The 57,558-nt window shown below is 36.4% G+C and overlaps 4 protein-coding genes and 1 pseudogene across 7 annotated transcripts; all 5 read right to left on the minus strand.

The window, feature by feature from the left end:
* Positions 1-5,832: 5,832 nt before the first annotated feature.
* On the minus strand, positions 5,833-22,753 carry LOC109044849 (CWF19-like protein 2). The gene is given in 12 exon segments (XM_042771733.1): positions 5,833-6,224; positions 11,004-11,204; positions 11,375-11,477; positions 12,243-12,740; positions 15,544-15,758; positions 15,935-16,040; positions 16,912-17,099; positions 17,101-17,310; positions 18,819-18,934; positions 19,963-20,038; positions 20,684-20,782; positions 21,851-22,753. Coding segments are annotated over 12 exon segments (2,193 nt in total). The 5' UTR covers positions 22,040-22,753; the 3' UTR covers positions 5,833-6,032.
* Positions 22,754-25,180: 2,427 nt separating this feature from the next.
* On the minus strand, positions 25,181-27,913 carry LOC109086465 (gastrula zinc finger protein XlCGF8.2DB-like). The gene is made up of 2 exons (XM_042771581.1): positions 27,760-27,913; positions 25,181-27,096 (listed from the first exon to the last, which is right to left on the minus strand). The coding sequence occupies exons 1-2, from the start codon at positions 27,851-27,853 to the stop codon at positions 26,168-26,170; spliced, it is 1,023 nt and encodes a 340-aa protein (XP_042627515.1). The 5' UTR covers positions 27,854-27,913; the 3' UTR covers positions 25,181-26,167.
* A 2,599-nt stretch (positions 27,914-30,512) lies between these two features.
* Positions 30,513-45,719, minus strand: LOC109044851 (zinc finger protein 850-like). Of its 4 annotated transcripts, XM_042771578.1 has the most exons (4): positions 43,783-44,115; positions 43,097-43,300; positions 42,500-42,828; positions 30,513-32,934 (listed from the first exon to the last, which is right to left on the minus strand). In XM_042771578.1, the coding sequence occupies exons 3-4, from the start codon at positions 42,674-42,676 to the stop codon at positions 31,135-31,137; spliced, it is 1,977 nt and encodes a 658-aa protein (XP_042627512.1). In that variant the 5' UTR covers positions 42,677-42,828; positions 43,097-43,300; positions 43,783-44,115; the 3' UTR covers positions 30,513-31,134. The 4 variants fall into 4 exon arrangements, with proteins under 4 accessions (XP_042627512.1, XP_042627513.1, XP_042627510.1 ...); XM_042771579.1 differs by lacking the exons at positions 43,097-43,300; positions 43,783-44,115 and adding an exon at positions 45,594-45,719; XM_042771576.1 differs by lacking the exons at positions 42,500-42,828; positions 43,097-43,300; positions 43,783-44,115 and adding exons at positions 38,960-39,172; positions 40,551-40,651 and having other exon boundaries at positions 30,513-33,176.
* LOC122147808 (gastrula zinc finger protein XlCGF7.1-like) lies at positions 44,643-50,938 on the minus strand. The gene is made up of 2 exons (XM_042771734.1): positions 50,670-50,938; positions 44,643-45,340 (listed from the first exon to the last, which is right to left on the minus strand). Exons 1-2 carry the CDS (start codon positions 50,752-50,754, stop codon positions 44,643-44,645), a joined length of 783 nt encoding a protein of 260 aa, XP_042627668.1. The 5' UTR covers positions 50,755-50,938.
* A 2,075-nt stretch (positions 50,939-53,013) lies between these two features.
* The window catches only part of LOC109044852, an 8,179-nt pseudogene continuing 3,634 nt past the window's right edge, over positions 53,014-57,558 (minus strand).

Consider the following 57,558-nt stretch of genomic DNA (forward strand, 5'->3'; position numbering starts at 1 on the left):
GCAATGCTACTTTTCTCCAAATTTCTTTATCTGATTATAAAAATATAATGTTTAACATCACATATTAAATGATCATTTAAAACCATGTGTGTTTAAATGCTACATTGACCTGGATAATTAAAACCCTTCACAGGCAGTGTTCTGTTCACCCACATAGCAAGAGAGAGAGAGTCAGGTCATGTTAGCAGGGGTGAAGGTTGAAGACTGTGTGCCTCTCTCTCTCTCCCTCCGATGCCTTCAGGATATTTCTCTTCTCTCTTTTCGTCCTTCACTCTTCTCCCAGCATCTCTCTTTCCGCTCCTGAGTCTGACCCACTTTCCCCCTTCTGCCTGTTTTTATTCACATATTAACACAGGAACAGCCTTGTGTCTGTCTGTGTGGGTATAAATAAACTAACACAGCGCCATTTGTTTGTTAAAATGTTTTTAAAACATACTGAAAAAAACATTATTTAACATTTATTGTGCATGGATGCAATGACAATCTAAGCAAGTGGATTCAAACATTAGAAATAAAGTGTGTAATTTCTGTTTGTATCAGCAATCAGTATTGCAAAAACAACTGTTTTCAAACAGGTTTCCATGTGCAATTGTTCAAGAACTGATAGTCCTGCCACCTAATTCTATTGCTATTTGTGCTTTTTGGAGCTGTGTATTTGCAGGACCTGTTTGGAAACCTCTCTGGAAACAATCATTATTTTAGTAATGGATTCCATTTATAAACTGCAAGGTGATATTTCAACAAGGACAAAAATGTAGCACAAGACTTAATTTCATCCTGGGGGGTTAAAGTTGAGCTCTTTGACATTTTCTTTAAAAATTATGTTCCAAAAAAAAAAAAAGTAAACATATACATGGACGAATTGTCCCCCCCTATTTTTGTCCTATAATATGCATTAAGAAAATAGGTTGAATTTCATGCCAACTGTAAAAATAAGAAGGAATGCAAATCTGATTATATAATTATAATCTGATTGTATATATATAGTGTGTGTGTATATATCTATACACACACATATATACAGTTTATATATATATATACATACAGTTTATATATATATTTATTACAAAATTATTCAGTACCTGCAATTAAATCTTACAGCTCATTAATATATATATATACACACATATATTAATGAATCAATCTGAAGACTAAGACAAAATTATTCAGTACCTGCAATTAAATCTTACAGCTCATTAATTATATAAACAGATTTGCTCAAATCATTCACATTTAGCAATATTCACAGTCCTACACTGCTGTTTATTAGTTGTGTTACCTGTGTGTGGCATTTACTGGAGAAATGCCTCCATTGTAAATCCAGTGGAGATCTCTGGCAGTCTGTGTCTGTGCAGCGCTGTGTGACAAATTGTGCAATTCAGCGATGTAATTATTTCTGTGTGTGTGTTAATGTCTGTAATGCCACATGACTGAACAATCAAACACCCACATTATAGCAGCTCTGAGGTCACGCCACCGCGACCTCCACTCTCACCTGTGACCCCTGAGCGAGCTGTGATAGTGCTGTTAAACACCCTCATAAACCATCAGCTCGTCTGCTGTTACAGACCGCGTCCTGCTGTCCTTCTGACCCCAACACAACAGCTGCTCTCCTGATGCAATTACATTAAATACAAAACATGCCTATAACTGTTCAAGCAGAATGACCTTTACATAGCCGTCTTTCCTCCCACTGTAAAAAAAATACATGTTTAAATAATGACTTTTTTTCTCTCACAATTCTGTGTTTCTATCTCACAATGACTAGTTTTTTTCCATAAACTCAGGGTTGTGAGATGTTACCTTAATCCTGAGAAGAAAAGTCCAAATTGTCCAAAAGAAAAAGTGTCAGAATTGTGAAGTAAAAAGTCTCAGTTACTTAAATTTATGCGATATGCAAACACATAATTATGAGAAAAAAAGGTCAGAACTGCAAAATGTAAACTCAGAATTGCAAGGAAAAAAGTCTGACTTGTGAGCTAATTACACAATCTCAATTAAAAAAATGTTTTATGTAATGACGGGAACAGAAGTTCAAAGGTTCAAGTTCAAAGGAAAAAGGAAAAATTGTTTATATCTTGGAATTGTGCAAAATTGAGCGAAACGTCATCTAAGCAATCAGATTATAAAGCCAGAGCACATAATCAGCTGAGCGGCTGGAGGTCTTGTAATATTTTATTCTGAGTTTAATTGCTCAGGCAAACATGATTTACAACACTGAACAAGAGCAGGTAAAACTGGACTGAGCATTACACATGACAGCAGTACACTGTCAATCAGGTAAACAGCTGGGACAAATTAAATCAAGGAATAAGGTAACGAGAGAACAGGTGAGTGGAGTTTAGGGGAATGGAGTCCAGAGGAAAGGGAGAAACACAGGTGGAGCAACTGAAACAATGATGTAACAAGATGGGCGGGTTCAGAAAATAGACAGGAGAGAGCACATGGCACCAAACAAACACAACACTCACAAAAAGACAGTGTCATCTGGTGGCGCTCCCGGACGCCACCTCGGGGGGAATTGTGAACGGACGCCGCCGCCCCGGGAGGGTCGTGAGCGGACGGCGCCGCCCCGGGAGGGTCGTGAGTGGACACCGCCACCTCGGGAGGGTCGTGGGCGGACGCCGCCACCTCAGAGACCTTGTGAGGGGACGCCACCGCCTCGGAGACCTTGTGAGGGGACGCCACCGCCTCGGAGGAAACCTTGTGAGCGGACGCCAACACCTCGGGAGGATCGTGAGCAGCCGCCTCGCCTCGGAGACCTTGTGAGGGGACGCCACCGCCTCGGAGACCTTGTGAGCGGACACCACCGCCTCGGAGACCTTGTGAGCGGACACCAGCGCCTCGGGAGGATCGTGTGCAGCCATTGCCTCCCTCACCGACATCAGTGGAGGATCCTGCACCCTGTGTCTAAGCCCAAGGTGCCCAGAGAATGACCCCAAGAAACTGGACTTGGCCGGCATGACCTGAGGAGGTCCTGGAACAGCAGCCCATACTGGGAGGGGGGCACCCTCCAGCAGTTCCACCTCCTTTAAATCAATAATGTGGTGGACCATCTCCCAATAGGACCAAGTATCTAGCTCCCCCAGTTCCACCCAGTTAACAGGATCATCCAGGCCTGCTAAAAAAAGGTGGATGAGGGTGCTCTCCTCAAGCCCTAGCCCCTGGACTGCATCGAAGAGGTCTTCAGCATACAGCCCGAAGGGGCGATTGTCTTGTGGGCAGGGATGCGGCCCATTGGCAGGGGTCTGGATCCTCAGTCGTCCGGGAGCTGGGTATAAGAAAATCCCCATCGCCGCTGAATCTTCAAATGGCTCGTTTGTACTGTCACGGATCGTAAGAGGCGAAGACTCAAGTGCATGCAGATGAGGATTCTTTATTTGAAAATCACCAAAGTAAACAAAAACACAACTGAAACCACCCCGAAGGGGAAAAAACCAGAGTAGCATTCATGGTTACAACTCGTCATAAACTGAACACAGGGCAGCCAGACATCAAAGGCACGAACCGGTACATACATGAGACAAACGAGCCCAGAACAGAAAACACAGGAAGCTTATAAAGAAGAGGCAATCAGGTAAACAGCTGGGACAAATTGAATCAAGGAATAAGGTAACGAGAGAACAGGTGAGTGGAGTTTAGGGGAATGGAGTCCAGAGGAAAGGGAGAAACACAGATGGAGCAACTGAAACAATAATGACGTAACAAGATGGGCGGGGTCAGACAGAAAATAGACAGGAGAGAGCACATGGCACCAAACAAACACAACACTCACAAAAAGACAGTGTCATCTGGTGGCCCTCCCGGGCACACCAGCTGAAGACTGTGACATACACACACAAAAATAATTTAAAATTAGATTAAGGAGGAAACCAAAATTTTCCTGGGTTGATATTTAATAAAAAAAAAAAAAAACATTTACCTACATTTGAAAAATAAAAAGGGTCCCACAAAAGTCTTCATACCAGATAAAACATGCCTGCTTTAGATTTTACAATTTTCTAGACATTTTTCTACATATGACAAGTGCTCTAAAATAAAAAAACTTCAGAACTTCAGAACCTTCTTACGCTGGTCGTCGAAATTCTCGCGTATCGTCTCGGTTCCAGGTCCAGCATCCCGCCCAGGATTTCCTGATGGAGACAGAACAAATCTCAGTCACTAAGTTAACTTAAGGCTGCACAGTTTTGGAAAGAAAATCTAACTGCAATTATTCTCATTAAAAAATTGCAATTTAAAGTATGATTTAAAAAAAAAAATGTTTTGCTGTGCTTGTTTTTAGAGCTGCACAGTAAGACTATTGTCGTGTTTAAACTTCCGAAAAATCTCAATAACTCCCAAACACACACAAAGATGTGCGCAAAGCTGCCCTGCAATCTGAAATCCACAGAGAAGTACGGCACCCCACGCAGAACCTGGCCATTGCTAGGTGGTTGCTGAGGTGTTGCTGTGCAGTTTCTAAGGTGTTCTGGTTTGTTGCTATGGTATTGTGGCTGGTTACCAGGATGTTGCTATGCATTGGTTAAAGTTATCGGTGTGCGGTTGCCAGGACATTTCTGTTTGGCTGCTAAGTTGTTCTGGGTTGTTGCTATGGTGTTGTGGGTGGTTGTCAGGGAGTTTCTATGCTGTTTCTAACGTGTTGTGGGTGGTAGCCAGGGCATTGCTGTTTGGCTGCTTGCTATGCAGTTGCTACAGTGTCTTAAGCAGTTACTAGGGCATTGCTATGAAGTTGCTAAGGTGTTCTGGGTGGTTGCCAGGGCGTTGTTATGTGGTTGCTAAGGTTTTGTGGCTGGTTGCCAAGGCATTGCTGTACGGCTTCTAAAGTGTTGTTGCTATGCAGTTGCTACAGTGTCTTAAGCAATTACTAGGGCATTGCTATGAAGTTGCTACGGAGGTCTGGGTGGTTGCCAGGGTGCTGTGGCTAAGGTGTTGTGGCTGGTTGCCAGGGCATTGCAGTTTGGCTGCTAAAGTGTTGTTGCTATGCAGTTGCTATGGTGTCTTCAGCAATTACTAGGGCATTGCTATGAAGTTGCTAAGGTGCTCTGGGTGGTTGCCAGGACATTGTTATGTGGTTGCTAAGGTTTTGTGGCTGGTTGCCAGAGCATTGCTGTAAGGCTTCTAAAGTGTTGTTGCTATGCAGTTGCATAATAGTCTTAAGCAATTACTAGGGCATTGCTATGAAGTTGCTACGGAGGTCTGGGTGGTTGCCTGGGTGCTGTGGCTAAGGTGTTGTGGGTGGTTGCCAGGGAGTTGCTATGGTGTTCTCAGTGGTTGCCATTAATAACGTTTTCCATACAGTTATTAGGGCATAACTATAAAGTTGGTGTTTTGAGTGAAAACTGAAACTGAAAAAAAAAGTTTATTTAAAAATAAATTCATCATATGTATTTAATAATCAACACTCAAATAAAAACTGAAATGTACAAACATTTAAATTGCACTTAAAGAAGTTTTATATAAACCTTTTTAGTTTTATATAAATGTATTTTTTTAAGTTTTTACACCAATTTATTATATAAACATTTAAATGGTGGCCACCATAAAAACTTGTTATCATAACAGATTAATTCAAACTTAAAAAAAATTTGTACAGTCACTTTTGTGCTCTGTTGTGATGTCAGTTTGAGGCTGTTTGGTCCAAGTTACCTTAAAGTAAATGGGTGCCATGTCTCCAAGCTCTCTGGGCAGCGGCACACACTCGTACACCATGTCCAACTGTCTCTTCGGATTCATATGAGTCTTCAAAACACACAGTCCGACTCCTGAGACTCGAACATGCGGACCAAAGAGACATCTATGATAGAGAGTGAATGAGAGTGGTAGAGAGAAAGAGAGAGAGAGTGCGCATTAGTGGTCATTCATTCAATCTATTAGTCGACTAATCAAATGTTTATATTCATTTAATTACTTAAATACTGAGGGTGGGTTGGAGACCAAGATGGCAGAAAGCACATCCTGACTGTCTTTTATTTGTGCTTTATTGATGTTCTAGATGGTTGCTAGGGAGTTGCTAAGGCGTTTGGGGTGGTTGCTTATGCATTATTCATGTCTGAAGCACAAATGGATGCGTATATATAGATGAGCGCATGTGTTTGTAATGTTTGTACCTGTATTTCGCTCCAGATGTCCTCGTCCAGACCCGTGGCCGCTGTGTGATGCTGGATGGGGACGATCAAACAGTGACCTTCGGTCAGAGACACGCTGTTCGGCAGACACAAGTACACCTGCATGAGAGAAAACAAACACGTCATGTGATTAATGAGGACAGCACGCTAAAACCTCTAGCCTGTCCCGCAGCCTATCTCCTGTTGTCCCAGCTGCACATGGATGAACTGAGCATCAGGAGGAATCCTCTTCGAGACCATCACCCGAAACATACAGACTGCTGCTGGAGAGATTCAGCTTTATTTGACGCAGATATACAGTGTTTTCGGACAGCATGAGCTAAAATGATATTTAAAGCAAATTGTGTTTGTTTGTGTGTGTGTGTGTGTGTGTGTGTGTGTGTGTGTTTGTGTTTTAAGTGGTTGCCAGGGCATTACTTTTTGACTGCCGAGTTGTTTGGGGTTGTTGCTATGCAGTCATGCAGTGCTCTAAGCATGCAGTGCTCCTATGATGCTGCTAAGGTGTTCTGGGTGGTTGTCAGGGTGTTGCTATGGCTTTTAGGTTGTTTTTATGCAGTTGCTAAGGAGTTCTAAGTGGTTAGTGGGGTAGGACATTGCTATGAGATTGCTAAGATGTTCTGGGTGGTTACCAGGGCATTGCTATGCAGTTACTAACGTGTTCCAGGTTATTGCTACAAGGTTGCTAAGGTGTTCTGGGTGGTTGCCAAGGCATTTTATGGTGTTCTGGGTGGTTGCTAGGCAGTTGATAAAGTTTTCTAAGCTACTATTAAAGCATTGCTATAAGGTTGCTAGGGTGCTGTGGGTGGTTGCCAGGGCGTTGCTATGTGGTTGCTCAGGTGGTCTGGGATGTTGCTATCCAGTTGCTAAGGTGTTCTAAGTGGTTAGTAGGCTAGAGCATTGCTACGAGATTGCTATGGTGTTATAGGTGGTTGCCAGGGCGTTGCTATGCTGTGGCTAAGGTGTTCTAAGTGGTTAGTGTGGTAGGGCTTTATTATGAGATTGCTAAAGGTGTTTTGTGTGTTTGCCAGTGCGTTGCTATTGTGTTTTAAGTTGTTGCTATGCTGTGGCTAAGGTGTTCTAAGTGGTTAGTAGGCTGGGGCATTGTTATGAGATTGCTAAGGTGTTTCCGGTGGTTACCAGGGTGTTGCTAAGTGCTTGCTAAGGTGTTCTAGGTTGTTGCTATGCAGTTGATAAGGTGTTCTAAGCGGTTAGAAGGGCATTGCAAGGAGCCATGCACTTTTGCGAGTGGAACAGAATTCAGATGATCTGATTGGGCGGCAGGTGATCATGTGATCTGACTGTGGGTCAGGTGCGGATTCACTGTTAATTGCTGGCAAACCTGCGGGTCATTATCTGTAGCAGAATCCACAAAACAGCAGCAGATGCGACCGGGGAGCAGGGATTACGCTAACAGAGCATACGTGTGTCTCTCTAACACACGAGAGAGTGAGAGAGGTTTAACAGTGTGCTACAACAAGCAGACAAAGAGGCAATGTATCCGTAGCAACGGGTGATCTGTGTGGGAGGCGTGTCTGTTCACACTGGCATGTTTGATTGACAGATGGAGAGGAGCCGAGGTGAGAGCGAGAGTGTTGTAGAGTCTGGCTGAATTCAGACTGCGCTTTCAATTCTGTGTTTATTCTCTGCTTTGATGCTTTCTGACTCCAGCTGAAATGCAAATAAAAAACCTAGACGGAGCTGAGATCTTAAGGATAGTTTGCTTGCGAGTCTGTCTGGACTACATATACAGCAGACTGGAGATAAACACACTAAAAACTAGATTTACATTTTCAGTTTCATTCGAATGCAGGTTTTCAGCACACATCTTGAAAATTTGTATGCAAATATAACATCATCATAGCAGGGTTTACATTCTATTTATTTGAATCCAAGGGAGATTTTCAAATTTTAATCATATTTTAAAATTAATTCCACATTTTAATAATCAAATTTAAATTTAAATGAATCAAATAAATAAATAAGCTAAATAAATAAAAACAATAAACAATAAAGTTGCAAAAAAAGTTGTATTTCATTATGTAAATAAATGTAAGTGATAAAACCAATTTCACATTTTAATTGAACTTACATTAAATAATCAAATAAATAAATTAAACAGAGACTTTCAAATTTAATAATATTTTTAAAATAATTTAAAAACAGTTACTTTTTTATTATAGTTAACTGTATATATATATATACATATTTAGTTAATATATATAATATTAATTAAATAAATAATAAAATATTCAAACTAATAAATTAATTAATAATTAATCAAATAAATAAATTATTATTTAATTATTAATAATTATTATTAAATAAGGTAACATTACAATTATTGTCTCATTTGTTAACATTAATAAACTACATTAGTTAATATGAACTAACAATGAAAATACTTGTAAAGCATTTATTACATTTAGTTAGTGTTACTTTTAACTTTTATTAGTACATTATTAAAATTAAAAGTTGTAACTATTAATATTATTTAATTGGAGCTGAACTAACAATAAGCATTTGTATTAACACATTATAAAAGATGAATAAATACTTTAACAAATGTATTGCTCATTGTTAGTAAATGTTAGTTCATGCATTAAAAAACAGTAACTAACTGAACCTTTTTGTAATGCGTTACTATAAATAAAGTTAAATTACATAAAACAGAAAAGTTGCAAAAACGATTTCTTGCACATATCATTTTGCAAATAAAGCGAGAGAAAACCAGTTAATCATGCAAATATTACAATGACATGATTGCCGTTTGTTATATTTCAGATTGTGTACGTTCTATTAATGTGAATCAATAAAAGGATGTACAAACTAAATCTTGATTATTATTTTTTTAAGCATAAAATGTAATAAAACCAAGATGTGGATGAGGAAATGGATGCAAAAAAAAAAAAAGATACCAAGCATGCAATCATTTTATGGAAGAAAACCAGTTGTTAATTCTGTATGCAAATGTTTCAATGACATCATCGCTGTCAGTCAGATTTTGAATAGTGAACATTCTATAAATGTGAGGTCAGTGTTCTAAAAATTCTCTACAAAAGTTTGAATGGAGTCGCTGCTCCAGCTGAAATGAATGCAATATGACGCAGCCCTACATGCACTGCAATTACACAAACACACACTCTACACATTATCACACAAACACACACACAATTTTGGCTGCTGCTACTGATGAAATTGGTGAAATAAATATATTAATAACACTTTCAGCTGCTATGCCATGGTAACTTGGCAGAGAGAGAGAGAGACGGAGAGATGTGCCGCTAAAATGTGCAAATGTTTGTCACTTTTATATTTCTCGTCTCCAAGGCGACCGTGACGTCTCAGTTTCTTATAACGGATTTTAGTAGAAAATCTGAGAAACACCAAATCACATCGGAGCCAGAGAGGAGGACAGACTGAGAGATTGATCCTCACCGCCACCATCTGCTGATGCCAGTCTGTCTTACGAGCACAGACCAGCTCAGACAAATATACAACCGCAGGCTGTTTGTTCAGAAACTCATTCCTGATATATTAAAGGGGCTGCATATTTCTATACAGCATGCATTTGATTGTATTTTTTTTAACATTGGGCTTAAAAATCAAGTGTTTTAATATCTTCAGGCTAATAATAGTAATTCCATTGCTGCTCATTTGCATAAAGCTAAAAAAAGGTCAAGTTTACTGCATCGCATCAGCATTGGAAATAAATGACATCCAGTCAATGTTAAAGTTTTAGTAATTTTGTGATTTTTTTTTTTTTCATTTTTTTTTTTTATCTCTTTATAGTTAACTTTTTTTTCAGCTGTATTTTTAGTTATTTCAACACATGAAATTCGACTAAACAATAATGTTTGTTTTAAATGTCTATATAGTCTTCATTCATTTAAATTAAATTTATTAATATTTCGGTTTTAATTATTTTAGTACATCAAGTTAAACTAAATTTAAATGAATAATGCTACATTGGCAACTAGCTGAAACAAAACATTTTCATACTTTATTTCTGTTATTTTTTAGAAATAATCAATAGAAACAAAGTTGCAGTGATTTTAAAATTGAAATGAATCAAATAAATAAATAAGCTAAATAAATCAAAACAAAAAACAACAAAGTTGCAAAAAAAGTTTATTAAATAAATGTAATAAGTTTATGTAAATAAATGTAAGTGATAAAACCAATTTCACATTTTAATTGAACTTAAATTAAATAATAAAATAAATAAATTAAACAATTGAAAAATCAAATGGAGACTTTCAAATTTTAATCATATTTTTAAAAGAATTTAAAAAATTAATTAATTAATAAAATATTCAAACTACTAAATGCATTAATAATTAATCAAATAAATAAATAAATTAATTAATTAATAAAAATAAATATATAAATAGATACATTAAATAAAATAAATAAAAATGAAAACTGAACTAAAATCAAATCTGAAATAAAAATTACACCTAAACATTAAGATAAAAAAAAACTCATCACATAAAATGACTAAAAAAGTACACTAAAATTAAAATGAAAACATAAAATATAAAAATAAAAGCTAATTCACACATAATATTTGTCATGAGAAACAATCAATAGAAACAAAGTTGTAGTGATATCAATATATTATTATACTAGTTTTAGTAATTTTGCAGTGTGTTTTTGCCATTTTTATTAGTTATTGTTTTTTTAAATAAATATATTTATTTCAGTTTTAATTTATAATTTTGAATTAGTTTTTTAAATGTTTATTTATTATTTTATTTTATTTCAAGTAGTTTTATTTTATTTTATTTTATTTTAACTAACAATAATTTTTTTCTATGGTTTTAGTTTTAGTTAGCTATAACTACCCTGCAAAGCTGTATATGTGAATGTGCGTCTCACCGCTTTCTGCTTCCTCCTTCCTCCTCTAGGCTCCTGTGGTTGGGACAGGGCTTTAACTGGCCAGGCTCGTCCCAATGGGTCGGTCCTGAACAGAACCACTTCCTTTTCTGAGTCTGTTGGTGCAGAAACCTGTTTGTTCTGGTCTTTTCTTTGAGCTCGACGGACCGCTTCCATCTGAGCCTTTAGCTTTTCCTCCAGGGCCTGTGATTATTCACACACAATCAAAACATCATCATCACCACAATCAGTATCTGTGTCTACTACTAGCACACAAAGACAGTCTCAACACCTAGGAGCTTCCTAATTAGACAGCATTTTTGGGCATCAGTATCTAGGTCACATGGTTTCCAGGAGAGTTGTGATGAGCTAACCGAGCTTCCCATGAGTTCTGCCTTGACGAGTTTGGCTCCCAGTTTATTCATCTCTTCATCTGTCAGGATCACCTCTTCCTCCTCCTCTTCCTCACTCTCAGAACTAGGAGATAAACAAACCCAATCAGTTTTAGTAACATTTCACAAAAGGAAGTGTAAAGTACTGTAATGTCAAGAACTTGTATAGAACAAATACGTTTCCCTGACTTCATGACGTTTCCAATTCATTTGCAGTTACTGGATACAAATTCCTAAAAATCGTTTTAATTCATTGATTCACAAATGAAGGGTGATGTGTTTTTAAATGATTGTAGGAGGTGAGCTGAATAATTTTCAGATACCAAGGCCCCCTATAAACACAATTATTTTGCAATAAATGTAAAATATATTATTACAATGTATTACATATTAATATACAGTCTAGTTAAAATATAATTTATAAATATTTATAATTTTATGAAATATATTTTTTGTAATAATATATACATATTTTTTGACAAAAAAATTAATATATATATATATATGTGTGTGTGTGTGTGTGTGTGTGTGTAAATTATATATAAAAAATATTCATTATAAAAAAAAAATCATTCATTTACATGACTTTCCCCAGGTCTAGAAATCACCCTAAAATGAGATTTCCTCATTTGTCCAGTTTTTTAACACAATGGGAATCCTGGTTCTTCAAAGAAAAAAAAAAAAACAGCTGTTAAGGGGTTGAATTAAAGCAAGAAATATCCTGTTTTTAGTTGTTTTGTTATATTTTAGACAACAAGTGAAATGTTGAAAAACTGTCTTCTAATGTGGGTGTGAAGGTCAAAATGACATTGAAATCTCTTATAAAATCACAAAACCCTTTCATTCTGACATGCTCACTTTTGTTGTTGTTTTGCTGTCTTCCAGCAGGGCGGCGCTCTTTTCTGTGTGTTTCTGTGGGGTTGGCATCTCCTTTGGATCCTGCACAGCACTGCACTTCCTCCAGGCAGCTACAACACCACCATCATCATCATCAACAGGTTTCTTGAATCCTGCACTCTGATTGGACGCAGAGGCTTTCGGCCCCGCCCTCCTGAACCCCGCCCCTCCACTCATATCCTCATCAGGTTCTGAGGGTTTGAAGAACTTGAGGCTGGACAGAGAGGAAGTGCTGTGTGTCCTCTGGGACTCTCTCTCGTCTCTCTTCTTTCTCTCAGCGTGTGGAGAATCCGTCTCTCCACCTCTCCTCCCGGTCTCCTCTTCTCCATCTCTCCCTCCCTTCTTCTCTGTCATCTCTCCTCCATCTCTTCCCGGTCCCTCTCCTCTCACTCCTCTCTCCATACGCAGCCTCTTCTGCCTCTCGCAGTCTCTTCTGGAACTCTTCCATGGACTACAGGGGAAGAGAGAAGCATCAAAAACGCAATCATCAAGGCCATTTTCCACTCAAAGCAGAATAACTCAGTACAATGTGAATGGGGCATTGAAAGGCACTGTCTGACTCAAAATATGCAAATAAGTTTTTTTGGCCAGTCAGGTTCCAGAAGTATTAACACAATGGTATATGTTGCTGTTAAAGAAATCAGTCAGTGTAATTTAAATAAAATATTTTAATTGTGGATGAAAAAAAAGCTACACTTGTTCTTCTTTCCCTTTTTTTCGTACTTTCTCTTTTCTTCCCCCTTCCCCTCCCTTTTCCCTCTCCTTAATCCTCCCCCCCTCTCCCCTCCCCCATTCTTTTTCTTCCTCTCTCTCTTGAATTAAATACTTTAACAATTGCTCTTGTTAGTAATGTTAGTTCATGCATTAAAAAAACTCCTGTAGTAACTAATCCCTTGAACCTTTTGTAATGCGTTACGTTACTATAAATAAAGTTAAATCCTACATCCTAAAACAGAACGTGAAAAAGTTTGCCCAAAAACGATTTCTTGCACATATCATTTTGCAAATAAAAGCTGAGCCGGAAAGGAGAGGAAAACCAGTAATCATGCAAATATTACAATGACATGATTGCCGTTTGGTTATATTTCATGATTTGTGTACATTCTATTAATGTGAGTCAATGAGAGATGTACAAACTAAAATCTTGATTATTATTTTTTTAAGCCTTAAACATGTTCCATAAAACCAATGATGACGATGAAGAAATGGATGCAAAAAAAAAAAAAAAGATACAAGCAGGCAATCATTTTAGGGAAGAAAACCAGTTGTTAATTCTGTATGCAAATGTTTCAATGGACATCAGCGCTTTCAGTTCAGATTTTAGTGAAACATTCTATAAATGTGAGGTCAGTGTTCTAAAAAAGGTTCTCTACAAAAGTTTGAATGGAGTCGCTGCTCCAGCTGAAATGAATGCAATATGACGCAGCCCCTACATGCACTGCAATTACACAAACACACACTCTACACATTATCACACACACACACACACCAATGATTTTGGCTGAGGGGGGGGGGGCTACTGATTGAAATTGGGGGAAATAAAATATATTTAATAACACTTTTTTTGCTGCTCTTGCCCATGGTTAACTTGGCAGGAGAGAGAGAGACGGAGGAGATGTGCCGCTAAAAATGTTGCAAATGTTTTGTCACCTTTTATATTTCTCGTCTCCAAGGCGACCGACCATGTGACAGTCTCAGTTTCTTATAGTTGACGCTAAAATGGATTTTAGTAGAAATATCAGAGAAACACCAAAATCACATCGGAGCCCAGAGAGGAGGACAGACTGAGAGAGATTGATCCTCACCGCCACCCTCTGCTGATGCCAGGTCTGTCTTACGAGCACAGACCAGCTCAGACAAATATACAAACCGCAGGCTGTTTGTTCAGAAACTCATTCCTGATATATTAAAGGGGCTGCATATTTCTATACAGCATGCATTTGATTGTATTTTTTTTTTACAACATTGGGCTTAAAAATCAAGTGTTTTTACTATCTTCAGGCTAATAATAGTTAATTCCATTGTGCTGTCATTTTGCATAAAGCTAAAAAAGGTCAAGTTTTACTGCATCGCATCAGCATTAAAAATAAATGACATCCAGTCAATGTTAAAGTGTTTAGTAATTTTGGTGATTTTTTGTTTCATTTGTTTTTATCTCTTTATAGTTTACTTTTTTTTTCAGCTGTATTTTTCGTTATTTCAATTACATGAAATTCGAAAACTGAACAATAATGTTTGTTTTAAAAGTCCTCTATATAGTCTTCATTCATTTAAATTTAAATTTGGATTAATATTTCGGTTTTAATTATTTTAGTACATCAAGTTTTTTAAACTAAATTTAAATGAAATAATGCTACATTGGCAACTAGCTGAAACAAAACATTTTCATACTTTATTTCTGTTATTTTTTTAGACATAATTAATAGAAACAAAGTTGCAGTGATTTTAAAATTGAAATGAATCAAATAAATAAATAAGCTAAATAAATCAAAACAAAAAACAACAAAGTTGCAAAAAAGTTGTATTTCATTATGTAAATAAATGTAAGTGATAAAACCAATTTCACATTTTAATTGAACTTAAATTAAATAATAAAATAAATAAATTAAACAATTGAAAAATCAAATGGAGATTTTAATCATATTTTTAAAAGAATTTAAAAAAATTAATTAATTAATAAAATATTCAACTACTAAATGCATTTAATAATTAATCAAATAAATAAATAAATTAATTAATTAATAAAAATAAATATATAAATAGATACATTAAATAAATAAATAAAAAAATGAAAACTGAACTAAAATCAAATCTGAAATAAAAATTACACTCCTAAACATTAAGATAAAAAAAACTCAGCACATAAAATGACTAAAAAGTAAACTAAAATTAAAATGAAAACGTAAAATATAAAAATAAAAGCTAATTCACACATAATATTTGTCATGAGAAACAATCAATAGAAACAAAGTTGTAGTGATATCAATATATTTATTATACTAGTTTTAGTAATTTTGCAGTGTGTTTTTGCCACTTTTTATTAGTTATTGTTTTTTTAAATAAATATATTTATTTCAGTTTTAATTTATAATTTTGAATTAGTTTTTTAAATGTTTATTTATTATTTTATTTTATTTCAAGTAGTTTTATTTTATTTTATTTATTTTAACTAACATTAATTTTTCTGTCTATGGTTTTAGTTTTAGTTAGCTATAACTACCCTGCAAAGCTGTATATGTGAATGTGCGTCTCACCGCTTTCTGCTTCCTCCTTCCTCCTCTAGGCTCCTGTGGTTGGGACAGGGCTTTAACTGGCCAGGCTCGTCCCCAATGGGTCGGTCCCTGAACAGAACCACTTCCTTTTCTGAGTCTGTTGGTGCAGAAACCTGTTTGTTCTGGTCTTTCTTTGGTCTTTTCTTTGAGCTCGACGGACCGCTTCCATCTGAGCCTTTAGACTTTTCCTCCAGGGCCTGTGATTATTCACACACAATCAAAAACATCATCATCATCACCATCACCTATCTGTGTCTACTACTAGCAGCACACAAAGACAGTCTCAACACCTAGGAGCTTCCTAATTAGACAGCATTTTGTGGGCATCAGTATCTAGGTCACATGGTTTCCAGGAGAGTTGTGATGAGCTAACCGAGCTTTCCCATGAGTTCTGCCTTGACGAGTTTTGGCTCCCAGTTTTATTCATCTCTTCATCTGTCAGGATCACCTCTTCCTCCTCCTCTTCCTCACTCTCAGAACTAGGAGATAAACAAACCCAATCAGTTTTAGTAACATTTCACAAAAGGAAGTGTAAAGTACTGTAATGTCAAGAACTTGTATAGAACAAATACGTTTCCCTGACTTCATGACGTTTCCAATTCATTTGCAGTTACTGGATACAAATTCCTAAAAAAATCGTTTTTAATTCATTGATTCACAAATGAAGGGTGATGTGTGTTTTTAAATGATTGTAGGAGGTGAGCTGAATAATTTTCAGATACCAAGGCCCCCTATAAACACAATTATTTTGCAATAAATGTAAAATATATTATTACAATGTATTACATATTAATATACAGTCTAGTTAAAATATAATTTATAAATATTTATAATTTTATGAAATATATTTTTTGTAATAATATATACATATTTCTTGACAAAAAAATTAATAATATATATATATATATATATATGTGTGTGTGTGTGTGTGTGTGTGTGTAAATTATATATAAAAAATATTCATTATAAAAAAAAAATCATTCATTTACATGACTTTCCCAGGTCTAGAAATCACATTAAATGAGATTTCCTCATTTATCCAGTTTTTTAACACAATGGGAATCCTGGTTCTTCAAAGAAAAAAAAAAAACAGCTGTTAAGGGGTTGAATTAAAGCAAGAAATATCCTGTTTTTAGTTGTTTTGTTATATTTTAGACAACAAGTGAAATGTTGAAAAACTGTCTTCTAATGTGGGTGTGAAGGTCAAAATGACATTGAAATCTATTATAAAATCACAAAACCCTTTCATTCTGACATGCTCACTTTTGTTGTTGTTTTGCTGTCTTCCAGCAGGGCGGCGCTCTTTTCTGTGTGTTTCTGTGGGGTTGGCATCTCCTTTGGATCCTGCACAGCACTGCACTTCCTCCAGCAGCTACAACACCACCATCATCATCATCAACAGGTTTTTCTTGAAATCCTGCACTCTGATTGGACGCAGAGGCTTTCGGCCCCGCCCTCCTGAACCCAGCCCCTCCACTCATATCCTCATCAGGTTCTGAGGGTTTGAAGAACTTGAGGCTGGACAGAGAGGAAGTGCTGTGTGTCTCTGGGACTCTCTCTCTCTCTCTCTCTCTCAGCGTGTGGAGATCCGTCTCTCCACCTCTCCTCCCGGTCTCCTCTTCTCCATCTCTCCCTCCCTTCTTCTCTGTCATCTCTCCTCCATCTCTCCCGGTCTCCTATCCTCTCACTCCTCTCTCCATACGCAGCCTCTTCTGCCTCTCGCAGTCTCTTCTGGAACTCTTCCATGGACTACAGGAGGAAGAGAGAAGCATCAAAACGCATCATCAAGGCCAGTTTCCACTCAAAGCAGAATAAACTCAGTACAATGTGAATGGGGCATTGAAAGGCACTGTCTGACTCAAAATATGCAAATAAGTTTTTGGCAGTCAGGTTCCAGAAGTATTAACAAATGGTATATGATTCTGTTAAAGAAATCAGTCAGTGTAATTTAAATAAAATAATTTTAATTGAATGAAAAAAAAGCTACACTACCCATGAATCCTAAAAATAAAAAACACCATTATATTGCAATACATATAAAATATATGAATGCATTTTTACAATATATTTTATGCAAACAAATTGTATATTTAAATACATTATTATAATATATTTTTTTCAATATATTCAATATATTTATTAATTTATTTATTAATATATATATATATGTGTGTGTATATGATTGTTTTGTAAATGTAAAATATATGAATTAATATATTCATAATATTAACATATTAATTAATTATATATAAATATATTAGTATACATTATACTACATGATCATAAATCATAAATATTTTCAAGATGGTTTTCATATATATATATGAAGACCATCTAATCTAAATTTATTGCAAATTATATATATATATATATATATATATATATATATATACAATTTGCAATAAATTTAGATTACATTATTATATTATTAGTATATATATTTACATATTAAAATATAACATTATATTAAAATATATTTAATAAAACATTTTTCAAATATACTATTTTGTAATAAATGTAAATATATGCGTGCAATTATTTTGCAATAAATATAAAATATATTAATATATTAGTATTATATATATATACACACATCATATATGTATATTATGTATACATATATACATCATATAATAAAATAACATTTAAATATATTACTTTGCAATAAAAGTAAAATATATTGTATTTTAAACGTATATTTAATAAATATAAATCAATATTTTATATTGTGCTTTTTTTATTTGTGTAACATTCATGGGAGTTTTCTATTTTTTACTTTTTTAAAACATTTTTTTTTTTTACTTCAAATCAAAATCTGTAATGCTTGATTCAAAAGTCTAATTAATTTTAGAGCATATAAAAAAAAATGGCAAAACACTCTGCTACAGAATCTAGAGTTTCACGAAGCAAGATTTTATATTTTGGATGCGTTACGTTCTTGCAGTCTGAAGCAAATGTGACTAGAGAGAAAAACTGGCCAGTGTAAATTTATACAACAATATTGCTTCACATGTCCTAACTGGTTGCACACAGCCATGATTTGCTCAGTTTCATGAACAAATGACTATTATAAGCTAGTTCTTTTCATCTGAATCAAATTAGGAAACACTGCTATGCATCTATCACAGAAGGGAAGCAACTTTCAGTGTGTTGAAGTACAGAGAGGTGTGTGTGTGTGTGTGTGTGTGTGTGTGTGTGTGTGTGTGTGTGTGTGTGTGTGTGTGTGTGTGTGTGTGTGTGTGTGTGTGTGTGTTCACCCTGTATCTCTCCACCACCATGCTCTCCAGACTGCACTGTTCTCTGTCGGCCTGCTCTTTCATCCTCTGATATGACTTCCTGAGCCAGCTCACCCCTCCATCATTCACCACTCCAGCTGAGACGGAGAGAAATCAGTGTAAAACATCTGTGAAAGAAACACTCCGCACACACAGAGCGAGCGGCTCCGACTGCACCGTCAGCTTACCGTCAACGCCAAACGCCGTTTTAACTCCTCATTCTAATAACATGACAAGTGAAACAGTATATTTAAATGACAAAAAGGAAATGCATGGAAAGAATCATGAAAAATGAAAAAGGCTTAAAGTGTTAAACTGTCAGAGCCAACAAAGCTTTATGAGCATGGGTTACAAACTTCTGCATAGTCTGGTGAATATCGCACCTTATTTTTGCCACAAACAGCCCATTTAAAGACAAAGAGGTTATTTAACCAACATGTAAATACCAATTTGTCTTCTTTGTGACATTTAGGGTTGAATTACATGAAACTGGACACAACTCTGAGAGAAAAGAGACTGAGAAAATGGGTTTTTATGGCCCACGTTAATCTGATCTGATATTACAGATACCTGAATACTTTCTCAGCATTCTGCACATGACATATAAACCAGCGGAAGATGAATTGTTGTTTGGTTCAAGCATTCACAACACAAATTGCATGGACGCTCCGCAAAAGATGCAAAAAATTAAAAATTGCAAAAAAAAAATAAATAAATAAAAAATGTATGCATTTTTCTCGATTTCATTTTCAATAGTTTAATTACATTTTAATAGTCAAAAAGGATGTCTAATCAACTGAATTCAAGAGTGTCTAATAATAATAATAATACAAAATAATACCAAAAATGTCAAAGGACATTGATGTAGGGTTTACTTTGAAATAATTTTCACTCAGAAATAGTGAGTAACAATTAAACATGAAATTATGAAATACAACATCTGAAAGAGTATTTTCTTATAAAGCATATTCCAATAATCTTTGTTTGAACAGTTTTTGCAAAAACTAACATTTTTTATTTTTTTTTTTACAGTGTGTGGGATTTTACACAAACTGTACCCCCTACAGCAGCTGAGACAAAAATAATCTTGGAGTCTGACCGTGTCCGATCATCACACTTGATTTACCAGAGGTGTCCTCCGGAGGCAGACCACTTCCTCCATCCTTCCAGTAAGGGTTCAGCTCTAACCTGTGAAGACCAGCCTGAGAGAAAGAGAAAGAGAGAGACACACGTCATAAACACAAACACACTCTCTCCTCAAACAACAAAAACCCACCACAAAAGTGCTTATTTTAACACTTGCTTTGACTGCTTGGTCTGAAAGAGATACTTTCTCAGCTTTCTGCGCATGAAATATAAACCAATGGACAACGAATCATTGTTAACTGCAAGCATTTGCAATACAAATTGCTGTGCAAAAGATGCAAGCAATGCAAAACGCTCACAAATGCAATTTCTGCAGAGATGCACAGCATTGAGGAAAGCGTTTTGCTAAAATAGGTCAATTATATGTTAATACCAGCAGCTCAGTTTCACAAACCGTTTGCTTGCTTGTTTTAATGCTATACCAGCATTCAAGGCTATTTTCAAGATGAAAAACAGGATAAAAAAAAAAAGAAAAGATGTTTAATGTCCAGTCAGTTAAAATCAAAACTGCTGACTGCTTTTGTTATTGGGATAAAATATGAAAAATCTTCATATGTGATGGATTTTTAATAGATATTTTTGAAAGCAGCATGCTCATTAGGAAATGATGCAGGGCAGTGTTATTAAACTGGAAAGAGCATCTTTTAATTTCACAGATTGTTAGACTGACGTCTACATGAACCTTCACAAACATCGCTCACCTCTTCGATAGACTGCGCTTTCTGCCTCTCTGCCTCTTTTTCTGCTTCTTTCTGCGCTCGTCTCTCCGCCAGGAAGTCAAAGGTCATCCATTCGTCTCTCTAGGAAAGGTCAAACAGACAAAGGCTATAAAAAATAGACCATTCTTGATCATAGTCTGCGTTTTGGAAAATCTCTTCATAAATGAGAGACATCACTAATAAGAAAAAAACTGGTAAAATTCTATTTTGACCCACAATTAATTTTATTGCGTCTACAAATAACTATTCTTGAGGACAGAAAAGCATTTGTGTGCATCTCGGCTCATTCATGCAAAGTTGAACCTTACGCATCTTCACCACGTCACTGGAGGCACACACAAGGCTTCAGCCCTCACTGAAAACAAATGACTTCTGGTCGCTCAGAGAGAGCTCTTCAATTCAACTAATAACAGTATTGAAGTTTCCACAAGTGGCTTTACTGTGTAGGACAACAATCACCCACTCTGACACACACACACACACACACACTCTCTCTCGCTCTCTCATAATCTCCATGACTTTCTGAAGACTGTGATTACAGAGCACAGCAATGATAGTAATCGGATCACATTGAACTGCTGTGTGACAAACCGCCTCCATTAATTCTGGAGAACACAAGAGAGACTTACATACGCCATAAATCTGTTCTTACTGAAAGCAAAATAATATTTCTGAGATTTTGGGGATATTGGGAGAGATTACTGATCTAATTAGTACTGGCTTAGTTAGCAGTGGGTGTGGTCTCATGCTCCGCCTTCCAGGCCTTGACATCACAAAAACATCACAAGAAGACAAAAACTGGAGGATTTATAATGGATTTATTATAGATTATGGTTTAAACGGTTTGAAGTTTAAACATCTTAATGCTGGATTCATTTCAGCTTTTGTCTTCTCCAGATGTTAACTGATGGACTGGAGTGCTGTGGATTATTGTGATGTTTTTATCAGCTGTTTGGACTCTCATTCTGACGGCACCCATTCACTGCAGAGCATCCATTGATGAGACACTGATGCAATGATACATTTCTCCAAATCTGAAAAAAAAACAAACTCAACCTAATATCACATGACCTTAAAAACAAAACCTAATCAAATCAAATTTTTTTTAACTATAACTAAACATAAAAGCCAAAACATCCCAGGACGTACTTCAGAGCTGTCACAAGATGCATCTTCCTCGTCTTTTTTCTCTTTCTTAGCTTTCTTCTTCTCTTTCTGGCTCTTCTTTGCTTTCTTCTCTTTCTTCTTTTTCTTGTTTTTTACTGTATTCTCCCGTGTGCAAAAAACAAACATAAAATGTGAATACAGTGTGAAGAGATGAACATGTTTTCGAAGCATTTAGTATGATTTCTGAAGGATCATGTGACACTGAAGACTGGAGTAATGATGCTCAAAATTCAGCTTTGAATCACAGAAATAAATTAGACCTCAAAATAGATCCAAATAGAAAACAGGTATTTGAAAAAGTAATATTTCACAATATTACTGTATTTTTGATGCAGCCTTGTTGAGCAGAAGAGATCTGAAGTTACATTATGATTCATCCTCAATATTTGGGCTTCTTGTCATCTTTAACGGGGCTCATGCTGCAGTTTGACCTCTGACATGGCCTATCTGCTGCATAAGGTGATAAAGGTTTGTCAGAGTTAAGGCAGACTAAGGCAAATGTGTGCACAGAGAAATCCCAACACAGCTAGCAGATAGATAACAGACACAGTGTGTGTGTTGAGATCTGGACACATCAGTGACTACGTTTGCAATAGCAAACTACTCTCATACTATTTCTGCAGTTTGTGAATTTTCTATTTTCACAAACAACCTGCACGACCTCCTAGATTTCATCAAATGTGCAGTACGGTCAAAAAATGCAGCATAAGCAGCATATTTATTTATGAGACGACCTCAATGGATTGAACATACAACATAGTGATGCATAGTGAAACAGCATACTACTGTCTGAAACGTTTAGCATTGTACACTGCATACTGTTTCACGTATATTTTAAAAGTACAGTGCCACATGCTAGCATTTCAGTCCAAACTGTCAAATGTCTCCCCCAGTAATATTGTAGAATTATTTAAACTCTATTATAATATTTATAAAATCTTTAAATTAACTTTATTTTTATATTTTCAGTTTTCATTTGCATTTTAGTTTTTTTAATGTGCTTGTCATTTTTTATTAATTGTTTTTTAAGTTTCTATTTAGCTTTAATTTTACACAATTATTAAAACTAACTTTTATTTTGATATTTTAAGTTTTCATTTTAAATTTTGTTTTGTTTTTTGCAATTTTGTTATGCGGTTTTGTCATTTTTTATTAATTGTTTTTTAAATGTTTCGATGTAGTTTTAATTTATGCAATTTTTAAATGAACTTTTATTTTTATATTTTCAATTTAAATTTTTTTACTTTTTTAAGTGCTTGTTATTTTTATTAATAGTTTTCATATTTATACTTAGCTTTAATTTATTTTTATTTTATAAAATTTATAAATTTATATTTTAATTTTATATTTTTAGTTTAACATTTAATTTTTTTATAATTTTGTTATGCACTTTTGTAATTTCTATTAATCTTTTTTCATATATCTATTTAACATTAATTTATTTAAGTTTTAGTAATTTTAGTACTTTATTTCAGATTTTCAAGCTTAACATTTTCAAGTTTATGTTTGTCATCTAATATTTTTATTTGATTTTACTTCAGCTTTCTTTAAATTACCAAAATTTTACCAAGATTTTTTTTTTACAATTTTAGTTAAATATAACCACTGGTCTTCCCTCACAAACAAGAAGCAATCAAAACAGCAAAGAGGAAGAGAGGAAATAATAAAATAAGGAAATAATGTTGACTTTTATTACAGCAACTTCAAACACATTTTTAAAGGACAGAAAATAATTCAATTGCAACAAAATAGAGCGGCTGATCGCGTCTGTTATCACCTGAGCACAGAGTTGACCATCCTGTTAAACAGAGTGATGATCAATGATGTTTATATTCACCTGCTAATCATCATTAGGAGGAAAAACATCAACCCTGACAGTATTTAGAAAGACACAGAAAGAAAGCTTTACTTTTCTGGACAGGAACTTTTTTCATTGACTGTCAAACTAATTTATAGGTGATCATATATCATCATTTGCAATGATTCAACACCAGATTGCTTTTGTGTTGGTCAGGGCACTCAAAGAGCATGAGAACTTACTGTAAAAAGAAATAAAAGGGAGGAAACAATATTATTTGTTCCACAACACTCAAAGCATTTCCTCTAATTTGCACCTTTTACATAATACCTCATATTCTATAAACACAAATTGCAGAATGTTATTAATTAATTAATCACAACCATTATCATTCAAATTTGCACATGACCATGTACTTCAGCTAAATGTCAAGACCTGATTTGTTCCAGGATAAACAATAAAGCTACAGTATCAATGCATTGTGGACTGTTTGCGCCCCCTGCAGGCAGTTCAATGTCAGTTCAGCTACAGAAGTAATCCACAACTAACTCCTTCAACCAGTCAGATTAACCACTGCTTGGCCAATTAACACACTTTAAAAAATTCTGGGTTGTTTCTTTATATAGATAACTCTTATATATGGCAATAAAAGAAATAATCATATTAGAATAATGTTACCTTATTTATTACTTATATTAGTGCTTCCTCATTAACATATAAAAAAAAAAAAAAAAAAACAAAACAAAATAATATATATATATATATATATATATATATATTATATATATATATATATATATATATATATATATATATATATATATATATAATATATATATATATATAATAAGCTATATTACATATTGTAATATTATATAATGCTGTGCGCTATCTGTCACGCCCACTGAAGGCTCGCTGTAGTGAACTAACCCTGGAACATAACCTGCTCCGGAGCAGGTTAAGTTCAGAGAGTGAGTTGCTATGACTACTAACATACCCTGAAAGTTACCTCCATTTTTGGAACCGAAAGTTGAGGTTATACACTTACTTACTCCTAAACATACCCGGGTATGTCACATAACCTGCTTTCTGGAATACCCCCCTGTTCTGATGTTTCTTCTCCACAAAAAAACAAAAGACAAACCATTATAGAAAAACAAAAACAAAAACATTATAGCACCTACATTTATCTACAGATATAGTTTGGCTAAAAATATTTCATTATATGCATGAGGTACATAAAAAGAAAGATGAGGAAATAATGAAAATAGATACAATATTATTTGAATATAAAAATAAAGAAGTAATACATAAATCTAAAGAAAAGGTATAACTTACAAACATAACTTGTCAAATCCTTCTTGTTTCATATATATAAGAAAAACAACCTGATTTATTAATTAGACTAATTAAAAATATATTTGAAGTAAACAGATTTGAAAAACTTTTTGCAATGGATTTTTCTTTTTTAATGAGACAAAGAGGCTTTCAGCAGGCTTTTCAGCATTTTTTCCACATTATGGTTTATTTACTACACTGCCAAAAATAATCCTGTTGATTATACTTTTATGCAAATTCTTCTTTTTGACTCAATCAACAGGCTTTTTTATTCTGTCAGTTAAATAAGAAAAAGTATATAAATTGCAATAATATATCATTCAAGCACGAACAAATGATTGTCCTATGACAATCAGATTACAATATAAAAAAAAAAGAATAATTTATTTTCATATTTATTTTCAAACAGTTTTTTTAAGTATAAGGCAAAACACCCCAGATGAATATGGTAAAACTTAACTAATATTTATCACCATACTTCCCCTGATGATACATTAAATATTGCAAACATTTTTTTGTATTACAAGTTTTCTAAAAATCTTATGATGCTTTATCTAATTAAATTTGCACTCATTTTCATACAAATCTGAACACTGGATAGAGCCGGGTTAAAAATTCCTTTCATTTTGTTGACACATTAGAGGTTTTTATCACTCTTTTTATCACTCCATGAATCCGGAAACAGTCAAAAGCCAGAAAATAAATAATTTTCATCATGTTTTCAGGAATAAAATGTTAAATATATATCAGGCGAATGGTATATGAACAAACCCCTCTGTAAAAACAATCAGAATATAGATAGAAATAAAATTTGGTGTGTGTGTAAAAGTGCAGCTCAAGCGGAGGGGAAAAACTGTACGCTGTATTTGAAATCAGAAGCAAATATATAAAGTGCAATAAAATAGACACTTAAAGGTGCATTTCGGATCATTTCTGTCTGAAACAACATGCTATGAAAACCCAAAATCTCAAAACTGACCAGTGCATGAAAAAACTTGTTTGAGTGTCTTGCTTTAAAATAAAAGTGCGTTTTTACGTCTCTTTATGTTATTTCAGCTATCATGCATACATTTATTTTTTACATTTCTTTACATCAAAACACTGCACTTATACCAGACAATATCTTCTTAGACAGTTCAAAGTCTGCTTTTGGTTGATCCAAATCACTGTGAAGCCTTTGGACAGTGTATTTCTGTGTGTGCCAACAGATGACTGGATTTGAAGAAACTCTTCCCACACTGAGCGCAGCGATACGGGCGCTCTCCAGTATGAACCCGCTCGTGTGCTTTCAGGGATCCCGACTGGCTGTAACTCTTGTCACAATGCGAACACTTGTACGGTCTTTCTCCAGTATGAATCTTCTGGTGCTCTTTCAGGTTGGTGGCTTTATTAAACGTCCTGCCGCAGTCTGAGCACACGTAAGGTCTCACGCCGCTATGCAACTTCTGGTGCACTTTAAAAGAGTCCAGCCGCGCAAAACTCTTTCCGCACGAAGAACACAAGTGAGGCCTTTCGTTTGCATGAGCTTGGAGGTGGTATCTTAGAGCAGACGCGGATGGACATTTTTCGCCACACCGATCGCAGCTGAAAGGCTTCGCTCCGGCATGAGCGAGCAGGTGGCTGTTGAAATTGTGAGCCCAGTTAAAACTCCTTCCACACTGAGGGCAAATCAAAGGCTTTATGCCAGTGTGAATCCTGGAGTGGTTCTTCAGGCTGTCGTTGCGTGTGAAACCGCTTCCGCATTGCTGACACACGAAGCGTTTCTCTCGAGCGTGAATTCTTATGTGATTATTCAGGTGTTCCTTTTGCGTGAAAGTCTTCGCACACTGAGGACAACTGTATGGTTTCTCTCCAGTATGGACTCTTAGGTGCACATTCAGGCTGTATTTACGCGTGAAGCTCCTCCCGCATTGCGGACACGTGTACGGACGCTCTCCGGTGTGGATTCTGATGTGACTAATGAGACTTCCTTTCTGTGTGAACCTCTTTTCACACTGAGGGCAGGTGAAGGGGTTTTTGGCTTCTGTTCTTTGGGAGAAATTATTTTCCTCTTCGTTCAGTTCTAAATGTTCCTCCTTCACTTCCTTAAGTTCTAAAGATTAACATATGAAATAAATCTTTCATCTTTCATCTTTAAATGAAAATGTGAATATAGTAGAAAGAGGTCAAGTGTGGAAGCTTGTTTCTGCCACGGGATGAAAAATAATAGACTTTTTTATCTCAATGACCTCAATTGTGAATTTTTTTTTTTTTTTTTTTTTTACAGTTATGAGTTTATACCTGACAATTCTGACTTTTTTCTCGCAATTCTAAAAAAATAAACTTTTTAAATACAGACTTTTCTTCTCAGAAATGAGTTTATATCTTGCAAATCTGAGAATTGTGGATTTGTATTGGGTTTTAAAAAGATAACACATTTTTATCGAACAATTAAAACTTTTTAAACCTGTTTATATCTCAAATTTTTTTGAAAAAAAAAATGTAATTATTGCGAGAAAAAGTCAGAATCGTAAGATATATACTCAGAAATTGTGGAAATAACCATTTCTTTTTTATTTTGTGGTGAAAACGGGCTTCCATTGTCAGGCATTTATGTGAAGGTAGGTAATTGCAAAGGTTATGTTCATTGTAATGCATTTTATTTATCTATCTCTATATTATTATTTGACAGTTACTATGATTTTCTATTATGTTTTGTTTACCTTGATGCTCTTCAGTGGACGTCAACAATGAAGAATGAAGAATGGACACCAACCTGTTTGTTCCTCAGTATCTTCGTGATTCATTCTGGATGATTCCGCATCACTCATATTGTCAATCTCCTCTTTAATGAACTCCATCTTTATCATAATATGTCAGAACTGCAGTTTTCATGCTGCTGACGCGAACGCGTTCTCCACTGTCGTGAACATCTGGCGTAGCGCGCATGCGCGTGTCTCTTTGAGCAGCAGCTGTTATTCGCTCGTCTTCCTCCAGGGGGCGCGGATAGATAAAACTCCTTTGATGTGAATTCAAATCTCAAACATTAATTTTACTGGACCCAGACACGTACGTCTGCAAGATGTCTGTTAAAGATCGCTTCATCTGGAAGGCATCTGCTGTGTTCAAACATCTGATAGACGTCTCTAAGATGTCAGTTTTACATGCATTCTAAATCATAAACATCTATTTGACATCTGATATGGAAACCTAGACGTCTTGCAGATAAGCAAACACTCTTGCAGATGTAAATGCATAAGGAGACGTTTGCAAACTAAAGATATAATAGTTTTAATATTTATTATTTTATTCCCATCGAGACAAAACAGTGAACAATTGATTTTAAATCAGTGCATGATTTCAAATTAGCTATCTGAAATGACATGCAATAATATGCAAAGTTTTGCTTTATACATGAAGATTTTTCTCAAACGTTTGTTTCTGTCTCATCTCACTAACTCCCTCAGATATCAACCAAAATTAAAAAGAATCTGAAACTGGAAAAAAAATAAATAAATAAAAGCTTAAGTAAAGGAAAATATAATTAACACATAAAATAACAGGCTACATAAAAAACTATGTTTTCTTACATTAATTTCAATTTAGTTAGCATCTTATCTAAAATGCCACATTATTTGCAAACTTGCCCGTAATATTTTCTTTAATGTTTGCATAACATTAAATATTTCAAAAACTAGATGTTTTACAAAAACTGTAGGATGTTGTGAATATTCACCAGTATTGTTGTGGGAGGGGCTTCACTGATCACGGCCTGATACTGAGACCCACAAAAACAGTTTATTCTGAACTTTACTGAACATATTTAAGTAAAGCTGTATATATAAACAGCTCTGTAAGAAGCAATCTCATCGTGATGTAACCCAGCATTTTAAACTTTTGGATTTGTGTGGCAAACTATAAAACATTTTAGAGTATCTGCCACCTACTAGATACTTACATGCACTAATGTTCCAAAGACTGATTCCGATCCGATTTCAGATTCTGAACGTTCTATTTTTTTGACCTTTCAAAACTACACAAATAGCAAGTTGTTGAGACATTTCACAATTTTCATATTTTATGGGTTTTTTTTCTTACAAACAAAAAGCAGTTACTAAAAAATTAAAACATTTTGAAATTAAAATTGCATCACAATCTTATATTCAATTCATTTATATGAACCCTAAACTTTACAATACGATTTGCATATACATGTGCAATTTCAGCGCATGCGCAGGGCAGGAGACATATATGTGAGATGAGCCTCTTTTTTTTTTTTTTTTCTTTTTTTTTTTTTTTTTAGTAAATATTGACCCTCAGTGGGATCAAGCTCAATTCAATTTAACTGGTATCAAACTCAAAATGTAAATTTTAAAAGTTTCCTCAATTTTTTTTTTTTTTTTGCGTTTAGTTTTTAGTTAATGAGAAACACCTCCACAAACTGTACGTGTGGCATTTGAAAGCAAACTAGTTTATTTTAACTAATTGCTTTATCTAAATCTCACATGATTTACTTGAAATATTGGATATGAAGAAAACGTTTGCTCACTGTGACACAGAACAAAGCTTTTCAACATGAATCAGTCTTTGACTGACTGAAACTCTTTCCACACTTAAATTAAATTAAAAGTTAAATTATTTAATTAAACAAGAGACTCTGCTGATTCAGATAGCTAATAATCATTGACCTTGCATTATTCAAAACAAATTATACACGATTACTATTGTCTTTTAACTTTGCATTTAAAAACCATCTATAAATAAAGAAAACAATCGACTTTATTTTTTCAACTGATTTCTTGATTAAAAATTCTCAACTCATGTACAATCAAAGCACAATATAGAAAACAAGTAAATTAAATGTCTTATTAAAGCAAGACCTGCTTAACACACAGTCCAGCCTGACACATTTAACAAATGAATCACCCAGGAGGAAAGATATAAATTATTATTTACATTGTAAGAGTTATTTTCTGATGAAGCTTCAAGCATCACTCTTGTAAGGGGATCTTTCTGGAGACATTTTACAGTGCAGTGAACTGTCTTATACTGTTTATGCTGTCATATTGTGGCCTCTCTTTGTAGAGGATGTTTATCATTTCTGAACAGCGAGAGAGATACAGAGGGGCGTGGCACTCACAGGCCCCGCCCCCTGCAGGTGTATAGCATCACCTGACTCACGCCCAGACCACCTGTATACACCTATGGCCCTGTATCAAAGTCTGTTTCTATTAATAACAAAAAAAAAAAAGTTTTAAATAACATTTTCCTGTTAAAGCAACTTTGTCTCACTCCAATAGATCCCTGTTATGATGTCTGAGATCTTCTGTACATAAGTTAATCACATTTCATTGGCGCCACCAGGCTGAGATGAACTGTAGGATAATTGCCTTTTAAATCTATTTTAAATCCAAATCTGTTCCTGCTTCTGAATTAGAAGAACAGGTTAAACATTAGACTAAAATGCTTTAAGTGACCAACACATTACTTCAAAAATCAGACAAAAACAAAGTAGTTCTCAATGAAACTGTCATTTTGGTTTTTTATTATACAGAACTCTTACACGAGGAACAAACAAACGTTTTTCGCAGCTACCTTCAAAATAAAACAACACAAAACTGTCACAGAACACAAGGTTATTTTAACTTCACGTTTGCGTTATCTGAATCTCACTATTATGTTTTTTTTTTTTTGCTTTTTTTTTTTTTTTTTTGCTCACTGTGACACAGAACAACTCTTTTCACACAGAGTACAGTTTCTCTCCAGTATGAACTCGCTCATGTATTTTCAGGTTTCCAGACACAGTGAAACATTTGTCACAATATGAGCACTTTTAAGATTTTTCTCCAGTATGAATTCTTAAGTGCATTTTTAATTTGGCAGCTGTAGTAAAGCTCTTCCCACACTCACAACACACATGATCTCTCTCACCGGTGTGTATTTTCTGGTGCTGATTACAGTACTTCAGCAGTGAAAAACACTTTCCACAGTAAGAACACACATGAGGCTTCTCATCTGAATGAACCTTTCAGGTGTTTTTTAGATGTGATGAAGAAATAAACTTGTTACCCCACTGATCGCAGTTAAATGGCTTTTCTCCAGCGTGACAAAGAAGATAATTTTTGAGACGATAGGTATGTGAAAAAATCTTTCAACACTGAGGGCAGTGGTACGTTTTTTCTCCAGTATGAACTCGCTCATGTCTTTTCAAGTGTTCAGTCCGACTAAAACTCTTGTCACAGTATGAGCACTTGTAAGGTTTTTCTCCAGTATGAATTCTTTGGTGCCGTTTAAGTTGACTAGCCGTAGTAAAGCTCTTCCAACACTCAAAGCACATGTGATCTCTCACTTCATTATGTGTTTTCTGGTGCTGTTTACAATTTTCCAGTTGTGAAAAACTCTTTCCACAGTAAGAACACACATAAGGCTTCTCATCTGAATGAACTTTCAGGTGTTTTTTTAGATGTGATGAAGAAATAAACTTGTTACCGCACTGATCACAGTTAAATGGCTTTTCTCCAGCATGACAGAGAAGATGATTTTTGAGACTATTGGTATGTGCAAAAATCTTTCCACACTGAGGGCAGTGGTACGGTTTTTCTCCAGTATGAACTCGCTCATGTGTTTTCAAGTTTTCAGACCGACTAAAACTCTTGTCACAGTATGAGCACTTGTAAGGTTTTTCTCCAGTATGAATTCTTTGGTGCCGTTTAAGTTGACTAGCCGTAGTAAAGCTCTTCCCACACTCTAAGCACATGTGATCTCTCACTTCATCATGTGTTTTCTGGTGCAGTTTGTAACTCTCCAGTCGTGAAAAACGCTTTCCACAAAAAGTGCACAAGTGAGGCTTCTCGTTTGTATGAACTTTCTGGTGTTTTTTTAAAAGTAAAGAAGAAATAAACTTGTTACCGCACTGATCGCAGTTAAATGGCTTTTCTCCAGCATGACAGAGAAGGTGATTTTTGCGACTATCAGTACCTGCAAAAATCTTTCCACACTGAGGGCAGTGGTATGGTTTTTCTCCAGTATGAATTCTTTGGTGCCGTTTAAGTTGACTAGCCGTAGTAAAGCTCTTCCAACACTCAAAGCACATGTGATCTCTCACTTCATTATGTGTTTTCTGGTGCTGTTTACAATTGTCCAGTCGTGAAAAACTCTTTCCACAGTAAGAACACACATGAGGCTTCTCATCTGAATTAAATTTCAGGTGTTTTTTTAGATGTGATGAAATAAACTTGTTACCGCACTGATCGCCATTAAATGGCTTTTCTCCAGCGTGACAGAGAAGATGATTTTTGAGACTATTGGTATGTGCAAAAATCTTTCCACACTGAGGGCAGTGGTACGGTTTTTCTCCAGTATGAACTCGCTCATGTGTTTTCAAGTTTTCAGACCGACTAAAACTCTTGTCACAGTATGAGCATTTGTAAGGTTTTTCTCCAGTATGAATTTTTTGGTGCCGTTTAAGTTGACTAGCCGTAGTAAAGCTCTTCCCACACTCAAAGCACATGTGATCTCTCACTTCATCATGTGTTTTCTGGTGCCGTCTACAATGGCTCAGCAGTGAAAAACTCTTTCCACAGTAAGAACACACATGAGGCTTCTCATCTGAATGAACTGTCAGGTGTGCCTTTAGATGTGATAAAGAAATTAACTTTTTACCACACTGCTCACAGTTATATGGTTTTTCTCCAGAGTGGATGCGCAGATGATATTTTAGACTATCTCCATGTGCAAAAGTCTTCTCACACTGAGGGCAGTGGTATGGTTTCTCTCCATTGTGTTTTTTCTGGTGCTGTTTATAATTGTCCAGTCGTGAAAAACGCTTTCCACAAAAACTGCACAAGTGAGGCTTCTCGTTTGTATGAATTCTTAGGTGCTTGCTGAGATTTGACGATGAAGTAAAATCTTTACCACACTGATCACAGTTAAATGGCTTTTCTCCAGAGTGGATGCGCAGATGATAACTGAGACTTGATGCTGTAGTCAAACTCTGTCCACACTGAGGGCATGTGTATGGTTTCTCTCCAGTGTGGATTCTCATGTGCTTCTTAAGGTTTCCTTTGTGTCTGAAACTCTTTCCACACTGTGAGCAGATGTGAAGCTGTTTGGATTTTGTTCTTTGAGTTTTGAAGTTACGTTTATCCTCCGCTTCATTCACCTCATCTCTTGGCTCTTTCACCTCCATCTGGTCTAAAATAAGTTAGGATCAGTTTAAGTGAAACCTGATTTAACAGCAGAAAGCAACAGAGAATCAAGTATCAGATCTATGATGTGCAAACTGCTATACAACATTGGCATAGTCAGAATTTAATTTTTGGGGCGTCCTATCTTAAAATGAGGGGCAACAAACAAAATATGTATGGGGCTGTCAATCATTTAAATTTTTTTATTTTTTATCTAAATCACACAATGTGGTGATTAATTAATCACATCTTAATCACACATCAAATCTGGCTGAGAAATTGGCAACAAAAAAGATAATTTAAAAACATTATTGTGTTACATGCAAAAGCATGAAATAGATATTACAAAAAGTAGCTTTAGAAAAAAAAATGTTTCTTTTTCCATTTTGAATTTTTGGGTTAACTATTCCTTTATTGTTTTTTTTAATATGTAAATATTAAATAAAATTTTACATGAAATGATACTCTAAATAAAGTAAGACTGCCAGTGTGTGGCAGTAAATGTTTTAATCTCTGAAGCGATCTTTAACAGACATCTTGCAGACGTACGTGTGTTATCTGAAATAACGCCTTCAGCGAGACCGGCTCTGAATCATGTGTGTAATCAGACCAATGGATGGGCAAGACGTCATAGGCGGGTGACATAAGAGACCAGGAAGCTTAAAACCATGTGCGGTGAAACTGGCATTTAGCCTGTGGGAATGAAGCAAGCGCCAAATAAGGTGCCTATTTATACTACAGATATCGATATTTTACGTGTGGGATCGATGCATCGTATCGTCAGACATAGTATCGATGTATCGATCCATATCGATGAATCGTTACACCCCTACTTCAGAGGAGTGAGTCTTGACCCCCAAGAGAGGGGAGGTCAGAGGCCTCGAGGCTTAGGATAGCAACCTGATCACCGCTTAGCATAAGCTTCTTCTGGCCGGAGGCCTCAGCCTCAGCGCACCATGGAGGAAACATGCAACCAGAGGGTGTCTGCCCACTGAATGGCCACCGAGAGGGGCGCGGTAGGCCGCAATGGCCAGCACGTAGACCTTCAGGGTGGAGTGGGTCAACCCTGCGGAGAGAAGGTCCTGCAGGAACTCCAGCACTGTACCAACCGGGCAGTTAACTGGGTCGAGCTGGCGGTCCCCGCACCAAGAAGTGAAAAGCTTCCACTTCAAGGCATACAGTTTCCTCATTGAGGGAGCTCTGGATTGGAGAACAGTCTCAACAACCTCAGTTGAGAGACCGGAAGCTAAGAGTTGTGCCTCCTCAGAGACCATACCTACAGCCTCTAAGCTCCATGCGGGGACGCACTTTCTGCCTGCGAGAGGAGATCTCTCCTGATGGGAACCTTCCTATGGAGTGCCGTCAAAAAGAGAAATCAGGCCCAAGAACCATACCCGTCCCGGCCAGAACGGGGCTACTAACAGCAGCTGGACTCCGTCCAGGCACACTCTCTCCAGAATTCCCGGGAGCAGAGCAATCGGGGGAAAAATGTACAGATGAAGCCTCGGCCACTTCTGTACCATGGCGTCCAGCCCCAGTGGAGCTGGATGAGTCAGAGGAAGCCAGAGGGGACAGTGCAATGTCTCTTGAGTCGCAAACAGATCCACCCGAGTCTGGCCAACCTCTCCAACTCTGCTTCATCACCTCGGTGTGAAGCCGCCATTCCCCGGGCCTCGGCCCCTGCCTCGACAGGATGTCTGTTCCCATACTAGATGCCCAGGAGTGTGGACTGCTCTCAGAGAGAGGAGTTCGTCCTGGGACCACACAAGGATCTGGTACGCTAGTTTGTACAAACAGCGTGAGCACAGACCTCCTTGGTGGTTGATGTAAGAGAACACCGCTGTGTTGTCGGTGCGCACCAACACATGGTGACCTCTTAGGTCCGGAGAATATATTATAGTGCTCGAAGCACAGCCAGCATCTCCAGGCATGTCAGATGGCGACCACTCCACAGACAGCGGGCAGGGTGGCCACTCATGACCGCACCCCTGCCGGTGAGGGACGCGTCCGTTGCTAGCGTCACGCGGCGACAAGGAGCTCCCAGCACCGGGCCCTGAGACAAGAACCAAGGCTTTCTCCACATGTCCAAGGCACGTAGGCACCACCACGTGACCTTTAGCATGCGAAGTGGGTTTCCCCTCGGGGAGAACCCCTTTGGTCTTGAGCCACCACTGTAGGGATCTCATGTACAGCAGGCCAATAGTATTCACGTTGGACACAGCTGCCATCAGACCCAGCAATCTCTGAGACTGCTTGACAGTGAGTGACCGGCCTTCTCTCATTCTCGCGACTGCGTTGAGGATCGACTCGATCTGCGCAGGTGACATACGTGTACTGGAGAAAGCACACTTTTCTTGGAGTTAAGTCTTAACCCCAGCTCTTTCATGTGACGCAACACCTCATCCTTCCTCGGAACAGTGAAGTACCGGTTGTAGGACTCAGATTCTGCAATGGGAGAAGGGGCCACCTCAATGGCCTCCATCTTTAGAGAGTGTCTACTTCTGTTCCATTACCAGAGCCTGCTCGGGGCCCACCTGGGTGGAAAGGTCCCTGATGAATTGAGGTGGAAGAGAACCGACCTGGATTCTGTGGCCTCTCACTACAGTGTGCAGGACCCACTGAGACACATTTGGCGGTAGTTTTCACGCTGCCAAATAGTCTACTAAGGGAATCAGCCTCTCGAGACTGATCTCGGGTGTCATCAGAGCAGTTAGCTCGGTGCCCTGAAGCGGCGCACTGGCAGGAGATGGCCAAACTAGCTGCTCTGGAAACCTCCCAGGAGGTCGCGAGTCTCTTAGCACCGCAACGTTTCCGGGCGGTAACTGAGAGAAGCGCTCGCCGGAGACTGCTGCGCCCTGGAACACCGGCAGGGTTGGCAGATCGATCTCCTGAGGGCACTGAGGAGAGATGGGCACCGTGTAATGCGGTGTATACCACTCTTCCCCAGAGGGGCCTGCCCTCTGAGGTCCTGAGCAACAGCAAACTCCTCAGACCCACGTCGTCTGTTAGGAAGACTAGACCAGATCCTGCTCGGGGCAGGACCCCATGAAGTACACTTGGCAGGGACTCCCATACCGCCATGTGACCTCGTAGGGGAACCAGTCTCGCGAGACTGGCCTCAGGTGCGCCTATAGCCACTAGCTCGGTGCCCTGAAGCGGCGGACCAGCAGGGGATGACCGTACTAGCTGCTCTAGGGACCTCTGTAGAGGTCGCGAGCCTCTTAGCACCGCTACGTTTCCGGGCGGTAACTGAGAGAAGTGCTCGCCGGAGACCACTGTGCCCTGGAACACGGGAAGGGTTGGCAGATCGATCTCCTGAGGGGCCTGAGGAGAGACGGGCACCATGTAATGCGGTGTACACCGCACTTCCCCAGAGGGAGCTGGCCCACAAAAAGTCCTAGGCCTTATGCGTCAGGACGTTATGACGAAGGCTCTCCAGCGAAAATGACGGTCCACAGAACAGCTTTCCACTAGAAGCCTTCGGCCTGGGAGCACCACTCTGACTCTAGCGTCAGTGGGTTAGGTTGGTAGGGTTGGGACTGCTCCGCCCAGCAGCCCCTGACCGCCTTAACCTCCTCAGAGGAAGAGAGGTAAACACGTGTTCTAAATCAATAAATTACAACCCAGGAGCCCCTGTACATCTAACTGTCATAGTCAGATAAATATTTCATTTTATTCCTCAGAATTAAATGTAGTCAATAACCAGACGAGAGTAAACACAGTTTGGTGTAGAAAGATTCACATCAAAACGAAACAATGAAATATACACGTTGCCTCGGCAGCGCACTTTTTTTTTCTTTTTTTTGGCACTCAGTCACACAAACAACATCAATCTCCTCAGAGAAAGATGAATGCTGCAGCGAGCTCTGAGGTCCTGAGCAACAGCAAACTCCTCAGACCCACGTCGTCTGTTAGGAAGACTAGACCAGATCCTGCTCGGGGCAGGACCCCATGAAGTACACTTGGCAGGGACTCCCATACCGCCATGTGACCTCGTAGGGGAACCAGTCTCGCGAGACTGGCCTCAGGTGCGCCTAGAGCCACTAGCTCGGTGCCCTGAAGCGGCGGACCAGCAGGGGATGACCGTACTAGCTGCTCTAGGGACCTCTGTAGGGGTCGCAAGCCTCTTAGCACCGCTACGTTTCCGGGCGGTAACTGAGAGAAGTGCTCGCCGGAGACCACTGTGCCCTGGAACACGGGAAGGGTTGGCAGATCGATCTCCTGAGGAGCCTGAGGAGAGACGGGCACCGTGTAATGCGGTGTACACCGCACTTCCCCAGAGGGAGCTGGCCCACAAAAAGTCCTAGGCCTTATGCGTCAGGACGTTATGACGAAGGCTCTCCAGCGAAAATGACAGTCCACAGAACCGCTTTCCACTAGAAGCCTTCGGCCTGGGAGCACCACTCTAACTCTAGCGTCAGTGGGTTAGGTTGGTAGGGTTGGGACTGCTCCGCCCAGCAGCCCCTGACCGCCTTAACCTCCTCAGAGGAAGAGAGGTAAACACGTGTTCTAAATCAATAAATTACAACCCAGGAGCCCCTGTACATCTAACTGTCATAGTCAGATAAATATTTCAATTTATTCCTCAGAATTAAATGTAGTCAATAACCAGACGAGTAAACACAGTTTGGTGTAGAAAGATTCACATCAAAACGAAACAATGAAATATACACGTTGCCTCGGCAGCGCACTTTTTTTTGCTATTATAATACACAAAATAACACAAACAACAAAAATCTCCTCAGAGAAAGATGAATGCTGCAGCGAGCTCTGCCTCAGAGGGGGAAGAAACCGCAACGCGGGCTTCCAAACCTCGAGAATGAGCTCCAGATCTAGGAAACACGGGTGGAGATAGGACGAGCCATCTTCAACCCGTTCACCAGATCATGTGCGATTCCCGTGATCTCGGTCGCTGCCGTGGCTCAGCAGCAGCGGGACCACAACCACAAGATCCTCGGAGCATGCCCGGCGAGAGCGGAGCGCTTAACAGCGAGAAAAGCACAATCAGCCCCCCGAGAGCCGACTGCGTGAGCTCCCCTTCCTTATTAAAGCTGCTCATTATAAAATCAGGCATAATATGCTTGTGTAACTGATGCTTGTGTAACTGATGCTTGTGCAATTGGTGAGCTCATCAAACCGCGTGTGTCCCTACCCCTTTTTTTCTATTTTTTTTTTTGGGCAGGGAAAACACAAAGCCTGAATGCTGCCTGCTCTCACCCAAGACTTCTCTTGATTGAAGCTTTGACAAATGGAGCTTAACAGTGGACAAAGAACACTAAATAAGACTCACAAACAGATAGCGACTGACACACACACAGAGCGCTTGCTGAAGACAGAAGGCTAAATGCCGGTTTCACCGCAAGTGCTTTTAAGCTTCCTGGTCTCTGACGTCACCCACCTATGACGTCAGATTGGTCTGATTACACACATGATTCAGAGCCGGTCTCGCTGAAGACGTTCCCCAAAGCGAACTCCGACTCATCTCAAACACAATAATACAAACATCATATGCAGGGCCATTTTTGCCTCAATCTTTTGAAATTTAGGGCCATATAACTGCTTTTCATTGGCTACATCATGCAGTGAGTTGTTTCAATGCATCATGAATCTCGCTCATCTTTCCATGATTTCCTGAAAAAGCGTAGCATTGAACTTTGTGCACGCGTATGTTAACGAACTCTTGCAAAGATGAGGACAGCTCAGTCTACGCAAAACATGTGACAATCAAACCAATACATTTGAATTACTACCAAAACATTCAAGAATGAAAAATCAAGAACGGACACCGACCTGTTTGTTCCTCAGTATCTTCATGATTTGTTCTGGATGGTTCTGTATCACACGCATAAATCTCCTCTTCAACAACCTCCATCTTTAACAGTCACAGATTTCAGCTGCTGGACCCGGAGTTTGTCCTGCTCTTGTAGGATGATGTGAATATTCAGTTTTTATTGGTGAATTGTTGTGCAGGTGTGAACTGTGTTCTGATAATGAGACCCACATCTGAAAAAAATAAATAAAAAGTGACTCAATTTATACTGAACTACTTCAATTATACTGAAATTAAGTGAACATATTTCATGTCATCTCTCACATGTGGCAACACACAGACTGAAAATATAAGACATCCAGCTCTTCGATTAATATTAACCAGCATTCGAACTCGTCAAACTTCAAACTTTCAGTACTTGTGTATAGCGCTACTCATCTGCCCATGCTCCGATTGTTCATTTGGATTTGTGTAGTAAACTATAAAGCTAGTGTATTGCTGCCAACTACTGGATATTTACATGCACTCATTTTTCCCCAATCGGAAATGATTCCAATGAACTGAGCCTGATCCGTTTTCTGATTCTGAACATTGTTTTGTTTTTGTTTTTTTGGCCTTTCAAAATTACAAAATTTATCAAGTTGTGGAGACATTTCACAATTTTCATATTTCATATAGCGATTATCGGTTTCTTCTCCAGTTAAAAAAACTTTAAGGTTTCTTGCCCACTTCCAATGCATTCAGTTCCTGACTTTCCTCTTTCACTTCCATCAGAGCAACTAAAAATAACATAAAATCATTAAAAATCAAATCAAGAATGTTACATTTAATAAAACTGAACAGCGGAAATTAATCAAGGACGCTTTGGATACTTCATTACTCTATAGTTCTTAAATAATCTGAATAAGACCGGACACAAACATCTTCAAGTATCAAGTATCAATATTCTGGAAACTGTGTGAATCTTTATGTAATGCAAAAGGGATTGAAAATTGAATCGGCAAAAATACAGAATAAGTTGCTGAATTTATTTTTGCATAACTATTACATTATTTCCTATTTTAGTTATTCTGGTATTATTTTTCACTGTATTAATTTTGTATTTCCATAAACAATCTATCTTGTCTTTTATTGAATCTCATTTTATTCTACATTACTTTGTTTAAAACCCCCTCAAATGAAGTGAACCAAAATATGAACACACTGGAAGTCAATATAACAAAAAAACAAAAAACATAGTATGCATAAATACAAATTATAAATACAATTTTGTTTTTCAAAATTTGATAAAGTCTCGATTAAATAATTACATAAACCTTTTCATTTTATAATGGATTAAACATACATATTAAAAAAAAAAAAAACATTATTCTAGGCTCTTTAAGTTAACTAAATAAGATTGTCCTTATAAATAGTCATCCAGAAATCGCATATTTTAGTGTTTTTTCAAAGAAAAGACGTCTGTCAGCTTTACAGTTATTCCGCACAGTATAGTTACAAACACAATATGTTTTTGTCTGTAATTTAACGTTACCAAAACTTTAGAAACGTAAAGCCTTTTAACTTTGTCAATAAAGCCACTTATATCTTGAATAAGGGAATAAAACGCACACCGCACTCCGCCGTGATGCAGCCGGAAACACGCTCTCACTGTCGTAAACATCCTGCTGGTGTCGCATTTCGCGGGAAATATCACTCGCTTCCTTCAAAGGCGCTAAATAAATGACTCTCAAAGATCTAACTTAAACTCCACTGAGCCAAACGTTTTGTCTATAAAAAACTAAATAAAAAAATGAATGCTCAAATAAATAAAGATTTTCTCCTATGACCATTTCTCTCAGAAAGTTCACTTACTAGTTTTGATGTTTAAAGTTATAGGTACCTCTCCCCGAGACACGATCCAAGACACATTCCCATAAAAATACGTCATTCATGTCATGTATTTGCTGTTTCATTTCCATCCAGTCTAAAATAAAATTATTATGTGATTAAAATCAGAATTAATATCAGCAAGCAACAGAGATCTCTGTATAAAGTATCAAATATTAAATGTTTCAAGGTTAGTTCTGTCATTCTCTTGTTAATACAATTAAAATATGGATGGTTGCCGCTATAAAAGGTTGTGATCATTTAAAGGCATTTTCTGTATAATTTATGGCACATATATTGCTCAAATCAAGAATAGAGACCAATATGTTTGTTTCTCTGTAACTTCATGTTTAAATCTACATGGTTCTGGATCACTTGTGCCGTCAATCTCCACTTTAACAAACTCCATATTTCTCATATTTTTATATTTCAGTCGATTTCTCCTCTTGTTTATTCTCAGGACATTATGTGGTAGTTTGTAAACCACTTTAAGGTGCATTTGTGCCACATACTGGAGTGTAGAATAAATGACCCAAATCCTGCCCAGTTTGACTTAATTTATAAGTGCTTCATACATAATCAGACAGCCTATAGGAGCTTTTTGTGAAAAAATGGCAAAAACTCAAAATTGAAGATAAATCAAAATGAAGTGATTCATTTCATGCAGAAAAAAAAATGGTTGATGGTTATGTGGGAGCAACATCTATATTTTTTCTTTATATTTATTTATTCTTTCATTTGTTTGTGTTCCTCTGTTTCTTCCCTTGTATATTTTTATGGCAAATAACAACTTTATTTACCTTTAATGGCGGTTTAACGCACATTTGAGCCACCTGCTTAAGTGTATAGCATTTGCAATTACGTTTGTAAACAGAGAACAAATTACCCAAATCCTGTTATTCTGGCCTGCTGATTTTAATTTAATTTATAACTGCATTATACACTTTCACCTTTTTAGGCGTTATGTAGGAGAACGGCAAACAATCAACACAAAGAACAACAATGAAGAACAATACATTTAGATATTGTCAATAATCTTACGCCTAGAAACAGGGCCATCATGTTTAACTGAGCTGCTGAAGAGTCCTCTTTGTCTCCTAAAGTTTTCTGTTTTCACCTCATTCATTATGATGATGATGATGTCTGAGATCTTTGTAAACTGGCACATTCTCAGCCAACATATTAGGCGCTAGTTAATAATATAATGTATTCCATTAAATTAGTAGGCTATTTAAACTTTAAGTACTGACTCGAATGAAATTCTTTCATGTGAAGGTCGGCATTTGGCGAAAATATTCCACAAATCCTCCTTTATTCACGATCGTTAACAGCTTCATTTGACAACTATTGAAAGTACCAGCACTCGACTCGCGCGCTTATCTCCTCTGCGCATGCTCAGTGCGTGCTGTGCCTTTATAAAAGGGCCACATATTCTTAAGTAAATCACATCTCTGTACTGAGCAAATATACTATCATCTTACATATGAATCAGTGAATCTACTAGTATTTCATTCTTCATTGCATTGGTTGACAACAAATCAAAGAGCATTACAAGACATTTAATTTAATAAGACAGTTAATTTAAAAATATAAATACTCAACATCAGGCTTTCTTTATATTCTCACAGACATAGATCACTTTGTAGAACACAATAAAGCTCTTCCCACAGCAAGATTTCTGTTTTAGAGTGAATGTGCAGATGATAACTGAAACCTGATGCATAAACAAAACTCTTTCCACACTGAGTGCATGTGTATGGTTTCTCTCCAGTGTGGATTCTCATGTGCTTCTTAAGGTTTCTTTTGTCTCTGAAACTCTTTCCACACTGAGTGCATGTGTATGGTTTCTCTCCAGTGTGGATTCTCATGTGCTTCTTAAGGCCTCCTTTTTCGCTGAAATTATTTCCACACTGTGAGCAGGCGTGAAGCTGTTTGACTTTTTTTCTTGAAGTTTTGATTTTACAAGGTTCCTCCTCCACTTCATTCACCTCATGTCTTTGCTATTTTACTTCCATCCAGTCTAAAATAATCAAATTATGTGGTTAAATTCAGTTAAAGTGCACATGATTTAATAGCAGAAACCAAAAAAGGGTCATATTTATCTGTGAGTATGAAGTATCAGATCTTTTATGTGTCAAAGGTTAGTTCTGTCATTCCTTGTTAATAAAATTAAAATGTGCATATGATCAGTTAGATGATAATTTATCATTCCTATTGCTCATTATTTCACAGCCACTAAATTATGTTTGTCAGCAGTCAACAATGAATAATCAAGAATGGACACCAACCTGTTTGTTCTTCAGTATCTTCATGATTCATTCTGGATGGTTCTGGATCACTCATGTCGTCAATCTCCTCTTCAACTTCTGCACCAGTCCTGTATAGGATCATGTGAATATTCCTCACCTTCTTAACACAAGTACAAACTCCGCCCACCACAGATTCTGAAGATTTCATTGGTCGTGTCAATCACAGTGATCAGCTACACAACACTGAAACAAATCCAGTACAAACTTCAGTATAGGGTTAGTTTGTGACAAAGCAACCAAAATTCCCCAACTTGAATTTTTGATTTTGTTCATATTGTTTTCTGAAGAAAGGTTAAATATTTTATGTCATGGATGAATATTTACTGAGTAATACACTATTTTGTAGAGGAGAGTCAAAATTACAATTTTCTTCTGAGATTTGGAGCCAAATGGCTACAGAAAAAAAAAAATACAAAAAGTCATTTTTCCATCTTTGAAGTGTCAGCATTGGCATAAACTCAACTGATTTTACTAAATGACCTCCAAATCTCTGTTCAATAATATAATAATGGGGCTGAAATCTTTCTCAAGTAATTTTTTGGCTCGAAATCTCAGGGGAAATTTTACATTTTTACCCTGCTCAACAAAATGTATTGATTATTTATTGACATATTCATCCATGACATTTAATATTTTGTCATTTTTCTTTTATGTATTTCTCTCACCTGGATCGAAGAGCTGTGAACTGAATCCATGAAGTCTAGATGTTGGCAGGTGACTGAGTGATTGAGTTGAAGTTTGAACTCCTGTATCTCAATAAGTAGGCTATTAAAGACATCTCAATAACCTTTTCGGTGTATAATGGTTCCCATTAATGGTTAATGGTTCTTCACATCATCGTAATGAATGAGCTTTTCAGCAGCTCAGACGGGCGTGTTGTTTCTGTCAGACTAGTGTTTCACTAATTGTCAGTTACACTCCTGATAGCACACATAAATCACTGGTGTCTATTTGACATGAATGAATGAGGTCCACTGATTTTAAACTGTGCATATTTTCAATTATTTTCACACACTGAATAATTTCTCCTGATTATCATTAGCCTAAATGAGCTGATAAAAAGGCAATAGTTTCCTGTTTCACCTCATTTATTATAATGATGTTTGAGATCTTCTGTAAATTGGCACATTAAGCTCATTTCATTGTGTTTTAACAGACTGAGACAAACTACAGGATCATCACAAATAAAATATATTACTGAACATAACAAAAATACTAGAATGGACTAACATCAATAAAAATCAAACATAATCAGAGATGTCAGTGAAATGGAAATTTTATTTTCATACAGTGCCTATACAACTTTTATGTTGCATATATAACCTAATAATAATGCATATAAATAAATATTGTTAAATACAGTTTAATTTTGGGTGTTTCTTTGTCAGTGTCTTAATGAGCAGGCAATCAATTAAAGAATAAAAAACATCATTGTAAGAATAAAGTGACTAAATACTTGCAGTTCCCCAACAAAACAGAAAAAAACATCTCCACAAATCTTGTGGTATTTCACAGCAAAATTAGTTTATTTGAAATACTGACTCTGTAGAAAACATTTGCTCACAGAAAAATGCTTTTTAATATGAGTCACAAGAGTCACTGACTGAGTAAAACTCTCTCCACCCTGAGTACAGTAGTACGGTTTCTCTCCAGTATGAACTCGCTCATGCCTTTTCAGATTTACAGACTGAGTGAATCTCTTCTCACAATATGAGCACTTGTAAGGTTTTTCTCCAGTATGAATCCTTTGGTGCTGTTTCAGATGATCAGCTGTAATAAAGCTCACCCCAAGAAAAAATGACATGTGATCTCTCACTTCATTATGTGTTTTCTGGTGCAGTTTGTAACTGTCCAGCCGTGAAAAACTCTTTCCACACAAAGAACACACATGAGGCTTCTCATCTGAATGAACTGTCAGGTGTGTTTTTAGACTTGATGATAAAATAAACTTTTTACCACACTGATCACAGTTAAATGGCTTTTCTCCAGAGTGAATGTGCAGATGATAACTGAAACCTGATGCATAAACAAAACTCTTTCCACACTGAGCGCATGTGTATGGTTTCTCTCCAGTGTGGATTCTCATGTGCGTCTTAAGGACTCCTTTTTCGCTGAAACTCTTTCCACACTGTGAGCAGGTGTGAAGCTGTTTGGCTTTTTTTCTTGAAGTTTCCTCCTCCACTTCATTCACCTCATGTCTTTGATGTTTTACTTCCATCCAGTCTAAAAAATAAACAAATTATGTGGTTAAAATCAGTTCAAGTGAACCTGATTTAATAGCAGAAACCAAAAGAGACAAAGGTTAATTCTGTCTTTCCTGGTTTAAAAAAAATAAAAAATTAAAATGTGGATATGATCATTTAGATGATAATTTATCATTCAAATTGCTCATTATTTCACACCCACTGAAGATTTTCAACAGAAGCTTTAATGTTTGTCAGCAGTCAACAATGAAGAATCAAGAATGGACACCAACCTGTTTGTTCTTCAGTATCTTCATGTTTTATTCTGGATGGTTCTGAAACACTCATGTCCTCAATCTCCTCTTTTATAAACTCCATCTTTACTATAGTATGTGTCAGATTTCAGCTGATGCACCTGGAGTCTGCACCAGTCCTGTAGGATCATGTGAATGTTCCTCACCTTTTTAACACAGTTAAAACACAAGCTCCGCCCACCACAGATTCTGAAGATTTCATTGGTCGTGATCACCTACACAACACTGAAACAAATCCAGTACAAACCCATGACCTTAGTATAGTTTTGGTTTTTTGTGTCAGAGCAACCACATTTCAGAATCTTCCCTAACTCAAATTTTGGGATTTGCTCATATTTTTAATGAAGAAAGCCAAACATAAATAGTGATGATAGACTAAATATTTAATGTCATGGATATTTACTGAGAAATCCATTATTTTGTAGAGGAGAGTCAAAATGACAATTTTCATGTGGGATTTGGAGCCAAATTACAGGGTGAATAAATGACTTTAGAAAGGTGACGGGATTATTATTAAATTTTTACACAATGATTGGTAATTCTATTAGTACAGTCTGTTGACTTCAGCAATACTTGTTGCATTGTGACAGTTCAAGAATGGGAAATCCACTTTTTATGTTTTTATTTCCCCCTGAAATTTGCACTCCTGTATCTAAGTAAGTATCAAAGATATCCCAATAACCTTTTAGCTGGTTAATGGTTCTTAAAAAAATATTTCTTTCAATATTCACATTTTTAATTACATACTTCAATTCTAGAGACATGGAGATATGAAATAGTTACATTTTCAGTGTTCAGAAACCAAATGTGGATCACTGAAGCACACACTATCAAAACAACTGCATAAAACAAACCTAATACCAAAAAATATAATTTTCCCAAAGATTGTGTGCCTGTATCTCAGGAAGTATTAAAGATATCTTAATCTGATTTTATTTTTTGGTTCTTCACAAAGTTTCCTTGATTTCAATCCCAGTGATATGGACATCACAATGCGTCTATGATTAAATTGTTGAATTTTACTTATTTTTATACAGCTGCTACTTATTTAAAGAGGAATGTCTGAGGAACGATAATCTTGAAACTAGAAATATATCTTCTTCTTTTTTCAATCAAACCAAACCATATAGGACCTTATAATGAAGATACCAATAGAAAAGTACGTTAAGAATCAGCATCTAACAGGATACTGAGATATCTTTAATATTTATTGAGTTACAGGCCTGCAAACTTCAGGAAAAGAAAATACAAAAAGTGTTTTTTCCCCCGATTTTTGAAGCATCAATATTGGCATATAATGCAGCAAGCATTACTAAAGTCAACTGATTTTCATAGACAAATATCTGAGTAAAAATAAAATGATGATGCTGCAGTCTTTAAGTTATTTATATAACTAACTTCATAACTATTATATTTATAATTAATATTTTCAGCCTGTAATTTATCTCATCTACAAAATATTGATTACTCAGAACATATTCATCCATAACATTTAATATTTTGGCTTTCTCCTTAATTTATATATTTCTTTTTATACAAATCTCTTTATTGGAGGATCAAAGATGTAACATTTTACAGGAAGTAAAACAGGTCTCCAGTTTCATTTTGTCTTAAACAACTAAAACATCCACAAACCGCCCCCCCAAAAAAATATTTATATATTTCTTTCATCAGAAAGTGCTGTGAACTGAATCCATGAAGTCTTTTGTTGCCAGGTGACTGAGTGACTGAGTTGACCAATGAAATCTGTTGAAAAACACACACACACACACAAAACCAAAGCGTTATATATGATGTATAATATATAATTGGTCTGAACAAAACCGGCAGACAGACTGAATGAAAATACTAATTCATGCTGCTTCAATGTCAAAAACATGCAAGAATGGTTTCTGTAGTCTTTAATAGTATTTTTTAATAATGAACTTTAACCTGAGGGGTAAAAGATTCAAAACACATCAATAGGTGATTATCACATAAAGTGTTGATCCTGTAGTTTGTCTCAGTCTGTTGACACACAATGACATGATCTTAATGTGCCAATTTACAGAAGATCTCAGACATCATCATAATGAATGAGAAAAAACATAACTATTGGCTTTTCAGCAGCTCACTTAAACATTAAGACTCTGTTTCTGCTGATGATACATGGGGCAACTTTTTGGGCAATGTTGCTGGGCAACTTTGGCTAACGTTGGGTCAATGGGCAACCAGGTGAGACACAGGGCCCACAACCGAACTAAAGTATCCAGATAGAAATGTATTACCCATTCTCAATGGGAAAGTGCCCAAGCAACACTGCTGAAAAAACAATGGTCAGCAAAATTGATTAAAAAGTTGCCCCGTGTATCATCAGCTTTAATTAATTGTTAATTATTAATTAATTGTCAAGTTACACTGTTTAGTTTTTTGTTGTTTTTTGTTATTCTCGTTTTATTTGCATGCAGTAATTGCAATTACTTTGACAATAAAGCACATGGAAATTAACTAACTCTGTGATTGTCAGATATTTGATGTCCCAAAGCTTAGTTCTGTCATGCACTTGTCGCTGCTGTACCGGCTCATGATCATTTAAATGCATTTCTGTATCATTTATCATCCATATACAGATCGATATTTCACAGCCATCATTTTTTAGGTGTTCAATGTGCATAGTCCTCACTGTATAAATTAAATCTAGATTAATTCTTGTTAAAACTACAAAGTAATTCAGTCAAGAGCAGTAAGTGATTTTCTGTCTTTTATTTTCTTGAGTTAACATTAAGGACAGCGACAGCAGCTAGTAAATTAGGCGCGGTCACTTTAAGAGACAATGCACCCAATATAATGATAAACATGCGATTTCTTTCTCAACTGTTTACGTTCACTTAAGACATAAGAAACAGTTTTTTGAAGATACATGTCAAGTCATAATTTCAACATAATTTTGTATGTAGGAAAAACTCTTCTTGTGCTTGAATGGACGGGTGCTGAATTAAACTCTTTCACATCAGTTTGTTACTCAGCTGAGATCTTTCACATCTGCCTGTGTTTGAATGCTTTAAAATCTCTTGAATGTTTTAATTGGCAATGCTTAAAGACATGTGCAAATAATACACATTTTCGTGAAGACGTGCAGCAGTGTCCCATCAACTGTCCTGGGCATATTTCATGCTGGTTTTGGGCAGTCGTTGGGGGCCCCCACAGCCATGGGCCCCTATAATCATCACCACCTTTCACCCCACTAGTGACGGCCCTGAATATTCCAAACCTTTATTGGTTAACTGTTGAGCCATGAAAAGCTGGATAAAGTCAAGCTCTGTAAACTGGGAACATCACTCACATGCAAACTGGAAATATACGATATCCGGTGAAAATATTACACTTCTAGAAAATTCAGCACTGGACTCCCGCATTTCTCTCTTTTGTATTTGTATCTGGCAACCTTGAAACGCTTTAGTGTGTTGCTGCCACCTGCTGGAAAATCCTGGTAACGCACACACACGCGCACACACACACACACACACAGGGTTTTCATGTTAATAAGGATTTTGCATAGACATAATGATTTTATACTGTGGATATTTTACAATATTTTCACGTAATTTACACATAATAATCTCTCCTGACAACAAGATTATCATCAAATGAGCTGCTGGAAAGCCAATAGTTCCCTGTTTTCTCATTTATGATGATGTCTGAGATCTGTAAATTGACACATTAAGCTCATTTTATTGTGTGTCATCAGACTGAGACAAACTACAGGATCATTACAAATAAAATATTTTACTGAATAACTAAAATACTAGAATACTAGAACACATTAATAAAAATCTCACATAATCAGATATTTCAGTGAAAATGTTTAATTTTACTTGCATTATTATACAGAGCCTATGCAACTAACTGTTATGTTGCATATATAATAATAATGCATTTATAAATAAATATATTTTGTTTCATATTTTTCCAGTTTAATTTGGGTGTTTCTTTGTCAGTGTCTTAATGAGCAGACATTTAATCAAAGAATACACAACATCAATGTAAGAATAAAGTGACTAAATACTTTCGCAGTTCTCTAACAAAACTGAAAAAAAAAACATCACAAATCTTGTGGCATTTCACAGCAAATCAGTTTATTTGAGCTCATCTCTTATTTACCGAATTTGAATCACACATAATTTATTAGAAATACTGAATCTGTAGAAATCATTTGCTCACAGAACAATGCTTTTTAATATGAGTCACTAGATTCGTTGATTGGGTAAAACTCTTTCCACACTGAGTACAGTGGTATGGTTTCTCTCCAGTGTGAACTCGCTCATGTGCTTTTATGTGTGGAGACTGAGTGAAACTTTTTCCACAATATGAGCACTTGTAAGGTTTTACTCTAGTATGAATTCTTTTGTGCCGTTTCAGAAAGACTGTTGAATTAAAGCTCTCCCCACACTCACAACACACATGATCTGTCACTTCACTATGTGTTTTCTGGTGACGTTTATAACTATATAGCCTTGAAAAACTCTTTCCACAGTAAGAACACACATGAGGCTTCTCATCTGAATGAACTCTCAGGTGTTTTTTTAGATTTGATGATGAAATAAACTTTTTACCACACTGATCACAGTTAAATGGCTTTTCTCCAGAGTGAATGTGCAAATGATAACTGAGACCTGATGCATCAACAAAACTCTTTCCACACTGAGGGCATGTGTACGGTTTCTCTCCAGTGTGGATTCTCATGTGCTTCTTAAGGTTTCCTTTGTGTATGAAACTCTTTCCACACTGAGGGCATGTGAACAGCTGTTCGCCTTTGATTTTACAAGGTTCCTCCTCCACTTCATTCACCTCATGTCTTTGCTGTTTTACTTCCATCCAGTCTAAAACAAACAAATGATGTGGTTAAAAATCTGTGAACCTGATTTAATTGCAGAAACCAATCAAGGTCATATTATTAGATAAGGATCAGATATATGATGTGCCAAAGGTTAGTTCTCTCATTCCTTGTTAATAAAATTAAAATGTTGATATGATCATTAAGAGGTCAACAATGAAGAATCAAGAATGGACACCAACCTGTTTGTTCTTCAGTATCTTCATGTTTTATTCTGGATGTTTCTGAAACACTCATGTCCTCAATCTCCTCTTTAATAAACTCCATCTTTACTATAGTATGTGTCAGATTTCAGCTGCTGCACCTGGAGTCTGCACCAGTCCTGTAGGATCAAGTGAATATTCCTCACCTTTTTAACACAGTTAAAGCACTAACTCCGCCCACCACATTCCCTAAAGATTTCATTGGTTCTTTCAATCACGGTAATCACCTACACAACACTGAAACAATTCCATTACAAACTTTAATACAGTTTGTAGTTTGTGACAAATAAATCAAATTACCCCAAACTCGAATCTTCCATCACTGAAGTGTCACCATAACCAAATAATGCAGCAGCTGTTGCTAAACTCAACTGATTTTACTAAATGATCTCTGTACAAAACTATAAAATAACGATGCTGCAGTCTTTCTAAAGTAATTCTTTTACCCTGTAATTTGGCTCCAAATCTTTAGTGAAAATTAAAATGTATACCCTGCTCATCAAAATTGATTGATTACTCAGTACGTATTCATCCAAGACATTGAATATTTTGTCCTTGTTCTTCATTTATGTATTTCTCTCACCAGAAAGAGCTGTGAACTGAATCCATGAATTTTACAATTTTGTTGAGGGGTGACTGAGTGATTGAGTTGACCAATGAAATCAGTGGAAAAAAAATAATATATATATATTGACAAAACCAAAACATTTTAGAAAATGATAAACCTTGCATTTTTTTTATTATTTTATATATAACTGGGTTAAATAAAAACAACAGACAGCCTGAATGAAAATTCTAATTTATGCTAATCCAATGTAAAAAAAATAATAAAATAAAATGAGTGCAGGAATGGTTTCTGTAGTCTTTAATAGTACTTCTAATCATGAAATTCAACCTGAGGGGTAAAAGATTAAAAACACCCATCAATAGGTGATTATCACATAAAGTGTTAATCCTGTAGTTTGTCTCAGTCTGTTGACACACAACGACATGATCTTAATGTGCCAATTTACAGTAGATCTCACACATCATCATAATAATGAGGAGAAAACAGAACTATTGGCTTTTCAGCAGCTCACTTAAACATTAAGACTCTGTTTCTGCCGATGATACATGGGGCAACTTTTTGAGCAATGTTGCTGGGCAACTTTGGCTAACGTTGCGTCAATGGGCAACCAGGTGAGACACAGGGCCCACGACCGAACTAAAGTATCCAGATAGAAATGTATTACCCATTCTCAATTGGAAAGTGCCCCAGCAACACTGCTGAAAAAAACAATGGCCAGCAAAATTGCTAAAAAAGTTGCCCCGTGTATCATCAGCTTTAATTAATTGTCAATTATTAATTAATTGTCAAGTTACACTGTTTAGTTTTTTGTTGTTTTACGTTATTCTCGTTTTATTTGCATGCAGTAATTGCAATTACTTTGACAATATAAATGTACAAATATTTGTATCCCAATAAAGCACATGGAAATTAACTAACTCTGTGATTGTCAGATATTTGATGTCCCAAAGCTTAGTTCTGTCATACACTTGTTACTGCTGTACCGGCTCATGATCATTTAAATGCATTTCTGTATCATTTATCATCCATATACAGATCGATATTTCATAGCCATCATTTTTTAGGTGTTCAATGTGCATAGTCCTCACTGTATAAATTAAATCTAGATTAATTCTTGTTAAAATCTACAAAGTAATTCAGTCAAGAGCAGTAAGTGATTTTCTGTCTTTTATTTTCTTGAGTTAACATTAAGGACACCGACAGCAGCTAGTAAATTAGGCGCGGTCACTTTAAGAGACAATGCACCCAATATAATGATACACATGCGATTTCTTTCACTCACAGTTTACGTTCACTTAAGACATAAGAAACAGTTTTTTGAAGATACATGCCAATTCATAACTTCAACATAATTTTATATGTAGGAAAAACTCTTCTTGCGCTTGAATGGACGGGTGCTGAATTAAACTCTTTCACATCGGTTTGATACTCAGTTGAGTTCTTTCACATCTTCCTGTGTTTGAATGCTTTAAAATCTCTTGAATGTTTTAATTGGCAATGCATAAAGACATGTGAAAATAATATGCTTTAATGAGGACATGCAGCAGTGGCCCATCAACTGTCCTGGGCATATTTCATGCTGGTTTTGGGCAGTCGTCGGGGGCCCCCACAGCCATGGGCCCCTATAATCATCACCACCTTTCACCCCCTTCATGTTTATAAGGATTTTGCATAGACATAATGATTTTATACCGTGCATATTTTACATTATTTTCACGCAGTTTACACAGAATAAGCTATTCTGACAATAAGACTGTCATCAACTGTTTTCAGCTCATTCATTATGATGATGTGTGAGATCTTCTGTAAATCGACACATTAAGTTCATTTTATTGTGTGTCATCAGACTGAGACAAACTACAGGATCATCACAAATAAAATATTTTACTGAACAACTACATACTAGAATGCACATCAATAAAAGTCTCACATAATCAGATTTGTCAGAAAAAAATAAATTTTTATTTGCATCATTATACAGAGCCTATGCAGCTTTTATGTTGCATATATAATAATAATGCATTGATAAATAAATATATTTTGTTTCATATTTTTCCATTTTAATTTGGGTGTTTCTTTGTCAGTGTCTTAATGAGCAGACATTTAATCAAAGAATAAACAACATCAATGTAAGAATAAAGTGACTAAATACTTTTGCAGTTCTCTAACAAAACTGAAAAAAAAAAACATCACAAATCTTGTGGCATTTCACAGCAAATCAGTTTATTTGAGCTAATCTTATATTTAATCTGAAACACATAATTTATTTAAAATACTGAATCTAGAAAACATTTGCTCACAGAACAATGCTTTTTAATATGAGTCACAAGAGTTCCTGACTGAGTGAAACTCTTTCCACACTGAGTACAGTGATATGGTTTCTCTCCAGTATGAATTCGCTCATGTGTTTTCAGATTTACAGACTGAGTGAATCTCTTCTCACAATATGAGCACTTGTAAGGTTTTTCTCCAGTATGAATTCTTTGGTGCTGTTTCAGATGGACAGCTGCAGTAAAGCTCTTCCCACACTCAAAACACATGTGATCTCTCACTTCATTATGTGTTTTGAGGTGACATTTATAACCATATAGACTTGAAAAACTCTTTCCACAGTAAGAACACACATGAGGCTTCTCATCTGAATGAAATATCAGGTGTTTTTTTAGATTTGATGATGAAATAAACTTTTTACCACACTGATCACAGTTAAATGGCTTTTCTCCAGAGTGAATGCGCAGATGATAGCTGAGACTTGATGCATCAACAAAACTCTTTCCACACTGAGGGCATGTGTACAGTTTCTCTCCAGTGTGGATTCTCATGTGCCTCTTAAGGGTTCCTTTTAGTCTGAAACTCTTTCCACACTGTGGGCATGTGAACGGCTGTTCACCTTTGATTTTACAAGGTTCCTCCTCCACTTCATTCACCTCATGTCTTTGCTGTTTTACTTCCATCCAGTCTAAAACAAACAAATGATGTGGTTAAAAATCTGTGAACCTGATTTAATTGCAGAAACCAATCAAGGTCATATATTGGATAAGGATCAGATATATGATGTGCCAAAGGTTAGTTCTCTCATTCCTTGTTAATAAAATTAAAATGTTGATATGATCATTAAGAGGTCAACAATGAATAATCAAGAAAGGACACCAACCTGTTTGTTCTTCAGTATCTTCATGTTTTATTCTGGATGGTTCTGAAACACTCATGTACTCAATCTCCTCTTTAATAAACTCCATCTTTACTATAGTATGTGTCAGATTTCAGCTGCTGCACCTGGAGTCTGCACCAGTCCTGTAGGATCATGTGAATGTTCCTCACCTTTTTAACACAGTTAAAGCACTAACTCCGCCCACCACAGATTCTAAAGATTTCATTGGTCGTGTCAATCACGGTGATCACCTACACAACACTGAAACAATTCCATTACAAATTTTAATATAGGGCTAGTTTGTGACAAAGAAATCAAATTACCCCAAACTCGAATCGTCCATCACTGAAGTGTCACCATTAGCAAATAATGCAGCAGCTGTTGCTAAACTCAACTGATTTTACTAAATGATCTCTGTACAAAACTATAAAATAACGATGCTGCAGTCTTTCTAAAGTAATTCTTTTACCCTGTAATTTGGCTCCAAATCTTAAGTGAAAATTAAAATTTATACCCTGCTCATCAAAATTGATTGATTACTCAGTACGTATTCATCCAAGACATTGAATATTTTGTCCTTGTTCTTCATTTATGTATTTCTCTCACCAGAAAGAGCTGTGAACTGAATCCATGAAGTTTACAATTTTGTTGAGGGGTGACTGAGTGATTGAGTTGACCAATGAAATCAGCGGAAAACTAGTTCAGGAAAAACAAAAAATATATATATATATTTTCACAAAACCAAAACATTTTATTAAAAAAAAAAAAAAAAAAACTTGCATTTCAGTTATGTTATATATAACTGGTTTAAATAAAAACAACAGAGTGTCTGAATGAAAATTCTAATCTATGATTATCCAGTGTAAAAAAAATATTAAAATAAAATGAGTGCAGGAATGGTTTCTGTAGTCTTTAATAGTACTTCTAATCATGAAATTCAACCTGAGGGGTAAAAGATTAAAAACACACATCAATAGGTGATTATCACATAAAGTGTTGATCCTGTAGTTTGTCTCAGTCTGTTGACACTCAATGACATGATCTTAATGTGCCAATTTACAGAAGATCTCAGCCATCATCATAATAATGAGGAGAAAACAGAACTATTGGCTTTTTAGCAGCTCATTTGATGATAGTCTTGTTATCAGGAGAGATTATTCAGTACAGATCAAATGAAAATGATGTAAAATATGTACAGATTGAAATCATTATATTTATGGAAAATCCTCATAAACCGTGAAAACCCTACATATGTGTGGGTTACCAGGATTTTCCAGGTGGCAACAATACATTACAGCTCATTTAAATTTACAGTTTGCATGTGAAAGATGTTTCCAGTTCACAGAGTATGACTTTATCCAGCTCTCCATGGCTCAACAGTGCATCTGTAAAGTTGGGAATATTTACATCATTCTTAGAACAAACTCCAGCAGCTGAAATCTGACACATACTATTTAGTTTATTAGGAGATTGATGACATGAGTGATTCAGAACCATCCAGAATAACACATGAAGATACTGAGAAACAAACAGGCTTTTGTCCATCGATCTGCATACAATTAATGATACAGTAATGCATTTAAATGTTCATGAGCTGGTTCAGCAGTAACAAGTGAATGACAGAACTGAGCTTTGGCTCATTAAATATCTGACAATCACAGACTGATACCTGATCTCTGCTGTTTACTGCTGTTAAATCAAGGTTCACATTCATGTTCACATTTGAAATGAAAGTAACTTAATATGTTTATTCAGAGTTGTCAAAATGAGCAAAGTCTATCAATTCACCCAGTTACTTTATTGGCATGACAACTATTTGTACACTGTAAAATGATCTCGCATTTAAGTTGTTTTGATGATTTTTTTGACACAACTTACAACTTTTGAATTTGTTCATTTACAGTTTTTTTCAATTGCTAACATCCTTTTGTCCAATCTGTAGTCACATTTTCAAAACACTATACACAATTAGCACAACATCAGTTTGTTGTGACCATACCTTTAACACAAATCATGCTGTTTTCACACAATATTCAGTAAATTAACACGTTTCTAAAATGCTTAAATTTTATTTTCACACAAGCTTACCCCATACCAAAATCATAGATCCTTCTTAACTTTTTTACAAATGCTTAAACACAGCATGACAGAAATGAGGACATAATGTTCCAAACTTTAAATATAGTGTAAAGCCTCTACTTCTGCAAAAACAGCAACTCAAAAGTATTGAAAAAATATTTCTATATAAAATATTGTAACAACTGATAAGAATTTTTAAGTAACAGATCACAAAAATATTTAGAAATAGCTCCAGTATCAGTTGGAGGAATAGTCGGGTGTTGATGCCCTTTCCATTACATCAACATAGAGTAAAAAATACCTCTTTGAATTGGTTTTGTGGGTGCAGAGCAACAAAAAGAATCAGAGAGAGAAAAAATGATGTCTGGAAGAGGAAGAGGAATAGTTGGAGGAGGGATAGGAGTAGTTGGATCAGAAGAAGATAGGTAAGGGAGAAGAAACGGTAAGACAGGGTGTAAGAATGAGTGCTGGACTGTATATTTGTTATGTTTGTTTGTTTGTCTGTTTTTCCCTCTTACACATGTGGAACCTATGAAAGCTTATTTCTGCCATGGAATATAAAGGGTAAAGGGTAATTGTGACTTTGTTTCATCTCACAGTTCTGACTTTAATTTCTTGCAATTGTGAATCTGAAGTCTGAACTGCAAGATGTAAACACGCAATTCCACGAACAGAAGTCCAAATTGTGAGATAAAAACGTTCACAATTACCGTTTTTACTTTTTTTATCCTGTGACGGAAACAAGCTTGCATATTACAGTTTTTTACAGACGCTAGAACACATTTCTCAATACTTAGGTCACTTTTGCAAAACTCTTCACACAGTGAGCACAACAGAAGTCTATGTGGGCTAAACTGAGGATCAGTTATCATTGCTTTGGCACAAAATGCATTCAATGACTACATCTCTCAAATTTCATGAATTCTTTTCTCACTCAGACACAACAACTGCCAAAACTCTTTGTACGTACAGGCCAATTTGCACATGCTTACATACTGCTTTCAAAACTGTTAAACTGATGTTCAAAACAATAACATAATACAAAACTGAATAAGACAGCAATTTGCTAC

This window comes from Cyprinus carpio, chromosome A15 (assembly GCF_018340385.1).
Source record: "Cyprinus carpio isolate SPL01 chromosome A15, ASM1834038v1, whole genome shotgun sequence".
Classification (NCBI taxonomy): Eukaryota; Metazoa; Chordata; class Actinopteri; order Cypriniformes; family Cyprinidae; genus Cyprinus; species Cyprinus carpio.

Coding starts and splice junctions, on each gene's coding strand:
- LOC109086465 (XM_042771581.1), bottom strand. CDS start 27,853: ATGATAAAGATGGAGTTCATTAAAGAGGAGATTGACAATATGAGTGAT. Junction 27,097..27,759: donor AGATACTGAGGAACAAACAG/GTTGGTGTCCAT, acceptor GTTAATCTTTAG/AACTTAAGGAAGTGAAGGAG.
- LOC109044851 (XM_042771576.1), bottom strand. CDS start 39,041: ATGGAGGTTGTTGAAGAGGAGATTTATGCGTGTGATACAGAACCATCC. Junction 33,177..38,959: donor AGATACTGAGGAACAAACAG/GTCGGTGTCCGT, acceptor AACTTATTTTAG/ACCAGATGGAGGTGAAAGAG.
- LOC122147808 (XM_042771734.1), bottom strand. CDS start 50,754: ATGGAGTTTATTAAAGAGGAGATTGAGGACATGAGTGTTTCAGAAACA. Junction 45,341..50,669: donor AGATACTGAAGAACAAACAG/GTTGGTGTCCAT, acceptor TTTATTTTTTAG/ACTGGATGGAAGTAAAACAT.